Source organism: Marmota flaviventris, chromosome 10 (genome assembly GCF_047511675.1).
Source record: "Marmota flaviventris isolate mMarFla1 chromosome 10, mMarFla1.hap1, whole genome shotgun sequence".
Lineage (NCBI taxonomy): Eukaryota > Metazoa > Chordata > Mammalia > Rodentia > Sciuridae > Marmota > Marmota flaviventris.
In genome coordinates this window covers 115,505,408-115,577,496 of record NC_092507.1, presented here as the reverse complement: position 1 = coordinate 115,577,496, position 72,089 = coordinate 115,505,408, and the positions used below count along the sequence as shown (strand labels likewise).

The 72,089-nt window shown below is 36.8% G+C and overlaps 4 protein-coding genes and 1 non-coding gene across 5 annotated transcripts; 2 read left to right on the top strand and 3 right to left on the bottom strand.

Moving 5' to 3' along the window:
- Positions 1-7,936: 7,936 nt before the first annotated feature.
- On the bottom strand, positions 7,937-8,890 carry LOC114104630 (olfactory receptor 6K3). Its single transcript, XM_027950840.2, has one exon. The coding sequence runs from the start codon at positions 8,882-8,884 to the stop codon at positions 7,937-7,939; it is 948 nt and encodes a 315-aa protein (XP_027806641.2). The 5' UTR covers positions 8,885-8,890.
- Positions 8,891-20,975: 12,085 nt separating this feature from the next.
- Positions 20,976-21,985, top strand: Or6k6 (olfactory receptor family 6 subfamily K member 6). The gene has a single exon (XM_027950766.2). It carries the CDS (start codon positions 21,041-21,043, stop codon positions 21,983-21,985), a length of 945 nt encoding a protein of 314 aa, XP_027806567.2. The 5' UTR covers positions 20,976-21,040.
- Positions 21,986-31,043: 9,058 nt separating this feature from the next.
- Positions 31,044-31,982, bottom strand: LOC114104627 (olfactory receptor 6N1). Its single transcript, XM_027950838.2, has one exon. The coding sequence runs from the start codon at positions 31,980-31,982 to the stop codon at positions 31,044-31,046; it is 939 nt and encodes a 312-aa protein (XP_027806639.2).
- A 26,663-nt stretch (positions 31,983-58,645) lies between these two features.
- Positions 58,646-58,718, top strand: Trnaa-ugc (transfer RNA alanine (anticodon UGC)). Its single transcript has one exon. It is a non-coding gene; the product is annotated as a tRNA-Ala (tRNA).
- A 71-nt stretch (positions 58,719-58,789) lies between these two features.
- Positions 58,790-59,743, bottom strand: LOC114104535 (olfactory receptor 6N2). The gene has a single exon (XM_027950683.2). The coding sequence runs from the start codon at positions 59,741-59,743 to the stop codon at positions 58,790-58,792; it is 954 nt and encodes a 317-aa protein (XP_027806484.2).
- Positions 59,744-72,089: the final 12,346 nt, after the last annotated feature.

The window sequence follows — 72,089 nt, the reverse complement described above, 5'->3', positions numbered from 1 at the left end:
CTTTCTATAAAAACAAAACAATACTTCCCCATGCTGTGTTTTCAAGCTGCTGTGAACTGACAACTCTGACCTTGCAGTAACGAGGATGACCTCAATTCCTATGTGTTCACAAAAAACACGTGCAGATATCATCCACATTTGTGAGACGGACAGATTAATAGCGCAGACAAGCAAAACTTTTTATAATTCACTGCTTCAAATAGTCAATCTGGAATGAAGAACTAAACTAAATTATTAGGTGTAGCCTGGAAACCCCAAGACAGGAGGTCCCCATGATGGGAAGGGAGATCCTATTAACCTGACTACCTGGTTAACATATGTCCCATTTGGGTGCCTTAACGTGGATAACTGTTTATCAAGATGCCACGTGGGACCTCTGAGATGGTGCTTGTTTTGTGCCACCCTTGGATCTCATGACACTGCCTCAATGCCAGAGGCCTTCAGATTATCTGACCAGAGTGATTCTGTGCCTGACTTCATGCCTCAGTCAAGTAAAAGGGATTCAAATAGAAAGGGAAGAGAAAAAAAAAAAAAAAACCTCCTGGTTTCCTAAGGTAGACCCAAGTAGGCCGTAGAGCATCTTTTCCTAGCTTGGTAACCTTAGGGACTTCCATTCAATCCTCCAGGCAAATCTAATCATCATGTTTAGAATGATCTTAATTATGGCCTTGGTCGACTCTTACCACTGCTAATTACCCAGTTTCTGTCCCAGACTTTCACATCCGACCTACTCAGGTCCATGATAGGGTCGCTTATGTTTCTCACTCAGATCGTAAGAAATCAAAAGCTGGGATTGCAGAGTCTAGCTCCTGTCTAAAAACCTACGTATGATTTTTCAGACTTGACCCACAGCAATGGCAAAGGATTACCTGGCAGGCTCGGGGGGAAGACTCCCCTCCCCACTCCAGACTTGCTGTGTGGCCACTACATTGCTCCCAAGGGAATGGTGGTCAAGGACCTGTGCTGCCTCCCTTGCTGTACATGCTCTTTGCATATTTGTATTCCTGGGCTCAGAGCCTCATCCTAAGTCTTTTCCTCTGAAGCCTTTGACCAAGGCCCTCCTCTTCTGTATCTGTGAGCAATTCTTATGGAAGCAAGAAGGGAAAGTTTGAAGACAGGTTTCCTCAGTTTAACTCAGCGCAGCGCTTTTAATATTCCTAGCCTTCTATTTCCCATCCCATCAGGATCCCTAAAACTGCTACAGCTTTTGGTTTAGAGCTCTCTGCGCAGTTAGACAACACTTCCAGCTGCAGTTCGACCTGGCCCATGCATGGGGAAAAGGGAAGAGTAGAATGGACACTGTCTCTGGTTTTAGCCTCTTGCTCATGTCATAGCAGTTAGACTTCACGGTCAACTTTCCTTTGGCTCCCTGTGGCTTTAATTGGCTGCTCCAAACCCTATCAGTTCAATACCCTTTTTCAATTCTGCTGAGTTCCTAGTGGACATATGTAGTGATCTACACCATGGCCTGTCTCACTCTCATAGCTACATTTGCGCTGTGAGCTACCTGTGCAAAGGGGCAAGTCCAGACGCCCAGGTTGCTATGGTAACACCTGACATGGGTGACTACATGCCAAGGCACATGGCTCTAACAGTCAGAAGCATGGATTCAGATACCAACTTCCTAGGGTAGGGAATTCTGGGCATGACAAGATGACCCCGATGTCTCAAAAATGCCTTCTTCAGACTGCCTGCTAAAACTTTCTCACAAATAACTTTTTGCTGAAAAAACCTATATAATAAATATGCTGAGCTAGCTCGGGTGTCAGTCTTCCCCCATTAGGGGTTGGCTGAACCACCTGGTCCCAGCTTTTTCTATGTGTGTCTATTTCTTTTTTCTTCATCCCCTTTACCCCTCTGGTTCCTAAATTAAGGGCCCAGACAGGAGGCCTCTGCAGACATACACAAAGTGATCCAAAGTAGAAGCCAAGAAGATTTATACCAAGTCCATTTGCAAATCAGTATAGAAACAACTACTAGAAACTCCTGAGAACTGAGACAGTTGGGATCTTTTTAAAGCTGTCAAAGTTATAACCTTACTGGCTTTTTTATTTATGTCCCCAAGGTAGCTGGATTTAACCTGTTAATGGAACAGGGGTGCCTATGTTTTAGCAAAATCAGTGTTCTACTCTCTAGAGATTAATATGCCAATTTGAAGTTTTTCTGTTCCACACTGGAAGGAGAGAAATAAATTGACACAATTCCTCAGGGAAGAAGGAAGGTAGGAAAGAAAAATTGGTTTATAGTTAGAGATTACATTTTGTTTGAATCAGTACCTATCAGTAGTAATAGGCTTCACTGATAAGTCTAATCTCTAACTATTGCAGTAGAGATGTTACTGGTTTGTATATATTTGCCTGGAATTTGAAGCCAGTATGTAAAGTGTTGTCTTCCTGTACCATAATTTGATTTAGAAACCACTGAGGGTTTGAGTATAGAGGAACAATATCATGTCATTAAAACATATTAATAATTCCATCTATCATGCCACTCAAAACACAATATTATATCAGATGTCTAATCCTGTGTCTCCTCCCCTGATATCAATTCCATTCAGCCACATGCAATCTCAAGTATGCTCCAAATATTGTCACTTAAAATAACAGAAGGAACACTAGCAAAGTGTCCTTCTTCCTTTATCTAGTAGGCAATTGACCTTCTCCTTGACACGTGATTTATCTATATCTTGCACCTCTAGGTATTCTTCTTTTACCTCCAGCAGACAATGAACTTCCCTCCTTTTCCTGGGTTTATGCAGTTTAAGTCCCTTCAATTCAGCAGGAAAGAGTATTATACCTGTTTCTAAAGTTTCCTTGGGAAGACTTCTCTACTGGGGTATTTCCCCAAGATAATCAGGGAAAACAGCAACTTCATTTCCCAAGGGCTTAATTAATTGTAACTTCCTCTGATTTTTTTCTCATTAATTCTCCTTAGTGTAAAGAATTCCAAGAGTCTTAGTAAAGTGTGCATCTCCATTGAAGTATTTGCTCTATCCAACAGGATATATGAATACAGTAGTTATAATTTTCATAGCAACAAATTTGACTATATAAAGGCAATGTTATAATAAATTTGTTTACTTTCCTTAACATATTCCTTTATCACAAATTCTAAATATACATCACTTCCCCACCGTTTTAACCCACACATACATTAGTTTCAATGGTTCCAATGTATATTTTAACAGAATGGAAGGACACCAATCTCTGTTACCAAAAAAAAAAAAAAAAAAATGGCTAACACAAACTCTTCCCTCTATCTATGCTCCTTGCAAAGTGAATTGACACCTTTTCCCATCTGAGGACACACTCCCTTGTTTCCCTTCCATTTGCCAATGTAGGTGAAGGGTTCTTATGCCAGTTCTGAGCCTAGTCCTCAAGAGGTCTTGCACATTTAAAATCAATACCCTAACCAGTCATCAGGTGATCAACCTTAATTCACCTAGTAGAAGGTAAAAGATCACATGAAGGGAAGGCCAGTGTCTTAGCCCATTTTCTCCCAGCTCAGCCTGCTCCAGCCAACCAGCTTCTGACTCTTGATCAAATAGTTTAGTGATCCAGGACTAGAAAATCCATCATTAATTCTGGCCCAAATTGCCAACTCATGAAACATGAGACAATTTCTATTTTAAGCCACTAAGTTTTAGGATGGTTTGTTCCACAGCAAAAGATAGCGGATAAAGTCTCTTAAATTATCCTTTCTACCTCCACTATTCTTACAATACAATCTACTATTCATATCACATCAAGAATGTTATTCTAAGAATATAATTTCTTACTTAAATTTCAATGTCTTCACTTGTATATTGAACCCCAATATCTTGTCAAATGACCTACATGGCTCTCCCCATTCGACCCTTAGCTCTTATCTTAGGACTCTTGCTCACTGAGCCTCATCTGCACAAGTCTCCTTCCTCCTGGTTTCTATGATGCACTCAATGTTTCTAACCTCAGGACATTTGCAAACATGATTTATCTTACATGTATTCTTGGATGATTTCTTCTTAATCTTCAATTTTCAACTTATATCATTGAAAAAGTCTTCTCTGTTGCCTACATCTAAATGTATATCCATATATATAATTCTTTTGATTCAAATTACTAAATTGACTTAGGAAGGATTATACCACTTGAATATCATACCACTACTGTGAGAGAGTATGTATCTTCTTCATCACATTTAAATGATCATATTTTTAAAACCAAAAACTGGCTTTTAATAAAATGCAATACTTTATTATAGATAAGTTAGACACCCTGGAAAAACACAAAGTTAAAAATAGAAACCATTTTATTTGAATACAAAGATAATCTGAGTTAAAGACCTAATTTAATTTTGTTTACAAATTGAGGGTCACAATCCATTAGTGAGTGGTTAAATAAGCTTCAAATGTTTTTAATGAACAAGATTAGGAAAAATAGAAAGGATTTAAAGTAGCACATAAAATATGTGTAAATATTGTTTGTAAAAATATTTTTGTTATAAATAGAAATATGAATGTGCAAACCTATGTCTTCACATTCTAAGTTATGATTTTAATTTTATTCTTCATTTTGGATCTTAGCCAACAAAGTATTTTATCAATCCTGTTTGTTTTATATCATGCCAGTCCTTTGCTCTCATTTGTTATAAAATTCTATGGAATAGTTGTTTATACTTAAAATTTCCTTTTTTTTTTTTTTTTAATTTTAGCCTTCTACTAAACTACTCCAGTGAGGATTTTGGCCTCACTACTCCACTCAGACTTCTCTTAATAAGTTTAAAATGACCACTGATGCTAAACCCAATGATCACTTTTCATTACTTATCTTACTTCATGATTAGCAGATTTTGATAAGTTGACCAGTTTCTCTTTCTTCATGTAATTTATTCACCTGGCTTTTAGGAGACTTGCTTTCCTTTATATTTTATCATTCACTCCTGTTAAAGCATAATTTCAGATTTCTTATGTTTTCCCCAAATTAATAATACTGGAATGCCCCGGACCTTTGGTAGTCTCACCCAGTCTCATGGCTTTAATACTTAAGATGGGCTCATGTTTCACCCATCCATCTTCATACCAGCCTTCATTTCTGAGTATCAAACTCATAAAATAGGGCCAAAAGATATTTTATTAGATGTCTAAGAGTCTAGCTAAACTTGAAATATACAAAACTAAACTTTTGATGTCCTTCCTCCCCACAGCTGCTTCTTACAATGTTCTCTATGTAAACGCACCTCCACCATTTTGGTTGGCCAATCTTGATTTCTCTTTTTCACTCTTTCTTTGCAATCTCTCAAGAAATTCTGCTTGCTCTGTTAAACTATATCTAAAAGCGGACCACATTTCTCCATCTCCATGGCTGCCCTCCTGATCAGAATCACCATCATCTCTCACCAGGATTATTGCCATAGCTCCCTAAGGACTCCATTTTACAACTTCGCCTTCCTTTATTCTCTTCCCGACACAGAATCAAGTATGATTCTGTTAAACATATACCAGATAATGTCTCTTCTCTTCCTCAAGCTCTCCAATGGCACCTAAATTCTCAGATTAAGAGAATCTAACCCTTATCCCTTTCCCTTTTATTCCCTTAAACTCATCTTCTAGTTTTTCATACCCATTTACACTCCATGTCATCCACAGTGGACACCTTGATGTCATAAACAATCCAAGTGCTGTTCACCATAGGGAAATTTTCCCCAATTTTTTATTGTTTCCTGGATTTTTTTTTCCCTCCATGTATCCTTATGGCTAGCTTTTCTCTTCCAATCTTTGTTCAAATGTGGCCTTCTCAATGAGGTCCAAATGAATTAATCTATTTAAAATTATGATTCTCTACCTACTCTAGTTCCTCACTTTCCTATATTTTCTTTGCTATTTCCTAATTTCCTACATCTACTCATTTTCTGTTTCCTACTTCTCATTTTCTGTTTCCTACAGAACATAAGTTTGTGCAATTGGTAATCTTATAATATTTTAGCTTATTCCAAATACCCCCCCCCCAAGTATCAGGTAAATAAAGACAAGTAGTATTTTTAAGCACCTAAAATAATACCTGGCATATTAGCCTTAGTATATACTCGCTGCATGAATTTTAAAAATGAGTCATGGGATTACTTTCTCAGTGGGTTAGCATTTTTTAAACTCAACATGATTTTAGAGCTAACTTAGAAATAGTTAGTGCTAACATTTAATATTAGTGCTTAAATATTTAAATTTAATATTTGTATATTGTAATTAAAATAATTTGTCCAGCTCTTCTTTGTAATTTTTTTTCCAGTACTAAGGATTGAACCCAGGTGTGCTTCATCACTGTGCTACATCCATTCTATTTTTCATTTTGAGACAGGGTCTAATTTGCCTGTCACCTTCCTGCATCAGCCTCCTGAGTCCCTGGGCTTATACGCATGGACCACCATACTAACTCTCTACTTTGTAATTCTAGTCATATTTGTAATTAGTTTTGAATTTTTAAAATCAATTTCATGGAGATCAAATTTATAGTAAAAAATGTACACATTTAAGGCTACTTTAAGTAAAAATCTTACTATTTAATCACAGTATTGAAACGTGGAAATGGTTTGGGGTCTGCCATCTTTTATAATTTTCACACTATAAGGGTTAAAAGTGTTATAAAATTTAAATTATGAGAAAAAGAAATTTATATGATTTTCTTCATCACAGTGTTTACTTATGTGTATCAAAATGTCCATAATGATGGAGGAAAAAATTTTATTTTTTAAGAGTGAAACAGAGTCATGAAACAGAGTCAAAAGCTAAATGAAATTGGGAGTCAGGAATTTCTTCCACATAAATACTCCTAAGTGAGTCCAAAGATTTACCTACATGACTGACTGCAGCAGACTGAGGTATTCTTGGGTCAAATACTACTGATATCCATTCTTGAAACCTCGTTCTTCTCCCCACACCTCTAGCTGAATCCTATGATACCTCTGGAAATTGCCCTGAGTCTTTGTTCTTCTATCCTCAGGAGCTAGGCAGTTTACTCAGGCCCCAAAACTACTACTGGTGTTTCAGGAGAGGAAGGCACACACATGTATCACCAAAAATTAAATGTGTGTGAACTTTTTTAATAGATCAGTACAGGTCACAAAGCAGAAAAGAAAGAAACAAACATTCCAAAGCTGAAATATAATGAGAACAAAGACATTGAGGTATGAACCTGGCAAGACATTTTAACATAAAACATAGCAGAGGACATTGGTAAGTGTACTGATAAGAGTATTTTAAAATACCAAATTATAACTGTATATCTTTGTGTAATTGTATATTTATTTTTTTGGTCTCAAGTGTGGTGTGTGTGTGTGTGTGTATGTGTGTGTTTGATCTTAAAATGTCCAAGAATGTTTGTTTTGGACCTTTAAAACAATGTGAAAGTTAACCCACAAGGTCTTAATAAAAGCAACATGATGCAAACGTCACAAAGTCAATGACACCATGCACCGAATAATCATTGGTGTTATCTCAGAATTCAGAGGAATAAAGATCTCTGGGCTGAATGTTAGGAAGGCAGACTTCTTTCCCAAGCAAAAAATTGATGTACATCTCATTAACATTTTTTAAGTGAAACAAAAAGAACCTATATTCACAACAATAAACAGGATGAAAGAGTGCAAAAGAGATTCATATGATTATTGCTTAGGCCAGGAATCTTCATTGACTCCTAAAAGATGACACTACACTATTTGTGGTTGCAAAGCAGAGCAAATATCCATTATAATCTGTGAATGATAAAAGGAGAGGTACATCTGCAGGAGACTTCCTCTATTAGATCCAACAATAGTTCTTAAGTTGGAAAATTGGAAAGAATACCCAGTCAGCAACATAAAAACAAAACATGCACTAAAAATCTACAGTAATTTTAGAAACCAACTTGCTAGCATTTTGAACTTATGTAGATGATTTTTCTGAACAGATCTGAGTGAATTCCCACTAGTTCCCAGAGACACTGAACATCTTTTGAGAACAGAACATTTTTTCAATAGCTTCTTTCATGTCTTTGTTCCTCAAACTATAGATTATTGGGTTGAAAAATGGGGCAAGGACAGCAAACATCAATGCAATGGCTTTGTCCATTAGTGGTGGGAATGTGACAGAGAAGCGCAGGTACATGAGTGTCACACTGCCAAAAAACAGCAAGAAAATGGTAACGTGGGCTGCACAAGTGGAGAAAGCCTTGCGACGGCTCTCTCCCGAGGGAATCCTCAGAATCACAGTGATGATTCTTAAATAGGAAAGGGTGATCACAGAAATGGAGGTGAGGATGGAGATAGCATGGATCACATCTTCAACCAGAATCATGGAAGTGTCTGTACAAGCCAAGCTCAGCACAGGCTCAAAGTCACAGAAGAGTTGATGGATTTGGTTGGGACCACAGAAGGGAAGAGTAGAAATCCACACAATCTCCGGCAGCAACATAAGGAAGCCAAAGATGCAGGAGCCAGAAGACAGCTGGATGCAGAGCCTAGGGGTCATAATGACTGCATAGCGGAGGGGGTTACAGATGGCCACGTACCTGTCGATGGCCATCACTGTGAGGATGAGACCTTCTGTGACCCCGAGTGAATGGAAAAAATACATCTGCAAGAGGCAGCCAATCAACGTGATGGTCTTCTGTTCACTGACCAGGTTGGAGAGCATTTTGGGAATGGTCACCGTGGTGTACCAAATCTCCAGGAAGGAGAAGATGCTGATGAAATTGTACATGGGATTGTGCAGGTGGACATCTAGCCTGACAGCCAAGAAGATTATGAAATTTCCAACGATAATGAACATGTAAATAAAGAGCAAAAGGATGAAGAATAAGAGGCTGCCTTTCTCAAACGGAGGGAAATCAGAGAAGTAAAATTCGGTCACCATTGTCTGATTCTCCTGGTCCATATTTTCAGTGGTTTCCCTTGTGGGCTGATGGAATAAAACACAGAATTCTAAGTATATTCAAAGAACAAATAGAAATTCCTTTTAAGCGAGTTGAACAGCTTTGAAATTAGCTATTGAAAAAAAAAAAAAACATTTTCTCATCAGTTGTTTTGCAAATTATAATGGAATTCTGTCAAATTTGCCAATGCTTTTTTAGTAATGACATATTATGTTATCAACTATTCTGTTAAGCAACAGTTGGCCATTTAGACATGTAAATTGGTATAAATGCTTCTGAGTGGCCAACTGGCAGTTTTAATTGAGAGCCTTAAAACTGTTGAGAGCCTGCCTTTCACTGTGTGGTCTAAACAAAAATTACATATAATAATGATGTACAACTGTGTCTCTAAATATAAAATTAAAAGGGCTGCATATGTGCATTGGTGGTTGTGCACACCTGGGTTCAATACACTGTACTAAAAAAAAGTGATGTATAAAGATATTCAATGGAATATTAGTTAGAATATAACTTACCTTAAAAAGTGAGAGCATAGACCCATGGGATATTATCTGTGTATGCAACTTAATCTAATCTACAATGTAAGTGGGGTTAGTTAATGCTTGAAATAAACTAATCTAGAAATCACATTCTAAGAGTAGTTTGTGGACCTTTGCAAGATTTTAATAAGCAATTCATATCCAGAGGCAGGTTTGGCAGGAGCTTCAAATATCCTCATCTGCACGCACACTACAGAGTTCATTAACTAACATACATCACCTTTTTTCAGGTTTGGCACTGTTAATATTTTAAACCAGATGACTCTTTACCGGGAGAAGAGAAGAAGTAGTCCTTTGTATTACAGGACATTGAGCAGCACCTCTCTCAACCCCATAAATGTCAGTAGATCAGGTCCCCATCCTAGTGAAGACAACTAATATAGCTCTACAAGTTGTTAAATATCCCCGCAGGAGAGATGTGTGCAGTGCAGAATCACTAGAATACAAATATATATATATATATATATATGAAAAACCTGCTTCTTCAAACTCACTACAACAGTATTTCTTTAATAAAATTTGTATTTATTTAATATTTGCATTTCTTTTATAAAATTTCCACTTTAAAAATAGATATTCATAAGAAAAAATAAGTTTTGGTATGATTGTTTCTTGTATTAATTACTCTTACCTGGACTCATTGTTTTCAAACTTGCCTCACTCCAGTTTATTATCACTCAGGTACTGAACTAATATTTCTAAAATGAGAGGTTGTTGATTCAATGTCTGAAAACCTTATTCACGTATTGGCTCTCTGAAGGTTTCTAAATCAAATCTGAACTACTAAGCATGATTAATAATATGACCTTATATTGTATTTTAGGGTAAGTTTAACCTCAGTACATCTTCCTATTATGACAGACAATAATACACCTATAGTCATTCTTTTCTCCTTTTTCTGAGGCAGTTGGGAAATAAACAGGAAACTAGCCTCATGCCCTATACCGAGTACACTTTGATATTAGAAAATTGAAATCTGGAAAAAGGAAAACTTGACAGATTTTTAGGGACTAAGTCAGGATAGAAATCAGATGCAAAGAGATACGTGGTTTTCCTTTCCACCAAAGGGATGAAAAAATTGTTTTTTATTACAGAGTGCCATATAAACAGAGATGGGGGAAAAAAAGATGCATAGAGGAAGACAATTTGATATAGATGCTTGCAAACTAAAATACACCTAATAGGACTCATATTTCATGGGAAATAGATAGCCCAGAATCTCAGCTAGTAAGCTCCATTGGTTATTTGGCATTCCTTTATTCTTAAGGAACTTTCCTGACTCCTCTATACAAAATGGAAGCATCTTGCATTAGAATTTAACCTAGAAATTATTAAAGGAAAGAAGAATCATAGAGTTAATAACCCAGATAAAAATTTAAAAGATAATTTCTCCAGGAATTAATTTTATGATTCTCTCTACTTCTGTGTTACAAACGTATCACCCCAATCCCTGAGCTATGGCACTTCCTCCTGCCTAATGTGTTTTGAAAATTTAACATAGTTTCTACAAAGTATTTTTTTAAGTTCAAAAGTAAATATATCTGTCTCTCTCTCTCTCTCTCTCTCTCTCTCTCTCTCTCTCTATATATATATATATATATATATATATATACACACACACACACACACACAGTGTGTGTGTGTGTGTGTGTGTATACCCAAAGTGCAGAACCCACCTTTCATCACATACCTACCTCTTCCAGAAAACTGCTTCCCCAATAGACTGTTCTGCAGTCCAACAAGTAGGAAGGTTATAACCACAACCACAACTCTGGGTCCCTCTGGGAAGAGCCCAATGGAGAAAAGCTGTCTTCTGAAGCATCTTCCCCAGTGCCTAAGGCAAGCAAGGCAGGCCCCGTGGGCTTAATTAGAGAATACTTTTTGCCACACTCCCCCTTCATTAGGTCCACACATCTATAAGAAGCTACTTTATAAGTCAGAATAGAAATCAGATGCAAAGAGATACTTGGTTTTCCTTTCCACCAAAGGGATGAAAAAATTGTTTTTATTACAAAGTGCCATATAAACAGAGATGGGGGAAAGATAAGAAAGAAAAGAATCATCAACAACCAAAATGTGGTTCTAAGACCAAAGGATTTTCTCCATTTGTCAATAAAACAGCTGCAGAACACAGCACAACCCAAAGGTCTTGTATAAAAGATTCAGCCTGATACAGCTTAGTAGAACTACAGAAGGATCCAGGGGCCACGGGGCCATCAGCAGTAGTGACAGGAGGGAAGCGCTCCCATAAGATTTCACAGGCTTCGGTGGTCCCAGAGCAGATATCCCCAAGGCACTGAGGTCAAGAAAGGATTGAGGATGAACTTCCTCCATTGTATGAAAAATTATTGATGAGCAGACATGAACTAGCTCATAGAGACACCTGGGGTTGGAAAAGCCCTTCATATGATGGGTGAAGAATACAAAAAAAGAAATATTTTCCTGGTTTTTGTTTGTTTGTTTTTTCCTCTTTTTAAAAATTGTACCTAATATTTAACTTCAACTGGGTAAAGCCAAAGAAAAACAAAAAACACTTAAATTTATTTCTTTAAAAAAAACAGGCATGAAGTATTACATATCAAATGGAGTAATAGCAGAGGATATGGAAAGAAAATAGAAATTTGAAAATATGATTGAAATTTTAAAAAACAATAAAATCTTTTAGGATGTGAAGATGTATAATAAAAAGAAAGGAGTGGGAAGAGAGATGACTCTTGATTCTGAATGACTAGATTTTTTTTTTTTAAAGTTGATTTAAAGGAGAGACCTTCAATAAACATTTGATGAATGAGTGAACTAAATTTAAGACTCAGGTAGTGATGTAAAGATAGGTCAAATTATAGCCATACACATCTACCTTCTGCATTCTGGTTTCTCTCAAAGAGAGCTACCATCTCTTTAAGGTCATTCTTCCCTTGTGCCCTGAAGCTTCATGTCTCATCTTATGCAGAGATAAAGCTTCTTCAGTTATCTTACTCATCTATGTATCCTTGAGTTTGTTCTCTGTAGCTGGTCCTCTAGTAAGCTTGTGAATATGTTCAGTATGTGCATCTCAAAGCATAAACCCTTCCTCTACTCACTGTGGCCTTGAGATTGTTCTACTGCCTTTCTTCTCCCTCTCCTTACTTATAGCAAAAATTAATCTTATTCTTTTATTTTTTTCTCTATTTCTTTTATCACCTTTATTTTTGGTCAAACCTGTGACCCCCACTTAAGAGAGAGAACATTATTAGTACTTTAAAGCCCACTATATGTTCCTTTTCAATCTGTTTCCTCCCGTTTTACGTATTACCATTAACCTGAATTTTGTGCTTATTGTTTTATTAGGCACATTTTCCATAGGAAAAAAAAAACAAAGTACTGTTTAGCTTTGCCTATTTACATAGTATCATATTTGACATATTACTCAACAATTATGTGTTTGAAAATCATTCATGGCCATGTAATTTACTGGAGCTTTAAAAAAAAATCACTGCTATCTTATATGAATTTGAATTTTTAATCATTCATTATCCATAATTTTTTTATTGTAGCATATTTGCACCTTAAACTTTAGTTGTCACTCTCAAATTTTTCACAAGGGTTGTCTGCTATCCATTTTGCATATATTTTTTTTTCAATTCTTACTATTCTTATCTAACATCCTGTATAGTCATATTTTTGCTAATTAGTTATTATAAAACAATATGCTATTTTTGGGATATTTTCCTACTTATCACTGAGGTTGAGCATTTTCCATATATATTTTTTCTTCATTCTTAATGGTTGTTATTTTTTCTTATCAATTGGTTGGAACTCTTTATATATTCTGAATAGTAACCATTGCAAGGTATACATGTTACAAATGTAGACTCCTAGTGTGTATCTTATCTCTTCACTTTAAGGTGACATTTGTGAATGGCAATATTAATGATACCAATATTATTATCATTGAGTTTATTAGTCTTTTTATGATGAAAAATTATATTCTTTTATTAGGCAAAAATATGTATAATACATATTACATGTTTTGCATATATACAAACACATAGGCAAACAAAATATGTCCTTAATTATAATAATAATAATGATACCCTTAAGTATAAAAGCATTATTTTTAAATAGTATGATATCTCTCACTATAAGACAAAGAAACAAATTGTTATATATTCATGTAACAATAACTATTAAAATCAATGTTACTTAGAAATTTCAGAGGATAACTACTGATTCACACAACAACATGAAAACTTTTTTAAGTTCTTGAGTTAAAGAATCAAGGCAAAAGACTGTATATATTCTGATTCCATTTTATCTTCAGTAATCTAATAAGATAGGAAACAAAATAGGGGTTATCTCTATAAAATGGGAAGAAAGGACTGGAGATGTATATTCTGGGGGAAAAAAGGCAATGTCTATACCTTAGGAAACTCATCAAACGGTGTCATAAATGTTTTAATGTATAAATATATCTCAATTAAAAAACTGAACAGAAATATTGACAATATATATTTTTCTTTGTAATTTATCAAATAAACGTGATTGGCTCTTAGAACCTAGTCAATTCCTGGCCATTTGCTAGTCTTATTTTTTTTTTCTGAATCAATATGCTCCACTTTTTAAGTTGATGAATAAAAATCTAAAAATTGTATATAGTAAAGAGATGCCATGTGATGTGTCAATATATATATACAGTATAATATTTAAATCAGGTAAAACATATCTATCTTCTCAAACATCTATCATTTCTTCATACTAACAAATGTTTAATATACGTCCATGTGGCTTTTTGAGTAAAACAGTGAAAAATTATTATCTATAGTCACATCATTGTGCAATATTGCACCAGTACTTTTTACTCCTCTCTGTCAATGAGCACCTATTGGTACCCATTGAAAAATGTTTCCCCATCCCGCCTTCCCACTTGCTCTTCCAAGCCTCTAGTAACAAACATTCTGCTCTGAACTTCATTGAAATCAACTTTTTGATATTCCACATATGAGTGAGATCATACAGTACTAGTCTTTCTGTTCCCGGCTTATTTCACTTAACATAAGGATCTCCTATTTCATCCATGTTCTAATAAATGACAGGATTTAATTCCTTTTTATTCAATTGTATATATGTATTGTATTTTCCTCACGAATTCATCAGTTGATGGACACGTAAGTTAACTTGAAATCTTGTCAATTGTGAATAGTGCTGCAGTGAACATAGAAGAGTGTATGTCTCTTTAATATTCTGATTTTATTTCCTTTTGCAAAAAACATACTGTATCGAGATTTTATGGTAGTTTTATTTTTTATTTTTTGAGGAACCTCCTTACTCTTTTTCATGATGGTAATACTAATTCACATTCCTGCAAACAGTGGGAAAAGGACCCCCCTTTCTCCACAATCCTCACCAGCACGTGTTATCTTTAGTCTTTTTGATCATAGCAATTCTTGCCAGAGCAAGATGGTATTTCATTGTGGTTTTGATTTGCATTTCCCTGATGATTAATGATATCGAGCTTTTTTTTTTTCATGTATTTTTTGGTCATTTATGTCTTCTTTTGAGAAATGACTATTTAGGTCTATTATGATTTTTAAATGATTGTTTGATTCCTTTTGCTTTTGCATTTTGTAGTTACTTATGTATTGTGGATATCAACCTTTGCCCAAATTATATCTTGTAAATCCTTTTTTTTTTTTTTTTACCATTCTATAGCTTGCTTCTTTGACTCTTGTTATTTGCTTCCTTTTTTTAAGATCTTCTCTGTTTGATGTAATTCTACTTGTCTTTTTGCTTTTATTTCCTTAATTCTGCACTAAAAAAAAAAAAAAATGTTTGCGTGTTCCAGTTTCCTGAATAATTTTCTCTAGTTGTTCTTCTAATAGTTTCATTGTTTCTCATATGTAAGTCTTCAATGCATTTTGAGTTGATTATTTTTTATCTGATGGAAGATAGAAATCTAGTCTCTTATGGTATGTATATATACATTAAATTAATAACTTTTTTTACTTTTTATAAAATCTCCTAAATTTCATTCTAAATACTAAATTTTACTTTTATGTTAAATTTTTAAACTATCTGTAGTCAATTTTGTGGAAACGTAATGAAGTTTGGATACAATTTTATTTTATTTTTGACCTCATATGTTAAGAGAAAAATTCCAGCAGTGTTTATTAAACATCTGTATTAGGCAGGGCTCTCTAGAGGAACAGCATCAACAGTAAGTACAATTATAAAAAGAGGACATACTAGGTGGCCTTACATGACTCTGCAGACTGGAGAGCTGGGAAAATCAGTAGTTGTGTAGTCTAAGAGGCTGAAGCCTCAGACTAAGAGGGTCCACAGTGCTACCCTAGCCTGAGACCTGAGGCTTCTAGAGAATCACTTGCAGAGTCTGCTTTGGAAAATGAAGAAGGAAAAGTTCAATATCCTCAGACAATTGCAGGAGCAATCAAGAAACCCATTCCAGAAGAATCAAGCTTGCATCTGCTGCCACTTCCTTTTTCTTCCAATTTTTAGTCCATCCAAGCCATCATCCTATTGGACAATGCTGCCCACACTTAGGGAGGGTCTCCATTTCAGTTGGGTATCACACATGCCAATCATTCCTAGACACACCCTCATCAGCACACCCATAATCCTCAGCATCTCTTAATCCAATCAAGTTAACAATTCAAATTGACCATTACAACACTGCTTGCTCTCTTTCCCTACAGACTATTGTTTCACCTATGACCTTCTTTTCCTGGTGATCTGCTCTATCTCCTCTACCATAGGTCAAATTTCATGTCCCATCAATTTCTTTCTTCATGTACATTGATTTATTTTCTCCAAGTGGTATTTTATAATATCACTTTATAATGACCTTTGATATACAACTGGAAAACCCTCACCATTTTAATCTTCCTGATCTTTTCCTCTCTTCCCTATCCAAAATGGGAGTTTGACTGAAAAATGCACCGAAGTTAAAGATAGATTTGTATGATTGGCATATTTATGTTACTGAGACACTCTGCTTATTAAAACAGCATCTATCAATTTATTTAGGTTCTAGTTTAATGCTTTGTTTATATTTCAAGTGGTATTCTCTTTATTATAATTTCTATTGACTAGAGGCATATTATAGTTGAATTATTAAATATATTGGTTTGTATTGATCTACTTGCTAAATCTCTTAAAATTTATTTTATATTCTTCTGGAAGATTCTATATAAAATTTCATACCATCTTTAAATAATGCTATTTCTTTCTTATACTCTTAATGCTGTGTTTTATTTGTGTTTTACTATTTCCAAGAAAATCTGTATTTTATTTTTAGTGTTTGTGGTAGAACATTCTTGTCTTATTCTTTATTTTAAAGGGAGCAATAAAACCATTTCATCTCTAAGTATGATTTACAACTTTTTAAATATTTGACTTCTTACTATTAGAAGTAATTTTTGCTTTTTGCTAGTATATAAAGATTTTTTTCTTTTAAAGCACAAATAGAGGCTAAAGTACATGAAATATTTTCTCTATATTTATTAATACAACTGTACAGTTTTGCCTTTAATCAGATAACATGGTGAATAGTATTAATTGGTCTTGAATCCTAACCAAATAAACATTTTTTAACAAATTTGATTGAGGATCTGTACTTTGAAATATTTTTAATGCACCATTTAACTTATTTGGAATTCAGAATTTTTTCAGAATACTTTTGTTCTTTTACCCTCTACATCTAAACAGAAGCCCTCATTACTAAAATGAGAATAACTCTTTATTAAATACATAACTCATACAAATATATTTTTTAATTGTAAGTATAAAAGAAAACATACGATTTTAATGATTTTTGAGGATACAAAAAGATTTTTAAGGGATCAAATGAAATGGGTTTAAAAACTTCTAAAAATATATTTTTATATAATATATTTCATATGTTTGTATATGTGTATGTGTGTGTGTGTACACACTTATCAGTGGGAATGGAAATCATAGTGAAAAACAGAGGGAAGCAATGCATTTACTGGTGTGCATTCCAGAGAAGCAAGACCTGTCTAAAGTCTGTTTTGAACTCCTCAGCTACTCAGAGTGCTGGCATTCAGTTTAATACTCAACTATGAGAGACAAGGCTTTGTATCCCAGGAAGCTTTAGAAACCTGACCCTGGGGAATACACAATTACAGCTGACACTTTTCTCCTAATGTGTCCCTTGGAGGGAAGAGTGAGATGCACCCTTTTCTTTTAGGTATTGCATCATCTAAAGAGAAACTTCCAGGAAAGATTATTTTTCCGTTCTAAATAGTCCTTGAAGAGACATCTAATAGTCCTTACAGAGACATCTGTTATCCTCATCAACAAACTAGAAGGGACAGGTGGTTGCAGAGCTTTTGTGGAGCATTCTCATGGTCCTAGACAGGGTGAGTGCTGCAGACTGTTCTTGAAAGAACAACCTCCAACCAAGACTTCTAACCTGCGCCTACCCCTACTGTGCCTGCCCAAGGCTTTCCTGACGTCCTGGCTGCTGCCCTGTGGGGTAAACCCTTGTATTTTCAAAACTTTATTACGTGAGTAATTAAAGTTAGAATACTGAAACATGAAATATGTTCAGCTAACAGAAAACGATACTGATATCTAAGTTCTTTAAGCACTGAAATTCTGAGGGAGTTTCAAAAAGTTATAAGTGCCTGGGGACTTACAGAGCAAATTACTGCATTTTTTAAATGACTAAATTCTAAGTCATGTCTCTTTTCACTATACAAGGAATATTTGGAGACTGAGCTTCTTGGGGACTCTAAATATCTGTCGATGTAGAAAATCTTGTAAGTCCTTTATAGTGTTTCAGAAGGAAGAATAATGTTTATAGACCTTTACATAGCCCTTAAACCTATGCTAGTCATAGGCACATAACAAAGGATCAATCAATATATATGAGTGTTAGGTGGTTAAATGTATGAATGATGAATAAAGATGCAACTTTACTAGTGAGAAGGGACCCAAGCTTAGAGAAGCAAACTAGTCACTTATGAGCTATTTAGCACTGGACTTTTTAGCTCTTATCCATAGCTCTGTAGCATTCTGCTCTGTGCATTCATGCTTTCTGTAATAACTACTCAATATGGCCATTCTCTGGTGTTTTGGGCTCAGAAAATGACAGACAGTATAGAGAAGTGAATATTTCAGTCAGAGGACACTTCCAGTCTCTAACACCATTCCTCTTGCAGTTCTGCCCTTCTGCTGAGCACTGTTGCTATTTCTTTTCAAAGTTCGTCTCTCTTACCTTTCCTCCTCAAAACTTGAGGGAATAGGCAAGAGGTATTTTCTATAAATTAATTTCTCTAATTCGCAATGCATTCTGTGACTTTGCTCTTGACTTCTTGAAGAAACCATATCATCTCTCTCTTCATTCCTAAGACAGTCCTAAACATACAGAAGTACTCAGAGTTGGAAACCAAGAGAATGGTGTATGAATCCTGATCTGGATTCACCACTAAGGTATAAAAAATGGTAGTGGACTTCTGAGACAAATGGATCTGTCTTCTGAGTTTTTTATTTGAATCCTAGTTATGTGAATTTGGACAAATTACTTCTCTCTAGTTTCCAGTTTCCCTATCTGTAACACAATAGTAATACTCTCTGCCATAGATAGAAATAACTTAGATAAAATATTTAAGTAAAATATATAAAGACCCTAGCATCATGACCATTCCATGGGAACTCTTAGAAAACACCATTTCATTTCTCCTGTATAAAAACTCCCTTAAAGAGTTTTCAGTTTACTTGGATGAGATAATGATGGCATATGAATATTTGAAATTCAAATAAGGAAATATTAAATGTAATGAAAGAGAAAAAATAAAGCACTCTTAAGGTTAGCCGTGAGAATTATCACTCCTGGCAGAGGATCTGAGTAAGACTTCCATGATGATGAAAATATTTAGTGGATATTGGCAGCCTAGATTCCAACAGAAGGAGATCACAAGAAAATAGAAGAAATTAATGACATCGGCAAAAATTGAAATGCAGGATCTTGGTCCTATTTAGCCAAGTCATTAAGTATGTAGAAGGATATTTGGTTCTGAAATTTAATTGGAACCACATTAAGGATTATCAGAATAAGAGTTCTGAGTTTTATTATTAAATTTTAAAAAAATAGGCATGAAAACTCCTATTTGGGAAAATATATTTGAAGAATGATTCCTTCAAGGTAAGAATACCAGTGAAAAGATGTTAAAATAGTCAAGGTACAAGGCACTGCTTACTGAGGTCACTAATTCAAGTTAGCCTTGCAAAAAGTTTAGTTGTTCTTTCTCCCCAGAAGTAGACACTGCTCTGGTTTCCATTAAAAATGATTTTTGTGACACTTTTTCCTCCCTGTGACAGCCATTTGGTGCTAGAAATGAGGTTTTTTTATTCAGAATGGTTTGCATTCTTTTGTTCTTAGGTATGGCTTTTGAAGGAAGGATGGGATGTTCAGGGTAGAGTTAAGTGCCTATCCAGAATGGCCACAGTCAGGTGCAGGGTGATTCTGGAGAGATTCCTGACTGGAGCAATTATCAAAACAACCAGTGATGGAGGAGGAGACGGGAAAGTCACAGAGAAAGCAGAGAATGTGAGAAGGAATTTCCTTGTGCCAGATACTTACCATCTGATGATAAACAGACATGCTAATATGAAACCAAGGAGAAAAAGGCAGACAGAGGGTTAAAGATGAGCACTTTGGCCAGACTGAGGCTACAGATCAGTGCTGGGAAAAATGGGCAAAGTGAATAGAGAACTATTGGGAGAAGGGCTCCTGATTGTGTCTGCATTGTTAATTTTTTTTAAAATTTTTTTCTTAATATTCATACACATACACAAATAAATATATGCTTCCAGTGCTAGGAGTTGAACCCAGGGGCACTTCACACTGAGCCACATCCCCAGCCCCTTTTACTTTTTATTTTAACATAAAGTATCCCACTATCAGCTTTAAGTAACAGATAACAAAAGGAGTGATTTTTCTTTTCTAATAATTTTTTTGATGCATTATAACTGTACATAATAGTGGGATTCACTGGAGCATATTCATAATGCACACAATTTGGTCAATTTTATCCCCCAGCTCCTTCTCTTTCTCTCCCTTCCTCCCCTCCCTTGGTCCCCTTTCTGTTCTACTGGTCTCCTTTTTGTTTCCATGAGATCCATCCCCTACCCTGTTTCACTTCCCTTTTTTCATCTAGCTTCCACACATGAGAGAAAACCACTAACTTTGACTTTCTGAGACTGGCTTACTGTACTTAACATGATGCTATAGCGCTCCATCTGCTTACCAGCACATCACAGAATTTTATTATTTTTATGGCTAGATAAAACTGTATTGTGTGAACATACCATATTTTCTATATCCATTCATCTCTTGTGGAAACTAGGCTCATTGCATAACTTGCTTATTGTGAATTGTGCTGCTATAAAAATCATGAGTATACATGCATCGCTATCATGTGCTGACTTTAATTCTTTGGGGTAAATACCAAGAAGGGAAGAAAGTTGGATCATAAGGTGATTCCATTCCTAGCCTTTTGAAGAATCTCTGTACTGATCTCCATGGTGGTTGTACTAATTTACAATGGGTAATCAACATTCCAATTCTAAGTTTCCTTATTTCTTGTCTTCCCTTTATAGATGACACAATGGATGACCAGTGAGAATCAAACAATGGTTACAGAGTTCCTCTTCTCTATTTTTCCACATCTGCATGAAGGTGGCCTCTTATTCTTTATTCCCTTACTTATTGTCTATGTATTTATCATAACTGGGAACCTAGTGATAGTCATTGTTGTCCAATTGGACACTGCCCTGCGTACCCCCATGTATTTCTTCATCAGCGTCCTTTCCTTCCTGGAGATCTGGTATACCACAACCACCATCCCCAAGATGCTCTCCAACCTCGTCAGTGAGCAGAAAACCATCTCTCTGGCTGGCTGCCTCATGCAGATGTACTTCTTCCACTCATTAGGTATCACAGAAGGCTGTGTCCTGACAGCAATGGCCATTGACAGGTACATAGCTATCTGCCATCCTCTCCGGTACCCAACCATCATGACCCCCAGACTCTGTATCCAACTGACAGCTGGATCCTGTCTCTGTGGCTTTCTCCTTGTGCTCCCTGAGATTGCATGGATGGCTACACTCCCTTTCTGTGGTTCCAACCAGATCCATCAGATCTTCTGTGACTTCACACCTGTGCTAAGCTTGGCCTGTACAGATACCTCCCTGGTGGTCATTGTGGATGCCATCCATGCCGTGGAGATCCTGGCCTCCTTCCTGGTCATCGCCCTGTCCTACATCCGGATCATCGTGGTGATTCTGGCAATGCCCTCCGCTGAGGGACGTCACAAGGCCTTTTCCACCTGTGCTGCCCACCTCGCTGTGTTCTTGCTATTTTTTGGCAGCGTGGCTGTCATGTATTTGCGATTCTCAGCCACCTACTCAGTGTTCTGGGACACAACAATAGCTGCCACTTTTGTTATCCTCGCCCCCTTCCTCAACCCCATTATTTACAGCCTGAGAAACAAGGACATGAAAGATGCTATCGGGAGGCTTTTCAGCAGTCAGAAGACAGCTTGATAGGGCTGGGAGATAGAACTAGATCCTGGAGACTGTGACAAGTCTCCTGGAAGTTCAGAATCTTGCTCTTCCTTGTCTTGCTCATGGTTATGCTCTTTCTATAATCCACAGGGACTTGTTCTCTTATTATTAATAGAAACCACAAACTGCCACCCCCAGGTCATGGGTGGCAGCTCCACAGTCTGTCTACAGCAATGCACACCAGGCTTAGGGTAGCTGAAGGACTGTCTGTGGGTCCTCGTGTTTTATAGCACAAGTTGGCCTCTTCCTCATGCTCTGCGAGCTGGAGACCTGCCCTTCTTGTCTGTCATTCCACATGCTGCTAAGATCAGGGTGCAGAATAGAAAAGACACCACACACAGAGTAGATCTGAAAATTGCTTCTGTTAACTTTCTCCCTTTTGTCTTTCCAGCAATGAATCCCCATCACTCAGCGTCCTGCATAAAGTTTCTTGACATGAGAGAAAAGTTTCTCCACTTTGACCTTATTTAATCCACAAGTTCAATCCAGCAACTATATACCGATCGCTTACATGATGCGTTACACAATTTTAGGTCTGAAGGAGTTTCACAAAAATTAATGACATAAATATTCTATTTCTTTGTAGTTCACATTACTTATTAAGATATTTCCATCTGTGTGAAAACTCTGAGAATTTAAAATACACTGAATAATCATCATTATTTATATGTGTAAAATAAAACTCAAAAAAGTTTAAATACTTTTGCCTAAGGTTATCCATGTATTTGATGACAAAAGATGGGGCTTAACCTCATCTCTACTGCATTTGCTTACAATAAACATATGGTCTCACTTAATCTACTTGATGTTCAGAAACTAAATTATGTGAATATTTTTTCTCAGAAATAACTTCAACAAAACCTGACAAGTTCTCATGGAGTCCTGGGAGTCAATGGTTCTTTTCACTGTAGAGTTCCCAGATCCTAGGTGATTGTGGATCATGAAAACACTATCAAACTACTGTGTTCAAGGAACACAATTTATTCCCTTTCTGCCACTAAATTGTGCCATTTTGGATTATGTACTTAATCTTCTGGCCTTCAGTTTCCTATTCTGTATTTATGTTCTTGGATTAAATCAGTGAGTTCCCAATCTGATTGATCATCAGAATTTACGACAGAAAAGATCTAAAAATTATAAGGAGGCTGACTCATAGTGGGGTAGAGAGGGGGAGCATGGGAGGAATAGATGAACTCTAGATAGGGCAGAGGGGTGGGAGAGAAGGGAGGGGGCAGGGGATTAGCAAGGATGGTGGAATGTGGTCATCATCCAAAGTACATGTATGAAGACCCGAATTGGGTGTCAAAATACTTTATATACAACCAGAGATATGGAAAATTGTGCTGTATACATGTAATAAGAATTGTAATGCATTCTGCTGTTATTTCTTTTTTAAAAAAAATCAATAAAATATAAATAAAATAAAAATTAAAATTAAAGGTGAAGCCCAAACATTCACTTTTCTGGAAATTTCCAAAGAAAATTCTAATGTTGGAACAACTGGATCAGATGATCACTTAAGATCATTTCTAGTCCTAATGCTTATTAATATTCATAAGAACTAAGCATTTTCCCGTATATTATCACAACAATCTCATGAAATAAATATTAACCTCTGTCTTTGTTTTCAAATAAGAAACAGAAAAAATAGAATTTCAATAATTAAATCAAATATGCAGAGCTAACTATTAGGAATTCAGGACAGAAACTCAACTATGTCTGGTTCCAGAGCTAGGTAATTACTGACTATGATCTTGTATCTATTCCACAAAACTTGCATTCTGATCACTAAATCTAAGAAGAGTTCCAAAGGAAATATGGTCTTCAATGAGTAAATGTGATGACTATTAATTATAATAGTTAAAATGATAAGAAGAATCTCACTCCTCCAGTCTTCAGCATATATTAATATACTAACTCTACACCAGTCAGTCTCTCAAGTGTAGAAAATTCATTTGGAAGGTATCATATGAGTAGTCTTAGCCTTTGGAGGCATCAGAAATAATAAATCATTATTGCTATTTATAAGAATGTCATTGTTCATCAAATTCACTGTCTTCCTGATCATGAGATGTTAGGATCCTTATAGATTGTTTTCAATTCTTTTAATTCAAGCCCCTTTCTGTGCTCCCTTCTCTCTCAAAAGCTATGGACGCATAGAAAACAGAGATAAAGCGGTCAATATACAATGTCAGTAAAGATGTATGGTTTATAAATATTATCTCCCATTCTATAGTTTTTCTCTCTCCTCTCCTCTCCCCTCCTGTCTTTACCCTCTCCTCTCTTCCTCCTTTCCCCCTTCCTCTTCCTCCCTCCTCCTTCCTCCCCTTTCCTCCCCCTCCCCTGCTCTCTCCCACTCCTCCTTCTTTTTTCTTTTTTTCTCCCCCGCCCCACCTCCCTTCTTTTTGGTATTAGGGGTTGAACCCAGGAGTGCTTTACTACTGAGTTACATTCTCAGCACTTTTTCCTGTTTTGAGACAGGGTCTCACTAAATTACCCAGACGATCCTCAAACTTGTGATTTTCCTGTCTCAGCCTCTCCAGTGCTTGGGATTACAGGTGTGCACCACCACACCTGGCTGAACATTGATTCTTTCCACAAGGATTTCCATAAATGTTAGGGGGTACAAGTCAAAAATATTTATTTTGAACACTTTGCCCACTACTTCTCAACCTTGGTCCTAATATGGCAATTTTCAAAATATTTTTGCACTGATGTCAGAACCAATATCAGGCCTTATTTTGATATGACTTATTTTTTTTTCCTTGCTGTTAATTTTTTTTTTTTTTTGGTTGGTTTGTTCTACATTTATCACTGAAGTAATAGTCACAGATAGCAGGATTGAGGTTTCTTTAACCTCCTCAATGTCAAGATATTCTGCATAGCATTTTGCAAGTTATCTATTATCTAAGCTGTCCTTTTGGTTAATGGAAGAGCTGACTGACAGACTGGGCTGCCAGGGAGTAAGTTGGGTTAATACCCAGGAGAGCAAAGGAAACAGTGAGAAAAGGTGCAAACTTTAATGTCGATGTACAATGACAGTAAAGATGCATGGTTTGCAAATGTTCTCTCCCATTCTGTAGAATGTCTCTTTACTGCATCATGGAGATTTTCCCCAATGTTTTCATTCATCTACAGGTTTTATCTTTGCTTCGTTTTGGCTGGATATTTTTTTAATATAGGGCAATATAAGGAACTAATTTCACTTTTCTGCATGTGTAAATCCAGTTTTCCCAGCCCTATTTACTGAAGGGACTCTCTCTATTGTGTGCTTTTGATCCCTTATCAAAGATCAGCTAATCATGAGTGTGTGGATTTATAGCTTACCCTATCTGTCCCATTGATTGACATGCCTGCTTTTCGACATAATTTTCCACATGATATGTCACTACTATGCTATATGAATTATAATAGGTTTGTAGTATATTTTTAAATTGGGCAGTGTGATGTTTCCAGCTTTGTGTTCAAGATTACTTTGGCTACTTAGCATCTTTCATGGTCTATACACATTTTAAGAGGGATTTTTCTGTTTTTGTCAACAATGTCACTGGGATTTTGATAGGGTTTACATGGAATTTGTAGATCAAATTGGGTAATATGAACATTTAGCAATATTAATTCTTTCTTGCTGGGTATGGTGGTACATACCTGTAATCCTAGAAATTCTGCAGGATGAGGCAGGAGTATCAAAAGTTGGAGACCAGCCTCAGCAATTTCATAAGACTCTAAGCAACTGAGACCTTATCTCAAAAAAAATAAAAAAGAAAAAGAACTAGACCATAGTTTATTATGGCACACATATTCCCATTACCAGGTTCTGCTATATATTTATATATATGTAAATATAAATTAACAAATATATATGTATAAATAAATACGTATGTATATGAACACAGCATTTTATGTTTTTATCTTCTTCAATTCATTTATTAATGAATAAACATATTTTGCTTATCTGATCCTTCCTTGATGGACAATTGGGTTGCACTACTATAAATAATGATGCTATAAACATTCATGTATAAGCTTTTGTGTGGACATATATTTTCATTTTTTTAGACACATACCTAAGGGTAGAATTTCTGGATCATTTGATAACTCTATATTTAATATTCTGAGGAACTTGCAGATGATTTCAAAGTGGCTCTACCACCTCGCATGTACTAGCAGTGGGTGAGGGGTCTAATTTTCTATATCCTCGATAGTATCTGTGGTGATTTGGCCTTTTTATTCCAGCAATTCTAGTGGATGTGTAGTGTTATTTCATTGTTGTTTTGACTTGTATTTCTCTGATAAATTATGCCCAGCATTTTTTTGTGTGCATATTGGCTATTTGCATATATTCTTTTCTTTTTGTGGGAGGGGGGGTGCTAGGGATTGAACCCCTGGGGGCTTGTGCATGCAAGGCAAGCGCTCTACCAGCTGAGCTATATCCCCAGCCCTCTTTTCTATTTTTATTTCTAACTGATGTATAAGAATTGCATATATTTATGAGGTGATACATACATATGTACATATACACACATATATATGTCGACCACATTATCTATTCATCCACAGATGGATACCTCTAGTGATTGTTTGTATTACCTCTTTTGAATATTGCTGCAATAAACATGGGAGTGCAGGTTTTTTTTCAAATTATAAATGTAGGGCAAGATAAGGATTTCCTTTCTTTTGAATATATTCCCAGTACTAGGATTGCTGGATCATACAGAATTCCTGTTTTAAGTATTTAATGGAACCTCCATACTGATTTCCATAATGACTAGACTCATTTACATTCTACAGTGACAGTGTGTAACAGTTCTCATTCCTCTGTATTTTCAGCTATTGCTAAGTTTTTTTGCTTTTTGATAATAGCCATTCTAACTGGGTTGATACCTTGTTTTCTGTGGTGCATATGTTTTTAAATTTGAAATAAAGTAATTTAAAATGTCAACAAATCCTTACATATGTCAATGTCCTGAAGTGTCTCTGCCCTCTGTTTCTTCTAGTAGTCTCATAGTTTCAAGTCTTGCATTTAAGTCTTTGATCTGTTTTGAACGGATATTTTAATATGATGAATGGATGTTTCAATATGATGAAAGAGATCTAGTTTCATTCTGCATATGGATATCTAGCTTTCCCATCACCATCTACTGAGTAGACAGTTCTTTCTCCAATGTATGTTCTTGGTACCTTTGTCAAATCAGTTGGCTGCAAATGTATGTGGCTTTATCTCTGGCTTCTTTATTCTGTTCCATGGTCTATATGTCTATTCTTGTGTGTTTTGGGTTATTATAGCTTCAAAGTATGTTGTGAAGTCAGGCATAATAATACCTTGAGCTTTGTTTTGTTTTGCTCTAGATTGTTTTGGCTATTCAGGGTCTATTGTAATAACATATGAATTTTACATTTTTTAAATTTCTGCAAAGAATGTCAATTGTATTTTGGTAGGGAATGAATTAAATATGTAGATTGCTTTGGGTTGGGTGAACATTTTAACATTAATTCGACCAACCCAGGAACACAGATCATCTTTCCACTTCGAGGTCCTCTTCAGTTTCTTTCTTCATTGTTTTAGTTCACATTGTAGAGATATTTCAATATCTTGGCTAAGCTATTTTAAGTATTTTTGTTTGTTTTTGTTTTGTTTTTGCAACTACTATAAATAGATTTGGTTTCTTGGTTTGTTTTACAGCTTCTTTTTGTTGTATAGGACCACTTAATTCTTACACGTTAGTTTTGTATCCTACAACTTTAATGAATTTATCAGTTCTAACAAGTTTTTTTGTGGAACCTTTAGATTTTTCTCTATATGAGATCATGCCATCTGCAAACAGGGACAGTCTGACTTCCTCCTTTATTTCTTTCTCTTGCCTAATGCTCTGCTTAGGACTCCCAGTACTATGTAAGAGGGACCTGGGGGGGCATCCTTATCTTGGTCCAGATCTTAGAGAAAATACTTTCCACTTTTTGCCCATGAATATTTTCTTGAAAGAAATATCTGTTCAGATTAATTGCCTATATGTAATGGGCTATTTGACATTTTATTACTGAGTCATAAGAAAGATATATATATATATATTCCAGTATGTATATGTATGTATGTATGTATGTATGTATGTATGTATATGTATATGTGTGTGTGTGTGTGTGTGTATACACACATACATACATACTGGACTTAGTCCCTTATTAGATGTTTGCAAACATTTCCTCCCATTCTGTGAGTTGTCTTTCACTTTCACTTTCACTTTCTTGGAGGTAACACTAACTTTTCTCACCTGCTTTTGCAGCTCCTCAGGAATCCACAACCTGGCTGCCTACCTATTTGCTTCCAGAGCCATAATCTATCATCTTCCTGTTACTTCCATCTCTTTCCTTTTTGCCTTTCCTTCTCTATACCTTTTAAGAGCCTGGGGGGATAAATACTCTGCTTTCTTCTTGGGAGTCCCTGTCCTTGCCTTGCTCCCTGGATTTCGCAGGTTGTGCCAACCATCTAGGCCCACATTTCCAACTTGGTGAAATAGATGTAATAATTGCTACGTTTGCTTTCATAAATGACTAATTGATTTATCCAGTTTTCAGAACAAATGTAATGTACTCAAGAAGAGAATGCATGCTTATCTTATTATCAATTACCACAACTGTATAGATAATTAAGCAGAACTAATCATCAATTGTCATTTCAAAGTCTACATCCTTGACTATTTTTAAGATACCCTAAGGGCAGGAGCTAGAGAGTATTTCTTTTGCTCATCACATTGTTAAGGGCTTACCACTGTATCTGCAATACAGTAAATCTAAATACACAGGTTGAAAGAAAAGAAGAATGGGTGGATGGATATCTTTAAGGCAGCATAAATAAAATTATTTGGAGATCTCATTAAAAGATCAATAGAACTGGAAGTCTTCTTATAGCCCAGTTATGATCCTCTGCTCACAAATAATATTCCCATGCACAAACTATCCTTAATACTAGTGAATAATTAAATCCCCAGATTCCTATGTGCTAAATTTTAGGGTTTTTTTTTTTTTACATATTATTGGAAATGATAAGCATAAAGTTAAATAAAAATGTGATCCAGTGTAAAGAGCAAACTTAATTTCTGCCACTGTTTCAACTCCTACACTTTCATGCTTTATCGGGTGCATAGATATTAGGACCACTAAGAATGACACATTCAATTCACCAGAACAGATTAGGACAGAGTAATATCCCTCTCACAAGCATTCTCTCTGGCTGGTTTAATTCTTCCCTGGGAGAAATAGTACCTGGGAGTATTTTTGTTTATTTATATTTTACTGGATATTTTTCTGAGACTCAGAAAAAGATAAGAGGCCTGGGCAGAATAAAATAAATAAAAATAAGGAAAATTTTTGTTTGTTTTTTATTAACAGCCATATGCCAGGCACTGTTGTTGACAGATTTTACTATTAATTGTAAAGCAACCTAGAAAGAAAATTACTATCAAATTATGAAATTAAGCCTCAGGTTGATTTACCTTCTAGATTTCAATTAATTGAAAAGTGACTAAATGAACTAGGATCTAAACTCAGCACATATATCTATATGTGATTTCAAAAAAACATGTTTTACTATGTTTTCTATATGAAATTATTTGAAGTGGTATGTGAATACTCATTTATTTTTGCTCTAAATTTTATTTAACAAATATTGTTTAGGACATGACCAAATGGATTTATATTAAATCATATCAATTTAAATATATATATATATTGGGGCTGGGATTGTGCCCCAGGGTAGAGCATTCTCCTCTCATGGGCGGGACCCTGGGTTAGATCCTCAGCACCACATAAAAATAAATATGTGAAATAAAGATATTATGTCTAACTAAAAAATAAAATTTAAAAAAGAAATTGATATATTATAAATTTGAATATACAATATCTAATTATATTAAATCAAGCCAATCTTACCTATTATGTATTTGAATATTATACATAGTTATATAAAATCAAGTAAATTTAATATACATTATATATTTAAATATATTTTATTAAATTAAATAATTTGACTATATATTATATATTTGGATATGAATTCAAATTATATACATGCATATATATGGACACAAATTTGACAAAAACATAAATATGGTACACAAACATTTGAGCTTTGAAAATTACTGCACTGCATCATGTTCAGACAGTGTATCATTTTAGACACACTTTTTAGATAAGGTGTGCTGAATGTGGTTCCAGTACATAGCATAATGGTGGTTGTAATGCAGAAGACCAGGCAGATCTTGTTCCAGCTCATTCTCCCATATATAAAAGCAAGGAATGGTAGCCAGGTGCAGTGGCACACTCCTGTAATCCCAGTGGGTCAGGAGGCTGAGGCAGGAGGATTATGAGTTCAAAACCAGCCTCAGCAATTTAGTGAGGTGCTAAGCCACTCTGTGAGACCCTATCTCTAATAAAATACAAAATAGGGTTAGAGATGTGGCTCAGTGGTCAAATGCCCCTGAGTTCAATCCCCAGTACCCCCCAAAAAGAGAAAAGCAAGGAATGTCCAATTTCACATTTTCATCCGCTGATAACACCCTACGGTCACCACATTCTCATCTCTAGCTGTGTTAGTTTTTGTAGCTGTGATCAAAATACCTGACAGGAACAACTTGGAGGAGGAAAAGTTTATTAGGGGCTCAGTCCATGGTCACGCACCTCCATACCTCTGTGCCTGAAATGAAGCAACATGTCATGGTGGAACAGAGTGGCAAAGAAAAGCTATTCAGCTCACGGCAATCAGGAAGCAAAGAAAAAAGCCAGGGACAAGATATAGTCCCCAGAACATGTCCCCAGTGACCTACTTCTTTGAGCTACACCCTACCTGCCTACAGTTGCCACCCAGTAGTCCATTCAGATTATTAATCCATCAAATGAATTAATCCACTGATTAGGTTACAACTCTCATAATCCAATCTTTTCACCTCTGAACATTGGTGCATTGCTAACAACTTAGTTTTTCAGGAGACTTTCTTGGATCCAAACCATTAACACCAGCTTTGATCTTCTCCAACTTCTCTATTCACCTCAAGTTCCCTACTCTCCTCATCTGCCTCTTCATGGCCTCCTTGATCTCCTTGTTGCGTAAGCTATAGATGAAGGGGTTGAGGAAAGGGGTAATCACTGAGTAGACCACCGCCAGAGCCCGGTCATAGTCCAACGAGTAGCTCTTCTTCAGCCGCACATACATGAAGAGGATGCTCCCGTAGAAGATGAGGACCACCGTGAGGTGTGAGGCACACGTGGAGAAGGCCTTCCTCTTACCAGCAGCTGAGGGAATCCTGAGCACAGTGCAGATGATCTGTACATAGGAGCTGAGGATCAGAAGAAAGGTGGCCAGGATCTTGCAGGAGTTTATCACAAAATCCACCAGGACATTGATAGATGTGTCAGTGCAAGCCAAACTCAGCACAGGAGGAAAATCACAAAAGATATGTTGAATGTGATTGGGGCCACAGAAAGGGAGGCGAGAAACCAGGGAAATCTCGGCCACTGGCCCAGCCAAGCCTCCCAACCAACAGCCAAGAGCAACCTTGGCGCACAGTGTTTGGGTCATGAGGGTAGGATAGTGGAGGGGCTTGCATATGGCTAAGTACCTATCATAAGCCATAGCTGTCAGGAGGTAGCACTCAGTAGCTCCAAGGGAATGAAAGAAATAGATCTGTAGGAGGCATCCGGAGAATGAAATGGTCTTCTTCTCACTGAGCAAGTTTGCCAGCATCTTGGGGATAGTGGCAGCTGTATAGCTCAGCTCCAGAAAGGAGAGTACACTGACAAAACGGTACATGGGTGTGTGGAGCCTGGAGTCCAGGTAGACCACCAAGAATATCAGCAGGTTTCCCAGTATAGTAATGAGGTAAATGACAAGCAACAAGGAAAAGAGGTAAGTCTGTACACCCTGGAGATTAGGGAAGCCCAGGATGATGAATTCTGTGACCTGGCTCCAGTTTCCAGTGCCCATTGTTCACCATTCATGTCCCTATAATGTGAAATATGTAAGGATGAAGAAGAAACTTAAGCCATAGAAGTCTTAGCAAAGTCACCCAGAAAGGACTCTTTTCCCACCCCCAGAGTAAAGCCCCCCGAGTAAATACCTTGAGAATCCAGCATTTCCATTCCATGGCTCCCTATTCATCCAGCCACCAACCTCCTTCCAGAGTATCCATCCTTATAATTAGACTTAAAATGCCTTTTGTGAATGACACAGCCCAATGCTGTCCCCATAGTTCATCCTATGACCAAACTGTTTTGTTTAATGAAATCAGCATAGGTTTTAGAAATTTCAGTAGTCCTTATCTGAAGTACACATTACCATTTTTATTACTTCTCTATTCACATTTCTTCTCTATTCACCTTGTCTATTCCTTGTCTAAGGTATAAATCATCACTCATAATGATAAAATATTGCTAACATATTTAGACCAAGGATACATAATATAAATTACACGCTCTGATTTCTGATTCCAACTTACTTTCTTCTTGAACTTTCTGACTACTGAAGAGTCAATATTTGTATCTCCTTCTATCTCTCACTTTGTCATGGAAACTCAGATCTCACATCATCTTTTAGGAACATGTAGGTCAGAGTTTTAGACCTCTTTTGGACACTGGTGAAAATCCCAGTTGAGACTAAGGGAGTTTGAGTAAATACAAGAGGTCCAGAAAGGAGGTGAATCTCTTTGCATTGATACTCTAAAGTAACCACTTCCTGCAAGGGTGGGTGAGGTGGTACAAGTGTATAGAGGCTGACAGAGAGGATCACGAGTTCAAGGTTAGTCTGAGCAACTTAGCAAGACCCTATCTGAAAAAAATAAAAAGCACTGGAGATGTAGCTCAGTGGTGAAGGACCTCTGGGTTCAACCCACAGTACAAAATAATAAATAACTAAATAAGTAATTAAAAAACAATCTGGTTTCTTTCTCAATCCTTCTTATTGCTTTTCACCTCCACCAATCTCAAATACCCTTTGATTTGAAAATGAAAAATATTTATAACCTACTGTATTGATGTCAATGGAACAAAAAAAAAACCTATTGAACATTTTATTGACATTAAACTTAGAATATAGATTAAACGAATAAAATATGGCATCTGATGCTAAGAAACCACTATTTCTGTTTTTTAAAATTTTTTATTATTTTTAATTGACACGCAAAATTGTGCCTATATATTATGCACAACATTGCATCATGATCACTACATTATTTATCATAATTTTGGACTATTTATATAATGAAGAATGACTACAGATACTTAACTAACATATGCATTACCATACCTTTTTTTGGTGAGAACATTTAACATTGATTCTCTTAGCATTTTGCAAAACTACAATGTGTTGTTATTTACTAGAGTTGCAATGTTGTACAAAGAAAACTAATATAGAGGAAAACGGAGAAACAACCAATTGCTAGGGAGAACTTTACTGGACATCCCATCAGTATACAAATATGCTATTACTCACACTTATTAAACAACAACAACAAAACAAACAAGTCCCCACCTTCTTCCTGTTAACTTCTGTCACAGCCAGTGCTGCAGTTCTTCCTCTATCCCAGAACAAAACCCCTCCAAAGTTGCCTGTACTCATCGCCTCTAATCTCTCTCTTGCAGTTTCTTCTGAAACACATTCTAATTAGACTTTTACTACTCCATCAAAATGTCCCTTCTCACAGACACCAGTTACCTAAAATCTGCTAAATTCATTGGTCACTCTTCATTCCTGAGCGCAATGGGCCATGAATAGTCTTGGACAAAGTTGATCTATCCTTGAGCCTCTTGATACCCTGTCTTCACGTAGTTCTTGGGGACTGCACTTTTGGTTTCTTCCCACATTACAAATCACCCCTTCTCCTTTTTTGTTAGTTCTTCCTATTCATCCTATTTTTATAGCTTTTCTTGGTGCATGACATATAATAGGATTCATTACGACTGATTCATACATGTTCATAACATCATTTGATCACTAACTCCATTTCCTGTTCCTTCTTCTTCCCTCCTTATTGACTTTATTGGTCTCCCTTCTAATGCTCTATCTTTTTAACCTTACAGTTACCAAAGGTCAGTGCATGTTCTTTTTTCTCCTTAAACTCCTTTGTCAATATCATCCAATGGCATGGCTTTAGGTACCATATAGGTGCCGCAGAATTCTGAATTCATTTCTCAGTCAAATTCTCTCCCCTACTTCAAAATCATATATTTGGGGGCTTAGTCACATCTCCACGGGTGCCTAAGTGCCATCTTGACACTTCACCTATATGGGCTTCACCTCGAGCTTCTCCATCCCAGATGATGGCAAATGCAATCTTTCAGCTAACAGGCCCAAATTCTCCCAGTCATCATTTTTATTTCTTTCATATTTCCAGGATCTGATGATTTCATACCACCTTAGTTTGAGTCACTGTCATTTCTAACATGTGTTCCAATAATTGACTCAAATCTCAGCATCTCACTGGCCTTACCTGTTACCCACTGTAAGACTGTACTTTTCCTTCATTCCAACATTCATATCTTAGAGTGCCATCATCTGTCCCTACTCATCTTTAATTTATTCATAGGACTTATGAATTTCTAATATGTAAAATATACATATTTTTACCCCTATTATTGTTTTTATCCTCTGAGAAAAATTCTGAGAGCAAAAGATTTTTTTTTCTATTTTGTTCATGGGTATATCTTAAGTACTAAGAGCCATATCTGAAACATCAATAATAGTTCAATAAATATTTGTTAAATTAATTTTAAAATTCAGTAAGTTAAATGCTAATTTTAACATGCAGTAGGTGTTGGAAGCATAGTAAACAAAACACAGGCTGGATGTGGAGATCAGGAAGACCTCCCAGACATAAATTTTGATGTAAAACAAAACATCAGAATTTTCCAGATGGAAAAATTAAAGTATTTGCAGTACAGAGGAGTACTTGCATCAAGGAAAATAATTACCAAAGACAGGACACTCAGAATTCTCTTTCTGCATTTCAAGTTTATTATTTCTTTTTTCTCCAGGATCCTTTAATTTTATCTAAGCTAACTTCACTTACTATTTTCTCTACCATATACTTTCTCCTAAACTCAGACCATATTCTCCTCCCCTTATATCAAAAGCTATTCCTTCAATTAATTAATTATTTATTTTGCAGTACTAGGGATTAAACCCAGGAAACAGAGGCATTCTATTACTGACCTATATCCCCCGTCCTCTTTATTAATTTTTAAAAATATTTTGTTTCAGTTATAGATGGACACAATACCTTTATTTTATTTTTATGTGGTGCTGAGGATCGAACCCAGCTCCCCTCACGTGCTAGGCAAGCACTCTACCACTGAGCCACAACTCTAGCTCCTAATTTTTATTTTGAGTCATGGTTTTGTTAAATTGTCCAGTCTGGGCTTGAACTTGAGCTCCTCTTGCCTCACGCTCCCAAGTCACTGGGACCATACTCATGGGCCACTTCATCCATCACAACTTAAGCTTTTCTCAACCTGAGACTTAACACGGATGTTTTTCCTAAGATGGCAAAGAAATTTTTCTGGGAAGAACACTAGTATGGATGATCTTGCTTTAGTAGAACCATTTCAGTATTCAAGTTCTCCCTCTTCTTGTTCTTTCTCCCTTCAAATTCAGCCTGTCAGCTGCCTAATTCTGTCTTCTACTCATTCAAATCTATGGTGCATACCTGCTTTCTGTAACAGATTGATCTCTAAATTTTTATCCAACTGAAAACTTTTGTTCTCCTACATGTATTACATTCCTTTTCTTCCCAATATAAACATAAAGCACATTCTGAGGCTGCCCCTCTCCATCCCTGGCCTCCATCCCTCACTCACAGATCAGCTGTCCAGAACCTTTAACTGAATTCTCAGATCTACATGGGGTGGGGGGGGGGGTAGGGAATGGACTGGCCACAAGGTTGAATATTGGAAGCCAGTATCTTGGACTTGCCTTTCTCAGAGGGTAGTTTCCACATGATCCTAGGACTTATTCACAGTCTATGCATTGTATTATTCCATACCAAGGACTCACTATGATTCACTCCCTGGATACTCTGCCTGAGAAATCATGGGGAGCTATCAGGATGAGCTCAAACATGATTTCCCAGTGGAAACTAGCACCCACGCCCCCTCAACTCCCCAGTTCACAGTCTCAGAGATTTTGACCATTCCCTTTCCCCCTTCACATCCCATTCAATAGAGCAAAATATATTTATAATTTTTTCCCTTACTTTATTTTTTTCTAAATTTAATATTCTTTCATGATTTCACATCACTATGATAATTTCCAGCGCCCATAAACATTGAGTCAGTGTTGGAAGAAGTTTTAGGAACTATCACCTGCCAGTAGCCCCATAAATTGGGAATTTTATTGGAATGTTAGAGAATTTTAAATATATCGCTGGGTATATGATACACACGTGTAATAGCAGCAACTTAGGAGACTGAGGCAGGAGGATCACAAGTTCAAGGCCAGCCTGGGCAACTCAGCAAGACCCTGCCTCAAAATTTAAAATAAATAATTTATTTAAAAATAAATAAACCATAAAGAGTTGGGGATATAGCTCTATACTAGAGACTGGATTCAGTCTCTAGTGAAGAAAGAGGAGGAGGAGAAGTTAGGGAATAGGGGGAGGAGGAAGGGGGGAGGAGGAGAAGGAGGAAAAGGAAAACGCTGAAATAAGATAAATCATCTGTACCAAACATCATATTCTCCTTATCTTTCCCATTTTGACTCTGATAAGGAAAATCTTACAACTCCTTGCCCATGAAGTAGTCTATACCCTGGGTGCTCCCCACAAACAGGCATCAAACCTCTGCCAGGATCAATAATGCCAGAAGTTCCTGCCCCCCAAAAACAGTCCTCCCCATTGTTGAAATGCTTCAAAACTGATAAAACTCTTCCTCCTGTGGATGTGAAATCTGATTCTACGGACTCTTTTTAGTTTTACTCTGTGGAACAATCCTGCTGCTTTGTTCCAAAGCCAGGCTTTTAAACATTATTATTATATTTTGTCTTTATCATATAAACTTCACTGTTGGCCAGATGAGTCCCTGTATTTAGTTTTGACTCCTTTTAGCTCACCAGAAATATACTGTACCTTAAGTGAGACTGAAAACACTTCAATCACTTTCTAGCTCAAGTCCACCATTTTCTTTCCCAGCTGAACACTGATCAGCTATATCCCCAGCCCTTCATATTTTTTATTTTGAAACAAAGTCCTGTTAAGTGCTGAGGTTGGTCTTAACTTTATGCTCCTTCTGTCTCTGCTTCAGGAGTAGCTGGGATTGCAGGCATGTTCCCCTGTGCCCAAATTCTGACCTTTCTTGTCTCTAAATTCTCAGTAGTACTTCCTTACTGTCCCTCTGTATCTGGTCATGTATTGCAACTATTTTTATTCATATACACTATCATCCCAAAGCAATTCTGTGAGCCTCTTGAAGTTAATAAATAAATCTCTTACTTTACCTTACCTCCCAATGTGCTTACCAGAATCTCTGATGTATTACAGCTGTGGTGGCTGATGAAAAAGATGACAATGATTAAGATTACGTGCATAGCTGCATCCCGCATTACTTACTCATCGTCTCCAACTGCTCTCCTGATACTAGAGTTGGTGCTCTTATAAATCCTAACATGTATACAAAGTAGCATTTACTTTCCCCTTTTTAAAATATGTTTCTAGTACTGGGAATTGAACACGGGGCACTCTATTACTACATCTCAGCCCTTTTTATCTTTATTTTGAGACAGGATCTCACTAAGTTGCCCAGGTTGGTCTTGAACTTGTGATCCTCCTGCCTCGGCCTCCAGAGTCACTGGGATTACAGGCAGGTACCACAACATCTGGCCAAATTAGAGTTTCTCTTACTTAGGCCTTTTGTAATCATGTTTCATTCCACTCACTACAGGAAGCTCTTAGAGTAATCTCTTGCATTCTGTTCTCTGATTACCACAGTTACATTACCCGTAGCCTGTATTTATCTGAGCATACGAGCTGTAGCTTAGGAAGGAAATGCAATTTGAGAGATCATCTCACTCATATCTTCATTTTGCAAAATGGAAACTGGATTTCAGAAAAGGAAGAACCCTTGCTCAGGGTCACACAATGGCTTAAAAATATAGCCAGTGTGCTAATTCTGGGAGCAGATTCTTCGCTACAGCAATTCGAAAGCAGAATATCTGTTTATTAAAAAGTACAGTTTTTATGTTCTGAATGGTATTCATAGGGCCCCTAAATATTCAAAACCTTTTTCTATGTTTAGATGCTCCAGATCTCTTCTTAGTTCTTAGTCAAAGAAAAGAAAAAATAAAAATGCCTGCCTGGCAAAGTCCTTACCTACCATTTAATAGTGCTGAGGACTGTGGTAAGTCTTGAATCTGGGAGCCCAGCCACGGCTCAGAGTTTGCAGTAGGAAAAGAGGTCTCTTCTCACTTCCTGCTTCTCATTGTAACAGGACATCCAGCAACTCTTGGGGCCTAGAAGAGGGAAAGTTCAGCCCTTTGATGGAACCTGTGGGAGAAGTTAAAACATTCCTCTCCCATGACCCACGTTCTTGATTGGGCAGAAGCCCCTGGGCCTTCCAATAAGACCTCCTGGGGTTGCTAAAGTGCTCTCTCAGGAGGGGAACTGACATGCAGGAAGTTCATTAACCAGGAGTCCTTCAACAACTATTAGTTCACTACAGCAACAGCTGCCCATCCAAGTTGAGATAGTTTTGCTAACAACCAAGTTGGGGAAATGGATTGGGCCACCCTCTCACATTAAAAAAAAAAAAAAACAGCAAATGACATAAAAGTGAAAAAATAATTAATTCAAACAGTTTGAGCAAAATGGGAAGAATCAGCTAGATCTTTTCTCCCAAGGTCCTACCATTTATAGAATTGTTAAATATATATATATATATATATATATATATATATATATATATATATATATATATATATATATATATATAATGAAAGCCAGGTGTTACACCTATGTAGATTTAGCTAGACTATGCTTAGCTAGAGAACATGATGTCAGATGTCAGGTTTACTTTTCTTAGTGCCCATCCTCACATGAGGAAATTTGTATTCTCAACATGAGGAAGCTCAGGAACTCTGTTTCAATATTACATCTCTCATGGCAATGGTTTCCTTCAGTGAGGAAAAAATAACTGGCATGAGAACTTCTAGGTTCAAATGGGTTCCAATACTGTATTCCTCCATTGCAGAAGTTGTCCTTCTGCAAAATGATAACAGATGATTTTTATAAAGTTTTATAAGAAAAATACAAAACAAAGTTAACGAGAGCCAAAGTATTTGGTTTGTATAATTTTGAACCAAGAAACATAATTTCTATAGAATAACAATGAATGGACCTTTGATATCTGTTTTGCCTTTATAAAAATCCATAAATAATTTATCAATTTCACATGCAAAATCTTTTACAAGTTCTCTTTCTTCCTAAAACCCTTTCTCAACTTTTCAGAACTTTAGATGGGCTTAATTTTAGTCCTTCAGGGGGGCCCATCTAACATGGGGCAGAGCAAGAGGCAGAGCCTTTTCCCAGGGGGGACTGACCTTTGGACCAATCTTAACTAAAGTTTTTACATTTGAAGCTAATTCTTGAACCCTTCATAAATAGGAGTGTAAGAAAACAAAGTTCCCATATATTTTTTTCTGAGTCTATTTGAAGTTAACATAATGATATCACATCTAAAACATGAATCAAACAGAAAGGCTAAGAGAGCTCTTAATTTTCTTCCCTTGTGGAAAAAGTGGCAAGAGATTTTTGTGTTTTACATTGTCAACCTTTAACTCAGTTAGACTCTCTTTATTATCTTTCCAAAAATACACTTAAATGTCCACACCAGTATAAAGAATACCATAATTCTTCATATATAACTTATCAATGACAGATTAATTTTATCCAATTACAAAATAGTAAATTACACAAATAATTCCCCATCTAAATGTGCCATTTTTATATAAGCCTGAAAACAAAGGCTATTACTACTAATTATTTTAGTTTTGGAGGACACCATGGTAAAGTGCTCTCCTAAGCTTTATATGTTAGAAGGCTTGTATCGTTGGGGAGCATAAATACGTGTAACATGCAAAGAAACCAGTAATAATTACTATGAAAGTTACTCAGAAGTCACATATGTAGAGATGGATAGGAGATAGTAATATAGATATATAATTGTAGACATCTTAACTTACTTTTAACTTTTGAAGCAAAATTGGATTCCATGTCTCCATAGGATAACTATAATTGCAGGTCTACATAGGTTAACAGCATTAACAAAAATCAATGACAGTTTTAGACCTCCTTTAAATTTAAGAAATAGTGCCAATAAGCACAAATATATTTATTGTCTGATGTACAAGTGCATCTCCCATATACAAAAACAAAATGTTTACTTAGTTAAAGCAAGCAAACACAAACTGAAGACAAATAACAGCAATGCCCAAACTTTCATTGACCATATAATTATACATTTAAGGTCCAGATTCAATACATATTGTATAGAGGATATCACTTATTGGTTAACTTACTTGTATTAAATCTTCATATTTTTAATTCTTTATAGGATAATCCTTTAATCCTTTCCCATCGCAATTAGACAAAGCTCAGACAAACATATTTAGCATTATGATATATCTCTAGTAACAGATTAAATATCTATGATGACAAATATACTAAAATAATAGTTTTTGATTTAGCCAGAGCTGTAAGGTGATCATTTAAAACACTAAAAACAGATACTTAATCCTTAATTCTTTTAAGATTTAGTTTCCCTAAATAATGAAAACCTGACAGAAAAAGAAACCATAAGAAATTATCTTAATAAAATACATCATCTTTGTTCTTTAAGCCAGTTCTTTTAAATGTTACTAAGAGAAAATTAAGGTTTTAAGAAAAATCTGATTCTGGTTTTATATCATATACATTATTATATTATATACATATTATATACATTACTTTTTGCTCTTAGAAAATCTTTTAAATAGCACTTTAAATTATAGCCATCTCAATAACAAATTTTTTTATTTCTAACACTGGGAGTTGAACCCAGTGACACTCTACCACAGCTACATCTCCCCCTTTTAATTTTCAATGTTAAGATGGGTGTTAGTAGGGAACAGATAGATGAGGATGGTGGGAACAAGAGGTGAAGAGAACAATTCTATAAAATAGACCCACTGTGCTAACCCCTGCATGCTTTCTTTGCCAAAAAGCAATGTGTCTGCAGCCCTGCCTGGTCTAAGTGGACAGGATATGGTCACATTCAGCAAATTATTATCTGCAAGGAAATGCAGGCAGGGAACAACACTAATAAGAGGGACTCAAGTAATTTTGATGGGAGAAATTTTTGTGACCATTTCACACACCAGATTCTGGAAGATGAGGATCGTTCCTCCTCACTATAAAATACGTTAAGAATGTATGGTTAAGAATCCAGTTAGGGGCTGGGGTTGTGGCTCAGTGGAGAGTGCTAGCCTACCATGCATGAGGCATTGGGTTCAATCCTCAGCACCACATAGAAATAAAGATGTTGTGTCCACTATAACTAAAAAACAAATATTTAAAAAAGAATCCAGTTAGAACCTATCAGCATGGGTCAAGGTGACCTACAGTTGCCATGGCAGCGGGACTTGAAAGTCTGACATCTCTCTGCTCTCAGTTAAAAATCAAGAGGTGGACCTGAGTGGGATTCTCTGGAAAGTTCTCTGAGATACCCAATAAAAGTGGAGCATAGGAGAGACACATTGTCCCTCTACTCTCTAGAGGATCCACTTTCTCCCTTGAGATTATTCCCATTCCCCTTTCCTCTCCCCTCAATAAACCCATTCCTGTTACTCTGAGCAACACGCTGAAACCTTTCTGACTTGATCGCAAGAATTAGGATTTGAAGGGGAATCTTCACATTGCCTCAGTTTCTTGGGAGGCCCCAGCTCTATAACAATAATGTCTCACTAAGTAGCTTAGGGTATCACTGAGTTGCCCAGGCTGGCCTAAAACCTGTGAACCTCCTACCTCAGCCTCCTAAGTAGCTGGGATTACAGACATGTGCCACTAGACCCAGTGTACATAAATTTTTATAAGGTTTATCTTCTACAAACCTTCTGCAACTTGTATACATACTTAGATGTCTGAATTTTAGGATAAAAATTTTATTTTACCATACAAAGTCCTTTTTTTATCCAGCAGCAGTCTCCAAAAATATGACCTCATACTCACAACCTTCTTCTACATCTTTCTCCTGCTTGTGATACTGATCTTGGGGATTTGGGGCCAAGTTTGTGTTCCAGGGAGTCAAAGAATGTAACCAGGAGCAGACAGGCAAGCAATCATAGCAAGATTCATTCAAGAAAGCCATGGAGAACAGATTCCTCTGAGAAGAGGGGACTTTCAGAGCCAAAAGCCTGTGGGAGGGGAGCAACTTGCCTTTTTTATAGCCCTCGGAACTCCTGTCTTTCATTAATCATTGCCTTTTACTCCCTTGCCTGTACCCAGGAGCAAAACCACCAAAATTTATTTTTATTCCTTCTGGACAAATTAATCTTCAGCAGTTTTCTTTCTGATTTTGATCAAAAAGAATACAAACACTCATCAGTTTCCCCATTCTCAACCATTTCTTCATCTCCCCCCGTCCCTTGCTACACACCTGCCCTTTTTTAACTTCAAACACAGTTGTTAGCCAAGATCCTCTTGACCCCTCCTGACTCATCATTCTTGCTCACAGCCAATATTCCCATTACTCACCCTCATCATTCTCACCTACACTGACTACCTGACCTTTCCCCCGTCTCATTTGATGATTCTTTTTGCCCTTTTCTCCTTCCTTAAGTTTACAATGTAAAACGACTTTTATAAAATTTCCAAATTTAGACAAATTATTCCTTTTTCTCAATAAAATAAAATACAATATGATTTTCAAAGTATTTTTTCAAACCTCAGTTTAATTTATATTATTATTATTATTATTATTATTATTATTATTATTATTATTATTATTTTGTGCTCTTGACACCAGTCTTGGAGATCCTCATTCCCCAGTGCTGAAGATTAAACACCCAAGAAACACCAAGGCAAACTTAGAAAGCAAGTTTTATTTAAGTGAGGGACAGAGGTCCAGGTAGACTTCTCTGGAGAGAAGGGGGTCCCAGGAGTAGGTGCCTGCAGGGCATGGGTGTGTCTTGTTCTTTTAAGGACCCCTGGAGCCACCCACCTCCTCTTTTCTCCTCTGTGTAGGTGCCCAAGGCCAGGAAGGAGCAGTTGGGAACTGTGGTTCTCTGAGTTGCTAGCAACCCTTTGAGCTGGGAAGCAGGTCCCTGGAGGTTAACTGTTAACAACCCAGTAATCCTGGAGGTTAGCTGCCAGCAACCCAGTGACAACAAGCCATTGTCCTCTCTGGATCCCCATCATTCATCATCAACCCTGACTGCTAGACTTCTGCTCCCTGCCTCAGTTTGTTGAGGAATATGACATTTCCTGTCTCCTCAGGGCCAGTGGGGCTGCAGGCAGATTGCTTTTTGGTAAAGAACAGATGTGGGGAGTCTGTAGAGTGGACTCATTGTATAGAATTATTCCGTTAAACTTGTGTTCCCATTGTAATGCCAGATTTGTGAGACCCATAGACCTCCAGGAACTGAATCCAATGCAATCACACAAGAGTCTTTATTGCAAGCTTGAGCCTGGACTCACAACTGTTCCTGACACAGGGGTCCCAGGGAGTGAGTCCTGGTCCTTTGTTCAGTGAGATTTTATAGGTTTTGGGGGGATACTCTGTGTGCCACAACATCATACAGCTAATTATTCCATACCGCGGGAAAATCAAACAACAACTCTTAACATTGATCAGCACATTCACTGGTGGGAACAAGTTGGGTAGGGGTGATTGGTTAGTACAAGAGGGGGATTTGTTTGAACTGATTGGTTTAGGCCATGAGGGGAGTACGTGCTAAACTATATAGTTTCCCAACATGTTATCAACCACCATAAACTACTGGGAGGTCATCTGGCATCCCAGGTATTTTCCCTGTCTCATGCTGATTGGTGGTTGCTAGGGGGTTGCTATGGGTCTTCACCTAGCCTGACTGAGTCAGGGACACTTGGTGCTGCAGATGTTCCTGTCATTTGCAGAAAAACAAGTCAGCAGGGTGGGTATATGCTTAGGAGTGCTCTGTGGGTCTTTCCCAGGTCAAGGGTCATGCCCCCTTCCTTAGGACAGGCCTTGAGGTAGAAGCTGGTTTCTCAAAAATAGAGTCACATCAGTTTCTCACCATCATCCTCATCTATTTGCCCCCTTATATTCTTAACATATAGAATCACTTATTAGTCAAAATTTTAACTCTTAGTGACCTTTCCTTTTAGTGAAGGCCTAGAAACAAAACCATCTTAACCTGTTTTTTCTCGTATGCCAGTCATTCATGTTATAGATGTGCATATTTGTATGTGTATGAATTTAAGAGGCCAAGAGTACTTGAATTTAAAATATTTGGCAATTGATATGTCAGTAGTTTGACCTGCAAATAACTCAGATGTTTTCTCTAACAAATGCATTTATGTTCATCCCATTTATATCAACCCTAATTTACCCATTTTAACAGCTACTTTTAGATTATTCTTGAAAAATGAAGATATCAGAGAAACAGTTAATGAAGCTAGAATTAAACAGGCAGATAGGCAAGGGTCAGATCCAGAGAATGGAGGGATTGAAATGACTTCAGAACCCCTCCTCCACCCTTGTCAAGATAACCAGTCCCTCCTCCAACTTGTTGCTAAGGTAACCAGTCAGAGGGACTGTTTATTATGCCCCCTTCCTGCCCAGATCTCTCCAACGTGGCCCCTCCAGCCCACTTCTCACCTTTCAGCCATCCCACTGAGCATCTCCTGGACCTAGTCACTTACCAGGAAGGATGGAGATAAGAGGAAGAGGGCAGGAGAACAAAGGAAGCCTAGGGCATAGAAAAAGGCAAAACACTCTTTAGCACGTGGCCAGCACAGGCTTCATAAATGAAGGTTCAGCTGCGTGAGAAATCCAAAAAGGGAGTTTGAATTAAAGAGACAGACTCTAATTACCTTTAAACCAGCTCCAGGACAGCTTCCCCTACCTCCAGCCTCAAGCTACCTATTAGAGTATCGAGGTTTACTGAAGAGGCCAGGGAGAGAGAGAGAACAAGCCAGGGAGTGGACTTTTATTGGGGAACAAAAAATTCTGGGGAAAATCCCATCCATTGAAGATTAAGGGGGCACTGTCCCAAGGTCAGGGGCAACAACTGGGTCTTCAGGATAGTGGCCAGACAGGCCTCCACACGGCCAAGCCCTTGGGACTTGAGAAGGGTGGGGAAAGCTCTGGACACAAAGGTGTGTCTAAGCACCTCTCACCCAGCCAGGGAGGTAGCTGGAATCACGTGTGAGGATGGCCTCCCACAACACTGTTGCTTCTTGGGATACCAGAATAGCAGCTATGGCCCCCTCCTCCCTCTTGGGAGAAATCTATGTTATCCATTTTTAAATAAACCCTGCGTTATATGCTTGCTTCAGTGTGTTTCTCTAATTTTATACTTAAACGTGTGAGGGAGTAGAACTCCTCGCCGATACCAGTAGTATTATTAATATTTTAAGTCATTTTGACCTACCAAAGAAGAACCCCAAAACCATTGGACATTATACTTTAAACATCTTTAACAGAAATAAATACAGTCCTGAATGACTTATGATATAGGCAAAATAAATAAGAAATAAATAAATAAATGTCTTAATAATTCTAAAGACATCTTTACTTTTATCTAAGAAATCAAAATTAACTTATTTGTCAAGGATTTCTGTTAAATCACACAAACTAAAAGGCATTTAGGTTTATATTGTTTTACTTTATGAGTGCTTATTTATTTATAAGTCAAAATGACACCATGTAGACAACATTCAACACACACAAGCACACAAACACACATAAAATAAACTGAAAACAAAGATTTTTTATCTTCCATTTAGAATCCTCATTTGCCAGTTTTTAAAGTCAAACTGTTGATATGGTTCCACAGCCATTAGCAATCCTTAAGCTTACATCTGTACTTCCCAAAGAGTTGCTCAGTTGAGACAGGATAGAAAATTTACATTTCAAAGAACTTAGTCAAAACATCCTTAAGCAGGGAGTAGGCAAAGACCAGTGAAAGCAACAGTTTTAAAGCTGAAGTTTGTTATTCAGATTTGTTTATGTATTTTTTTTCTATTGTTCACAGCTAACCCATAGAGGGAAACACCCTTACAAAGGGAAATTTCTTTAGTAAAGGGTTAGGAAAATTATACTTTTGAGCCCAATTAATAAAACCTTCTGACCTACTTGTTTTTTAATCAGATGTAAGACAAAGAGCACTTTCCATGCCCACCCAACCTGGAAAAGACTTCTTTAAGCTTCCCAAGACATTTCTACTTGCTTTATCACAGGTTTTAGTCATTTTAGAAAGTGCCTGCTTTAAATTTTAAAACATTTCTCATTGTATCAGAATTTAAAATGGCCAATCAAAAATTTATACATATTTTGACCTTTTGTTTTATTAACCAAAGACCATAGATCAGCATTGAAGAAAACCAATTTAGGAATATTCAATGTCCCCATTTGTTAAGTACTTGCAAGTTGAGGCGCCATAAACATCAAGCATAAAACCACCTGGGGTGCCAACTGGGGTTTTCCCCCACATACTTTCTCCTTCCTTGAATTTTTTCACCCATTTTAGTGGAGGTGCCTCTTCTTCCCATATTTCAACCTCCTGAGCTAACTGGTGAACTTGTTTGTGTTTTGGACCAAAGCCTGCAAGCTTTCAATACTCAGGAGAAAAAGAAAAAAGAAAAATTTACATAATAGAGTGATAGGGAAAAAAGACCAAATGCTAATGAATAATGTCATGACGTGACAAGGTATATCTAAATTATCCAGCTCAGAATAAACCGAGAACCATCAACCAAACAAAATTAATTTCCAATAGAAATTGTCACTGTCGGCCATCAGATTTTTTTTGTCTTTATCAAGTCAGACATCCTGCACAGACTAACATGATGACATTAAAACAGAGTGCACATTCAGAATCATAGGCCATGCCATACTGTAGTAATAAATCATCATTTTATTAGTCATAGGTTTAGAGCTATAAATAGGCCAGACAGCCAGATTCTCCCTGGGCACAGCAACATAGAATTGGTATGTTTCTTTCTTATAAAAATCACAACAGATCTCAAACTTACCTGGTCTCTGTGAACAACTTATACATACCTATGTAGGCCACCACTAAAGAACTTTAAGTGCCATTAAAAGAAAATGGAGATAAAATGGAATTACAGCAATCCTAAATTAAAGATCAGAAAAAGGTGATGAATTAAAATAAAAATGGAATGAACGGGGCTGGGGATGTGGCTCAAGCTGTAATGGGCTCGCCTGGTATGCGCGGGGCGCTGGGTTTGATCCTCAGCACCACATAAAAATAAAAAAACAATAAAGATGTTGTGTCCACCGAAAACTGAAAAATAAATATTAAAAATTCTCTCTCTCTCTCCCTTCTCTCTCTCTATCTTTAAAATAAATAAATAAACAAAAATAAAAATGGAAAAAAGAGAAGGCAAATAAGTAGGTAGTAAATTTTAGTCTAATTATATTAGTGAATCAAAAATTAAAGACAGGCAATCAGTGTAGACAGGTAATTAGGTCAGAATGAGAGAATGCAGGCCAGTTTGGGTCCAGAAGTGGAGACTGGAATATTAAGGCCTCCAGAGCCCTTTGACTATGAAGATTACCTGCTAGAACAGACCAGAGCTGCTACTGAATGCCCATGTGCTGCTGCTCTCATCCTGCCTGAATCACTCCACCTTGGCCCTGCCAGCCACCTGCTTCTCACCTTTTGGTCATCCCACTCATATCTCCTGGGCCTAGTCACGTACACAGGAAGAAGAGAGATAGGAGGAAGAGGGCAGGAGAACAAATAAAACCTAAAATGTAGGAAAGAGGCAGGAGGCTCTCACTTCTTGGGATATCAGGACACCAGCCATGGCCCCCCTTCTCCTCCTTGGGAGGAGTCTCTGTTACTATTTTTTAAATAAAATTTGTTTTCCATGCTTGCCTGGGCATGCTTCTCTCATGTTCAGACTTCAACATTTGAGGAAGAAGAACTGATCACTGATTTCTGGCGGTATCATTAGTACTTATGAAACTGGATTTAGAGTGAAAAGTGGACTCTCCATCTCAACCGCAATAGTCACTGCGGGGCAGGGTTGCAGACAGCAGGCGGTAAACTCTCCAGCATTAGTGGCTGGCCTCAGGATGTAGGAGCAGACTGTTCCTCGGTGGATAGCAGGATCTACTTGGGCTGGAGCCCTCTGCAGCAGGGAATGCATGCTTCGTGTTGCAGCAGATCCCAGACACCTGGTAATGAGGACTTTCTGGGTTCTTGTATGAGAATCCAAATGACTAGTGAGTATAAAAGAATTGGATTTATTTAAGTAAGAAGAAACAGTTCTCTGGAGGCAAGAAGGGGAACTGATAGAGGTTACAACCTAAGTGTACTAGTCTAGGGGTTAATATAGCTACTGGGTAAGGGCATGGGTCAATCAGGTACTGAGAAAATGCCAAGGCTATTGGTTTGGCCCAGAAACTTCAGATTGGTTTGAAAAACCAGCCTCTACCTCAGAGCAAAGACTGTCCAAGGAAGGGACATGACCTTAGTCCTTGGAAAAACCCACAGAGCACTCCTAAGCACATTCCCACCCTGCTAAGTTGTTTATCTACAAATAACAGGAGAGATCTGCTGCGCCAGGTGTCCCTGACTCAGTCAGGCTAGGTGGGGATCCATAGCAGCCCCCTAGCAGCCACCAATGAGCATGAGACAGGGAAATACCTGGGATGCCAGATAACCCTCCCAGTATTTTATGGTGGTTGATAACAAGTTGGGAAACCATGTAGTTCAGCACATACACCCCTCTTGGCTCAAACCAATCAGTTCAAACGAATACCCCTTTTGTACTGACCAATCACTCCTACCCAACTTGTTCCCGCCAGTGAATGTGCTAATCATGTTTTAGAGTTGTTATTTGATTTTCCCGCGGTGTGTGATGATTTGCTATGATGTATGTGAAGTCCCTGCCCTCTCCAAAGAATGTATAAAACTGCTGCAAACCCTGGGCTGGGGCCTCTCAGCGTCACCAGTTGCTGTGTGTGTGCGCGGAGGACGGAGCTAGCTCACAATAAACACCTCTTTGCTGCTTACATCGATCTTGGGTCTCTGGTGGTCTTTGGGGGTCCCGAATTCGAGCATAACAGGTTGTGTCCTTTTAGCCTTTGAGTGTGTAGCCTTCACTCAGGTCTGTCCTGCTTCCTTTTTCCTGCTGCTCTAAGACAAAAGAGTTGGCTAAAATGTTTTGAATGTTTTTACAGACTAATTTCATAGAGTGGCCTTTCCATTTGAAGAAGCCTTCTCCGGGCTTGTAGCCCTTACCTGCTTGCCTCTATTTTATAATCTGTCTTATCTATTCGAATATATTCATGTAAATAGTTAAAACAAAAAAAAAATGAAAAGAGAATTTCTTTTTATTTTATTTTTTCCTTTCCCCTCCCATACTGGGGATTCAACCCAGGAGTGTTCTACCACTAAGCTGCATCCCCAGCCCTTTTTAATTTGTATTTTGAGACAGTCTCACTAAGTTGCTGTGGTGGTCCTTAATCTTATGATCCTTCTTTTTCAGCCTTCTAAGTCACTGAGATTACATGCACCATGGTGCCTTGCGGAGATTTTCAAATTGAATGAAAACTTAGAATATATTCTATGTTGACTTTTAAATCTACTTTAAATAGAAAGACATAGCTGGATTAAAAGTATAAGGATGAAAAGGTATACCATATAAACACTAATAAAAAAGTTAGAGTCACTACATTAATATAAGAAAAAGTAGGCTTCAGAAAAAAAGACACAGTCCCAGAAATTATTTTTGAAATTACATTACACAATAATGAAGTGGTCATTTCACCAATGCAACTAATAAGGTCCTAGAAATACATAAAGTAAAAAAAAATAATAGAATAGAAAAGAAACTAGACAAACCCACAATTACATTTGGAGAAATTTATACTCTTTATTCAATAATCAAGATAAGTAATTAGAGCTAATGAATAGGGATAATGAAGATGTAAAGAGTTCTATCAACCATCTGACCTATTAAAATTTACATATTAATGAATTCAACCACATCAGAATATACACATTTCAACTGTCTCAGCTTAAAACAAATAATAACAGGTTTAAAACAATTGAAATAAAATACAGCATGTTCTTAGAATGTAACAGAATTAAACAAGAATTTAAGAAATTGACATTGAGAGTGTCCACAAATTTGAAAAAAAAAAATAAAAAGAGGAGAAAAAAAAACCCTCCACATCTCTAAAGAACTTATAGGTCAAAAAAGAAATCATATTTAAAAATTACAATATGTTTTGAAGTAAAATGAAAATACAACTTTTTAAAATCTGAAATAAAGTTAAAGCAGTGTTTCGAAAGATCAAATGGAGTTAAATGATATAAATGAAAAGAGTTTACAAATCCATGAAATAAGTCTTCATTTCATAAACTATAAAAGAGGAATATGTTGCCAGTAATGATGGCACATACCTGTAATCCCAGTGCTTTGGGAGGCTGAGGCAGAAAAATCACAAGTTCAAGGCCAGCCTCAGCAACCTAGGGAGATGCTGTCTCAAAATAAAAAATAAAAAGAATTGGAGATGCAGCTCAGTGATAAAGCTCCTCTAGATTCAATCCTTAGGACCAAAAATTTAAAAAAGAATATACTAAATTCAAAGCAATCAAAAGTAGACAATTTTAATGATATGAGCAGAAATAAGTAATATTGAGAACATTATACAGTGAAGAAAACAGTGCAATCAAAGCTAGTTCTTTAGAAAAAAAATTAGCAGTACTCTAATGATACTGACCAAGGTAGGGGTGGGACCAGACAACTAAATAACAAATATCAGCAGAGAGACAAAACACAGTTGTAAATGCTATGGATAAGATGATATTACAGATTATTCAATAAAAGTGAGTAAATAAGACAACCTTGGAATAAATTCAGCAGCATAAATGAAATGGGAAAAAAATTCTGGTGTTGGGTATGAACCTTAGTTTGAGACATGGTTGAGCTAAAATGCCTGAGTTGGTCTTGATCTTGCGATCTTCCTGCCTCAGTTCCCAGTTGCTGGTATTACAGGTGTTTGCCTCTGCACCTAGACAGGTAATTTCTTAAATGACAAAAGTAACAAATCTCACAGAATAAGAAATATTTAACAGGAATACTCATACCTATGAGTAGCTTAATATTTAAAATTTCCAACAACTAAAAAGCCATGACTAGGTTGCTTTACTGGAAACTTCTAACATTGGAGGAAGAAATAATAATTACATAAAGTTTTACAGAGTGCGGAAGAAAAGGGAACACTTCTTATTAAGTAAAACTAGTATTAACCAACTCCCAAAATCAAAGACATTACAACATGAAAATATAAACCTACAATCCATTGTCCTTCAAAAGCAAAAATTCAAAAACCCTCAACAAAATATGAGAAATACAATAAAAATGATGATATATCATGACAAAGTAGGATGTATCATGAGAATCCCAAACTGAAAATATATATTATCAAAAGATTAAGATTAAAGAAAAATGTAAAATCCTTTCAACACATACAGAAAAGTCTGACAAAATTAAACATTTGTTAATAAATTTTTTTAAAATCCAATATTGGCAATATAAATGAACACCTTCTTTCTGAGGAAGGATTTTTACAAAAAGCCCACACTAATATCATACTTAATAATGAAAGACTGAATGTTATCCCCTGAAGTTTGGGGGAATGAAGGGAAAAATGGGTCTGATTTCATCACTCCTGTTGAACATTATAGCATAGGACCTCACTAGTGCAATAAACAGAGAAAAGAAAATCAAAAGTGGATTGATGGAAAGGAAAAAATAAAATAAAGTTATCTTTTTTCATAAATGGCAAGGCCGACTATGTGAAAAATCCCAAGGAATCTTTCTTTTAAAAGAAAAATGGTGTGTATATCTGTAATAAGAATTGTAATGCATTCCACTGTCATATATAAATAATTAATAAATAAATAAATAAATAAGCTGCTAGAGGACTGGGGTTGTAGCTCAGTGGTAGAGCACTTGCATAGCATGTGTGAGGCCCTGGGTTTGACTCTCAGCACTGCATATAAATAAATAAAATAAAGGTTCACTGACAACTAAAAAAATATTAAAAGAAAAAAAATGTTTTTAAAAAGAATCTGCTAGAACTGCCGGGTGCAGTGGCACACACCTGTAATACCAGAGATTTAGATGATACCTATCTCAAAATAAAATAAAAAAAAAAATTAAAAGTCTGGAGATGTAGCTCAGTGCTAGAGCATCCAGGGGTTTAATCCCCAAATTAAATTTGTAGATTATATGGCCAACATACAAAAATTATACTTCTAAATGCTTGTATAAAACAATTTGGAATGGTTTTCACATAAATATTTATTTTAAATGACTTACACTGGAATTGATCGAAATACTCACTAATAATGGATGGATAAGTAGATTAACCCCATCACACAATGAAATACCTCACCAGAAAGGAACGGACTCTAAGTCCACACAGTAACATGGATGGATCTAAAACCTTGAGGGACAAAAAGCAAAAATTCATACAGTATGATTCCATTTACATAGAATTTAAGAGCACAGGCAAAACTAACCCATATTATTATGGATACATATAATGATTGTAAAAATAGAAAGGAAAACAAAGAAGCATTAGCCACCAAATTCATAGACTGATGACCCCTCAGAAGAGAGGGTCTGCTGTGACCGGGAAGAGACACCGGGGTCTGGGATGAGCCAGCAGCAGCCTGCTAGCCTCGTCTTTGATGGCCAGTGCTTCTATGCATGGCTCTGAAGGGAATATGTACAGTAAGAGTATTTTTTTTTTAATTCTAAAACCTGATCATATGGTTTCAATACAGTAATACAAATCAGCTTTCTTTTTTTTTTTAATTAATATTTACCTTTTTTTAATGTGGTTTTCCCCATTCCAGTCCTCAATACTTACTCTTTCCCTCCTCTCCTCCCTCCCCCGTTCTCTTTCCTGTCTACTTACCTTTCATATTATTTTATTAATGATTTGTAGATAGACATAAAGATGAAATGCAGTGTGGTATATGCATGAACAGTACATAGTAGAACTTGGTCAATTTTGTTCCAGTTCCTTCCATTTCCTGTCCCTCCTCCTTCCTCCCGCCTCTATCCCCTTCCTCTACTCTGCTGATCTCTCATCTATTTGAAAATCATATTTTTAAAATCATTATTTACAACAACATGACAATTCTAGGTCCTACAAACCAGGTACACCAACTGCATGGAAAAACCTACAAAACACTGATGGGATCAAAGACAACCTCAATAAGTGAAGATATAGCCCATATTTATAAATTTAGACTCTACTATTAAGGGTATCTGTTCTCTCAAACTGATCTGTAGCGACAAATCTATTCTTGATTTTTTTCTTTGTAAAGAATTACAGGCTGAAATAAAATGTATACAGAACAGCAAAGGGACGTGAACAGTCAGAAAATTTTGAAAAATCAAAGTTGGAGGACATGACATAACTTGAGCCCAGACTTGGGATGGACTTAGACTTGTAGCATAGATTTATAGTAATGAAGACAGCACCATTTTTGAATACATGAGAATCCAGAAATAGACCCCGACATATATCACCCATTGATTTTCAACACACAGGCAAAGGAAATTCAATGAAGAAATAGTCTTCTCGATAAATGAATAGAAGAGAACAGCTGGATATACATAAGTAAAAAGGAATCTTGGTTTTTCTTATGTTAATAGGATCATACCAATATAGATTCCTTGGTTTAAAAAATGAATTCTGATTTTGCAAAAAGTTATCACTGGACACAGTCGGTGAAACTTACATAGAAACACTGTACTATATTTGAAAGGTCTGCAATCTGAAAATTCTTCAAAATAAAAGTTTGTGATAAATGAACCTTGAGATATCCTTCATAATATATAAAAAAGTCAACTCAAATGGATCATAAACTTATAAAAACTAAAACTACAAATACAGAGAAGAAAATAATAAGACTTTATGATCGTAAGTTATAGTTTTTTACCTATAATACCAAAAGCATAAATCATAAAAATGAAAAAAATAAACCATACTATTTAATTAACTTCCCCCCAATATTTTCTTGCCTCTATACCTGTATCACTTTTTGATTTTTGTTATAAAACTTCTACTTTTACTCAATTGACTTCTTACCTCTTCCTTGAAAATTTCCTCATTTCTAAAACTAGTAATGATTTCTCATGGCCCTCCCACATCTGCACCCCGATACTTTGAGCCTTGGTAATAAGAGTGTAAACTGGCACAATCACTTTTTAAGTGTGTCCCAGTGTCAGTACAAAAATGAATGTATACATGACCAATGACTCCACAGATCTACTCTTAGAAACATATCCAAATGGAAAGTGAACAAATGCACATTGAATATGATGTGCAATTGTGCTCATAGTAGTGCTATTTATAATATCCCAAAATTTGAAAATCACTAAAGAGCTTGTCAAGATATACAAATAAATGCTGGTATACAAATAAATAAATATACAAATAAATAAACCCACATAACAGATTTTTATAATCAATGAGAAGGAAGGAGCTACAACTATCTGAGACAGAAGGGGTAAATCTTATCAACAATGTCATATGAAAGATTGTAGGCCTGTAATTTAGAGACTCAGGAGGTTTTAGGCAGGAGGTTCACAAGTTAGAGGCCAGTCTGGGCAACTTATTGAGACCCTGTCTAAATTAAAGTATAAAAAGAACTTAAGACATGGCTCAGTGGCAAAACATCCCTGGGTTCAACCCCCAATACCAAAATATGAAAATAAAAATCAGACACTAATGAGTATATATTGTATGAATCAACTTAACTAAAATATCAAGGCAGGACAAGCCGTGTCATTAAATGTCAGGCTCCTGGTTATACCTGAGGGGAAGAGGAGTATACTGAATGAAAGATGTAAGAAAGAGAGAGAGAGAGATCATTTGGGATACTTGGAATTTTCTGTTCTGAATGCTCATTACTTAACAGAAATTACATTTCAATCTGTGAAAAATTATTGAGTTGCACACTTATGTTAGTTATAGTACTTCATATGCATTATATTCAATAATTTTAAAAACTGATGACTTATCTAGATTGCATATTTTGCCTTCCTTTGGCAAACTGTATGTTCCATATTAAAAAAAAAAAAATTTCAGTGCCTGGAGCAGCAATTGACACATAGTACTGAATTACCAGTGGTATGATGATTAAAACAAACAAACAAAAAAGATTGAATTTAAAAGAAACTATAAATATAAAGCAGACTAAAATAGTCTTTTTCTCCTGTGATTTTTGGATCCTTTTGCTTTCAGTTTTCCATGGAAATTTAGATTCTGCTGCAATAAAACAGATGGCAGAATGAAGGCAAGACAGAGGAATAACATGCTCTTCCTAAGCCTCAGGAAATAGGAAAGGATAATGTGGAAGGGTTTTGCTCTCCACTTACCTCTAGGAATCAGAAGGAGAATTCATACTAATTATTATACATAATAATACACATATATAGAGAAATGGATACAGAAAAATGGAGAAAAATTGAAATACAGATTTTAAAATATTGGAATACTTTCATCCACAAATGAGTATCATGAGTTTTACCCTTTTGTTCCATGGATGTATATGTGTACGTGTGAGTGTCTAGCTATACAAATTTTACAACTTCAATTGCATATATATATATATATATATATATATATATATATACACACACACACACACACAAACACACACACACACCATACACAAGAAAAATATTTTCAAATATTTTACTAACCTGTCTGCATGACTAAGAAAATTCTTATATTTAAAATATTACTTGAATATCTAGAAAATCCCAAGAATGTGCAAAAATTCTGGGAAATAGTGACTCAAGAAAAAAACTCACATTTTTATGACAAGTTATTCGTCTTGGAATTCAAGGGTTACTTACAAAGAACTAACAAGAAAATAAAGAGTTAAATGTACTCTTAGAACCATATAATGTTAACAATGAACACCACCTAGAGATGGCTTACCTACTCACTGAAGTTTTATGAATAAAGAAATACAATCCAGAAAAGATTACTGATTGATACACAATGGCTAGGACAGTATTATCCAAAGAAATTCAAAGGCAGATGTGGGAAGTGTTGAAGTTGGTGTTGTAGAAGACAGAGGCAAGTGTAGACCAAAGCACTAAAATGAAGAGTAGGTTCCTTACGGATTAGAATCAGGATGGAATCACTAAGGACCAAACATGATATCAATGAGGGTGGAGAGGATTCATTATATTTTTTCATTCATTGCACTTTTATTGAATGCTTAACAGGTTTAGACCCTCTGCTAGATTCTGAACAGATAGTAAGTAGCAAAATTGAAATGATTTCCAATCAAATGTAGTTTATAGACTTGTGGGAAAGAGTGATGAACTCTATGTACAGCTACATATATACAAATGCACATATATACACACTTTGAAGGAAAACAAAATATAACTTACAGGAAAAAATGAGTGACATAAATAGGCTGGGTATTCAAGGTTCTCTCATAGTGTCATTTGAAAGGGATATTTTTGAACAGAAACTTATACAATTAGGAGAAATGATCCAAATGAACTTTCATGGGGATCTAAAACAGTGGGAAGTTCCTTGTTATGGTTTTGGATTTGAAGTGTCCCCACAAAAGCTCCTGTGTTTGAAACATGATATACAGTAAGAATTCATACCCCATTTGAATCAAATATATGATATGTCAAGATCATTGTATTGTCTTGAGCAACCAATTAAATAAATAAATAAATAAATAAAACAATATAGCAATGTTCCGAGGAGAATGATTTAGGCTGTGAGAAAAGTAACCTCCTCAGTGGATTCATCCATTTGATGGATTAATAATTTGAATGGACAACCGGGTGGTAACTCTAGGCAGGTGGAATGTGACTGCAGTAAGTAGGTCAGTGGGGACCTAACCTGGGCCTGTATCTCTTCCTGGTCCCTCTCTCTTTCTGCTTCCTGGCTGCCGTGACCTGAGAAGCTTTTCTCTCCCACACCCTTCTGTCCTGATTCTGCCTCTCTGCAGGCCCAGAGCAATGGAGCTGGCCCACCGTGGATTGACCCTCTGAACTGTAGTCCAAAATAAACTTTTCATCCTTTAAGTTATTCTCTTAGGCATTTTGTCTACAGAAATAAAAAGTTAAAACAATCCTAATGTATATTGAAGAACCAAAAATGATTAACGTGGCCGGAGAAAATGAGCTAAGAAAGATGTGGGAGTCAATGTTGGAGAGGAAGGCAGGAAAAAATGTTGTTTAGCCTTATAAAATATGTGGAGGCTTATGATTTTATCTTAAGTGCAACTAGGTATCTCTCCTGGTTTTAGGAATGACTTATCCAATTTAGGTTTAAAATATATGACTTTGAATTGTGTGTGGAAAAAAAAATACAACGGAGTAAGAATAGGAAGAGCAGGTAATGGGTAGAATATTATTATATTAATTCAGTCAAGAAAGGTTGGTGATTCACACTAGAGTAGCAATACGTAAGAGAATAAAAACTAAACAGATTTAAGACTATACTTTGAGGAAAACTGACATATATTAGTGATGAATTGGAAGTAGAAACTGAAGAAGAGGAAGCATAATAGAATAACAATAATTTCTTGGCAAAAACAGAGGGAAATAAGAACACCAAATTTTCAGGGTTGGAAATTTTGAAGATTTCATATTTGATGTTTCTTAAACTCCTGGGAGACTCCAAATAGGGTTGTTAGGTTTTCTCTTTGATATAGTTTAGTCTACAGCTCAAAAGAGAGTGCTGGCCTTGAGATAAAAAAAAAAAAAAAAACTTATGAGCCCTTGGCATTGATAGTGATGGTATTTGAAGTCATAGGTCTGAATCGAGAGAGAGTTCTACAAAGTAAAGAATACTGAGAAGGACTTATTAGGTGGACAAAATGAGAAAAATAGTGTCATGGAAAATCAGGATGCAAAAATCATTAAGAAGCAAGGACTAGTCGTGTGCCCTAAGATTTCAAGTAAGGGAAGGACAAGAAAGGTCTAATGGATTTGGCATCATACAGAGATCATCAATAACTTTGGCAAAATGTTTGTTGAAATGTCTCAGACAAAACCAAATTGAAACTGGTCAAAACGTGAATAGAAAGAGAACAGGAGGAGGAGATCCACTGAGATGTTTGAGTAGAGAAGGGAGCAGAGATATTAACCTCTAGCTGGATGAAGATATGTGGCAAAGAAATTGTATACTCTTTAGGGGAAAAAATGGAAATACTAAGGTGTTCTTAAATGCTGGAAGTATTGATCAAGTGAAGACTAGAAAGGTAAAGAGGTAGAAAATAGAAAAAAAGTCTATAAGAAGGTGAGAGGAGATGGATCCAGAGTGTGTGTAACAATGGGAAGATTATTCAAGGTCAGGCAGAAGGCACATGAGGTGGGGGCTGGGGATATAGCTCAGTTGGTAGAGTACTTGCCTTGCATGCACAAGGCCCTGGGTTCAATCCCCAGTACCACCAAAATACAACAACAACAAAAAAGAAGGCACATGAGGTGAACCTTGAGGTAAGGGAAGGACCTTGGTAGACAGTCAATGGTGAGTAGGACTAGCTTTCCCCTCCTTCCTGAAGATGGTTCTCTTGATGGCCTTAACGAGTTCCTTGTTACGAAGACTGTAGATAATTGGATTGGCTAGTGGTGTCAAGACAGAGTAGACTACGGCAAGTGTTCGGTCAAGAGTCAGTGAATAGCTCTTCTTTAGCCGCACATACATGAAGATGATGCTCCCAAAGAAGATGAGGACCACAATGAGATGGGAGGCGCATGTAGAGAAGGCCTTCTTCCTGCCCGCTGCTGTTTTTATCTTCAGCACTGCGCCAATAATTCTCCCGTAAGAAATCATGATAAAGAGAAAGGTGATAAGGATAATAAACACATTGACAGCAAAGTCCACCAGAACGTTAGTGGATGTGTCCTTGCAAGCCAGGCTCAGAAGAGGTGGAAAATCACAGAAGATGTGCTGGATTTCATTGTAGTCACAGAAGGGAAGCTGCGAGACCAGGATGACCTCAGAAATGGGACACAGGAAGCCACAAGTCCAACAGCCAGCAGCCATCTTGGCACAGAGTGCTGTGGTCATGATGGCAGGGTAGTGGAGGGGCCTGCAGATGGCCAGGTAGCGGTCATAGGCCATGGCGGTGAGAAGGTAACATTCAGAGGCCCCTAGGGAGTGGAAGAAGTAGGTCTGAAGGAGGCATCCTGCAAAAGAAATGGTCTTCTTCTCACTGAGAAGATTAGATAGCATCTTGGGGATGGTGGTGGCTGTGTACCACAACTCCAAGAAGGAGAGAACACTGACAAAGTGATACATGGGCTTGTGGAGCGCTCTGTCCAGTCGTATGACTAAGAAGATGAGTGCATTGCCACAAATGGTGAACAGGTAAGCCAACAATAGCAGCCCAAAAAGCCAGCCCCTGACATGTCCCACACTGGGGAAGCCCAGGAGTACAAATTCATTCAGGCTGGAGTGATTACGTTGCTCCATGAGAGACTGAGGTGAACAAGGAAAGGAGAAAACACTGGATTAAGGGGACAGCCAAATCTAAGTCAAAATTCAATTTCTCTCTTTCTGTCTCTGTCTCTTAAAATCTAAAGTTAGCGCTTTAATTGCTATTATTATTAATACCACCCTAAAAACAATAATAGCACTTATTCTAAATACATTCATGAGATAAATACCATTGTTACGCTTATTTTACAGATGGAATACTCAGGAATATAGAGGATAGCAGGATGATGACACTTTTACATTTGACATAGATACTATTTCTCAGAAACATAATTTGAATTTATGCACTTTAACTCCCTGCTATTTAATGTCTCTTTATAAATGTGAGTTTCCCAAACATCCCTTCTCCCCGGGTCACAGTTTTTCTCTAGTCAAGGCTAAAAGGTTGGTTTTGTCTACGAGATTAATATCATAGCAAGTTTTTCTCATTGTTCAGTACACTTTTATAACAATCAATTGAACAAATATGTGTCAGGCATAAGGAATTCAAAATTCAAGAAGGTATAATCTCTACCACCAGAAATCTTACAACCTATGCAGTCACATCTGTCAGTATTCTCAATATAACCTGTGAAGTACAGAACACTGCAGAATACCCAGGGGCACATTTCTCAGACCAGGGTAACTGAAAAGAGTTCTCAAGACAAGTAAGCCCTGAGAGCCAGGCACCGTGGTACACAAGTGTAACTCCAGTCACCCAAGCTGAGGTGGAGGATTATAAGTTTGAGGCCAGTCTGAGCAACTTAGTAAGATCCTGCCTGAAAATAAGAATAAAAAGAGTTGGGAATGTAGCTGAGTAGTAAAGCATTCCTGAGTTTAATCCCCACTACCACAAAAGAAAAAAAAAGATAAAATTATAGGTTTGATATTTTTAAATGTTAAATTCACTCAGAACAATGAGCATTTGCAGGAATTTCTGCTAAACTACTTCTGCTCCACAGAGACTGTACATTCATTTTTTTTCCAATTATGGCAAACAGATGTGTTAAAATAACAATTCCTTCTTCTTTACACTTCTGGTACTATTATCACTCCTGATCATTTGTTTCTGGTTTATCTTTCTTCCTTTTTGCCCATCTGGAAACCACATCTCATCCTTCAAAAATCAGATCAGATATCAGATGTTAATGATTCTTTCCTGACTCTCTCAAGAAAAAAAAAAAAAAAGTTACTTATTCCACCTTCTGTAGCCTCATAACCTTTACACTGTCTACTGTTTACACTGTTGTTATCTTTATATCAAATCTGTCTTTGTAAATTGGTAAAGTAATTGAGAGTAAATATAGCACTTCGTTAATTACTGCATATTCTCCTGCTTATAACTACAATAATAAGCATAGAACTGTAAACTCAATTCAGTTTTCTTAAATACACTTGAATTATTTTTCTGATGCCAATTTAAGTTACATTTTCCAACTGCACTTGAACATATATCCTTCTTGTCCTCCCACATCTCAAGCTCAATACATCCAAATGAATTTAGTATCTCAAATCTGGTCTATACTCACTTCCCCTAGTCCTGTTTAAGGACTCATTATTGACTTCCACCAACCCACAGGAATTAAAGCAATATTCTTGATCATCTTTTGTGCACAAGGAACTGTTATTGATGATGCTTCCTCTTGCTAAAATTGAGCTTGTCTGAAGCTGATTGTATGTGTAAGACAAGGAAGGTCTAACAAGTATGGAATAATTTCAGGAGCACTCTGAAGACCTCTCAACCATAAATTCTTGTACCACCAAGTGTCTTTAAGCCCTCAAATGCAGAACCTGGGTAAGGCCTTCTCAAATGGAAGTCTTTCCAAATGCTCTGCTCCTGACATATCCCTTCCCTTCCTTTTCATTGCTGATTTCTTTAGGTCTTAGCCACAGCTCCTATGTCATGCACGATTTTTTTTTTCCCAGAAACTTCTACTCTCTACTATCTCTGCTAGAACCTAACCATTCTGTAGCAGCACTCAGGGTAACTTTCTGTCTCTTAACATTTTCAAACTAGGTATTAGTCAATCCCTTGATTGTAGATTGAAATTAAGTATCAAATGGAAAGGAAGATGAACTTTAAAGTCTCTTCTGGATCTGATGCTCTAAGATCTAAAATCTGGGTACTCCAAGACCCAGTTATTTGTCAGCTTCCCACTAAACCAATTCTCTGATTTAAGAATAATATCTGTTTTCAAATCCCTTGCCCATCCCACCTCTTGGATTCCTGATAAACAGCTAGCATGGGCCCCAGCTCACCTACTGCTGACCATCATCTGCTTGGTCTTGTCTGGCTTGGTATATATGTGGGAGATCAAGATTGGATCCAGTAGCCTTTTCTCTTCCTCAGTGATTCTTATCCTGCAGGTAGGGTTGCTAGAGCCAACACTGACAGTCTTAGGCCATTAGGGACACAAGGAAGGGAGAGACCCCAGTCCCAGAGGCAGGTGACAATTGGGCTCAGGGATAGGCTCCTGGGAGGGCCCTTGGAGGCAGGCCAAGTTTTCCTCCCACCTGGGGAGCTGGGATCAGGGAGTACATGTTATGCTATCCCATTACCCTTCCTGCAAACCTCACCTCCACATCTCTAGTGACTTCTTAGGACAGAAGCCTAATGTTCCCTTTAAAAACAAAAAGCCTCTTTAATAAGAGCTACTTCTTCTGAAATAAATAAATAAATAAATATGGGCTGCGGAGCCTCTATTTTGATTTTTGGTTCCAATACAACATCCATTTACTGAGCTTTTGGTAGGCCACACATGGTATCCTAAGCACAATGCACGTATTAACTGATACAATATTCAGTATTACTCTATGAATAATTGAGTAATTATTGGGTTGGGAAGATTGTCAGTCCCATTTTACACCTGAGGAATGGAAGCACAGAGCATTTAACAATTTGCCCACAGCCACACAAATGGTGCCTCTGTCAGCATCTTAAACCAGAGCATTCTGACCCAGGCCTATGGTCACCACTTCTAAGTACCGTCACCTCCAGAAGCATCGATGGTGGTCAAAGAAACATAACCACGTCCACAGGGGCACAAAGTGGCACTTTCCTCCTGGCCTGTGCTCTTGACCACTACAGATTACCTATGTGCCTTGAGGAAGTCACTTGTTTCTTCAAATGTGTATTTTGTCATGTTTAAGTGTGTGTGTAAAATTTAAGTGTGATCAAAATTATATCAACTGTAAAATGTGTTATTCTACCTTTCTTGCTTCACTTATTAAGTGCAGGTATTTGACATGCTCCTCCAAATAGCTTAGTGTAAGTGACTTAGCATCTCAGGGCCTTATTTTCTCCACCTTGGAAGAGAGCACATTTGAGTTACTTTGAGAATCAAACAGCATGATAATGCCTTAAAGTCAAAAAGAAGGAACACACCTGTAGTTTGACAAAATTAGGTTCATTGACTTTTTCAATGAAGAGGATCACACACCACCAGAATTGTGAAGCATTTCAGTAAGAGGGTATTGGGAAAGGATTGTTAGAGGATGTGGACGTGTTTCAGGTCACTTGGGAAGGATTCAAGGAAGCAGAGTTTGCTATGGATTGGGTTCTGTCAGTTACTGGGGCCTGAAACAGCTAGAAGGCAGACTGAAGCTAGCATTGACCAAGACAGGGAAGCTACTCATATTAGCTAAGAGAGGAAAAAATATGCTGGTTTGTATAGTGATCTTGTTTTTGTTTGTATTTAAACAGAGTAAATGGTCTTCCCCCGCCCTCACGATATCACGTAGTCACAGAGAGACCCTGTCTGATGCTGGTATTCCATTGAGGATGCCTCTGCCTTTCTCTTTCTCAGATAAAATCCATAAATGCTGAAATATAAAATCTAGTCCATAATTGATGATCTATAAACTTTAAGTTTCTCCCCATGACCATTATACTATTTTAGTTTTTAGTGTTTCCAACATTAACTGAAACTGCCCTCCTTAAGTTCACTATATTACAAAATAACTAAAATAAATGTGTAGTTTTGGATTGTTTAAAATTTAGTTTTCATGAATTAAATCTATCTACTTGTCGCTTCCTCTAATTGATTCCTAACAGAGGATTAATATCCGGAATATATGAAGAGCTCAAAAAAAACCACATAAAAAATAAAACCCTAAATAAACTAAACACACACTTCTCAGAAGAAGTACTAATGGCTGCTAATTATATAAAAAAAAATGTTCAACATCTTTAGCCATTTGGAAAATGCAAATTAAAAACTACAATGAGCTGTATGTGGTAGTTCACACCTGTCATTCCAGCAACTCAGGAGGCTGAGACAGAAGGATCACAAGTTTGAAGCCAGCCTGGACAACTTAGGACACCCTATCTCATAAAAAAATATATATTAAAAAGGGCTGCAGGCTGGGCACAGTGGTGCATGCCTATAACCCCAGTGGCTCAGGAGGCTGAGTCAGGAGGATCACAAGTTCAAAGCCAGCCTCAGCAACTCAGCGAGGCCCTAAGCATGATATTTAAAAAGATCTGGAGATGTAGTTCAGTGGTTAAGTGACTCTGGGTTCAAACCTCATACCAAAAAAACAAAAGTTTGGAGCTGTAGCTCAATGGTAGAGCTTGCAGGATGTGAAGAAAAACAACCTTTATACATTGTTGGTCATCATATAAACTAAGGCAGATCTGCAATCACAAGAACACAGTTTTCATGCCTGGTCTTAGACTCTTCTTCTACAGAACAGCCTTTAACCAACCTACATGTATATTAGAGTCCCCTTGACTTATGAGGGTCACTCTTCCTCAAATTGGCTTTGGTTTGTCACTGTCTCACTCTCTGAAATGAGCAGAAAGGCTATAAACATTTCACATAAAAATAGAAATCGGCTAAGTCGCCTAAGTTTTTAAATCACCCTTCCCTCCACTTGGAATCATCCTTGAACAAAATCCAGTTCTTGTTCTAGGATCCTGTTTTACTCAGCTTTTTTTTTTTTTTTTTTTTTTTTGGTGCTACCACTGAAAGACCCGACCAGAACAACTGTAGAAGAGGAAAAGTTTTAGGGGCTCATGTTTCCGAGTTCTCAGTCCATAGAAGACCAGCTCCATTCCTGGGGCTCGAGGTGAGGCTGAACATCATGGTGGAAGAGTGTGGCAGAGGAGAGCAGCTTACCTGGTGCTCCAAAAGCAGGAAGAGAGACTTCACTTTCCGGGTACAAAATATATACCCCCATAGTCATGCTCCCCAATGAACCAGTTCCTCCAGCCATACCCCACCTGCCTCCAATTACCACTCAATTTATCTCATCAGGGATTAATTCACTGATTAGATTTTTCCTCCAAACTTTCTTGCATTGTCTCACATGTGACATTTTTTAGGACACCTCACATTCAAACCACAACAGATACATTATACCAAGGTAAATTCTCCTTGTCCTTCTGTTATTCACTTCTAGCATCACCTCTTCAAGGAAGTCTGACCTAACCACTGTGTAAATATTTTGGTCCCCAATCCTTATTCTATTTTTTGCATCTCAGTTATTCTTTTTATAGCCCCAACCATAATTTTAATCACATAGTTATATGTTTCTCTCACCAAAAAACCAAAAAGTTCGTGAGGTCAGGGACCAATTTTTCCTCAACACCATCATTCAGTACCTGGTATTGTTCCTGGCACATTCAAAAACTACTTATTGGACGAATCAAGGAAAGGCTTGTCTGACTTTCCCCAGTCCACTCTCCACACACACTCATGCACAACATTTACACCCAGATTAGGCGAAATGCTCTCTCGGCTTAGTATCCAGAGCACTCTCTATTTCTGAATTCATCCCATTTCTAACAGTTCATTCAATGTTATTATTTCTGAATCGTAAGTGCAGAAACCATTTTTATTCTATATTTGTTCAGCACCATATCTGTACACAATGTCTGGCAGAGAGAAGGCATAAAATACACTTAATAAATGGCTGTAGTCAACATAGCTTCTCCTATTGGTACTCATTTAAAGGGTTTTGTTATGGTCATTGTACTTGCTCTTTTTGTTTTGACACCAAACACAAGACCAATTTCTGCCTCCATTAGAATTCGTCTTGTGGAATTTGGTGTATTTTCCCAGTGCTTGAAGTTATTAGATTTTGATTCTCCTGGTGCCCTTTTTGTGCCTTCTATTCACTTTAAGTTAACTACAATTTGACAAGTGTGCTATTTAGCTTCTTGTCTGCTATTAGTTATCACTGTTGATTCAGCAGAGCTCACTGTGGGTCCTTCTCTTTGAAGTCATGAAATTAACATGCATTAGGGCAAGTTATTCATCCAGCTGGTAAACTCTCATAACCATACTCTCATCCAACCAACATTTTCCTTCTCCCCCTCCAGCATATCCACAACGTGTCCACAGGACTGGGATCATGAAAGGTAAGGAGGGCTGGTATTAATTAAGCAGAGCTAAGAAAGGCATGATGTAAAATATCTAAGGAAGCCATCTCAGAATTCAGAATCAGCAGTGCAGAGATGTCAAATTGGAAATCAACATGTCGTTGGTATGTGACCACTTATTAATTTATCCTGAGACTATCATTTGTTCTAAGATTTAAAAATCTCTAAGGCTGGAAAGCAAACTTTAAAGTAAAAACAGGTTGTCTTAGTACAATTAGATTAAAAGTATACATGGCTAAGATAAAAATTCAATCAATGTAAAGTTTACCAGCCTATACTTACAGAATGTCAGGTACGTACTTTAGAGCAATTGTGGGCAAATGTTTCCTTAAAGCGGCAGAAAATCAATATTTTAGATCTTGCAAGTCCTACAGTCTCTGTCACTATTTAACTCTGCTGTTGTAGCACACACGTAGTCACCGGCAATATGTAAAGGAATGGATGTCACTGTCCTCTCATAGAACTTTATTTACAAAAACAGACAGCAGATTTTATTCAATCCACAGGCCAGAGTTAGATCCAGGGTCATAATATGGTAACCCATTACATGCATACACACCCCACACACACAAAAAAAACACATTTTATTTTGAATAACATTTCTCTAATTTTAGAATTTTGAAAATGCTCCCATTTGCTACAATCCCTGAAAATATATCTCACCCTCCTCCAGAAAGTATTCATCAAAAAGTTCCAAATGCATAAAGAGAAAATGCACATTCTCATGCAAGTTTTCTCTTTGGGCTTCAGTGTGTTTTTATAATGTACACATTTGCAGCTCAATATCTATTCATCCTGGCACTTAGAACACATAGGCAGTGTCCTTTAGGTGAGTGGGCTATGGTAGAGTTAACTCCAGCAAACCTGGAGATGCACTGATAACAGAAGAGATGACCTTTGAAGAAGGAAAATCAAAAACAAGAATATCCATCTATGAGGAAGCAAATAAGCTACAAATGAAAGAAAATCTTTTAAAAAGCACATTATTTGAATATCAGTTTATTCATAAACTTTCATAAATCTCTTGATCATTGTTGATAGGAGAGGCATAAAATAAAATTATATAAAATTCTGTAAACTAGACAATTGTGTACACTAACCAAATTGAAGTAAAGTTATTAAATGAGATTGGCATTACCTCCCTCAGCTTGCTAATTTGTCCTGACCACAAAACTCATGTTTTGTTTCTCTGCATTCTAGAAAGAAGTAAAGAATATCACCGTTAAATTTTGTTATGCATATAAAATATAAACCGTCACGTTTGTCGTGAGCTGTAAAACACTATTTAGTAGATTCTAAGATGTCATAAAGCATTCCAGTATGAAGGATTTAGAGTGGTTCATAACATATTTATGATTAATCATTTCATATGTATCTGAATTTGATGCTTCCCCATCAGAGAAAAACAATTTAGCTTTGCTTTACAAGAGAAAAATTATAAACATTCAGAAGAGATTTTAATTTTGAAAGCCATGGTTACATTTTATTGTCTTACTTCAACTCGACTTTATAGCGACCTTGAAAAAAATTTAAAATGCTCTGACAATTTTTAAGCTGAACCCAATGTGGAGCTTTTTATTAACTGTAACAGGCACCCTATGATCTTCTGCTGAAATATTCAAATTCTGAATACTTTTAAGCTTCTTGTATAGAATTCTAATTTATTCGTGATTATGTATGTTTCAATAAAAATAAGAACAACATCCATAATTAATTTTTTTCTTTCTTTTTCTTTTTTATTTGCTACACTAGTTAGTATATCCTGCACAATATTAAATAGAAATTATATTAGCCGTTAATCTTGTTCTGTTTTTGATCTTCAAGGAAAATTTTTTCACACTTTTCTCTTAGGTCTGTTACATGATTTAAAAGACGCTCTTTATCAGAATAAAGAAGTTTCTATTTGTAGTTTTATGGGAAGCTATCAGTGAAATGCGTGAGGACCTTTTTCAGCATCATAGCCAGTGAGAGGGTAGATCTGGCACTAGGAACTTCTCATGTCACTCCCACTGAGATAGATGGCCCAGTGCAAGTGGACTGCCCCTCCACTCTGCCAGAACTGGAGATGGGCGTAACTGAGCAGCCTACCTGCCCCCATCTCTATCCTGATTTGGTGAAGAACTTTCGATCAAAAGCCTTTGATATTTTCCGATATTTAAAAAAAGCCATTGGGCTCCTTTCCTTGTTAGAAGCTGGACCTGTTGGTCAGCTTTGCTGATCTCTGCCCCCTCTTTGAAACTACCTCTCTGTGTTCTGTGATCATTTCAATTCTACTTTTCTTAGTTTTAATTTCTTAGCCAGCCCCTCCTGCTGAAGGAAACCCATTCCCTTGCCCACACTGGACATGGACGATAAGTTTTGTTGTGGTTTCTTATGTTTCAATTATGAATGAATATTGAATGTTTTCTTGTTCCTGCATCAAATGAGATAACTTTTTCCCTATTGTTAGTGTGATAAATTATTGACTTTTATATTGAGTCAACCTTATATTCCTGAGATAAATCAAACTCAATCATAATCATTTAATTCAAATTATTTTAATTGATTAGGAGTATAATATTTGCAGCAAGAATTTTTTGTATTTGTTAGTGAATTAATTCTTTTTTGATATTAGTGGTTTTGTTCACTTTGAAATTAGTGGTAGGCAAGATTTCTAAAAAACACATATTGAGTTGTGTTTCTGCTCCCTGAAGAATTTGTGTAAAACTACAGATTGTCTTTCTTTAATATTTGTAGAACTCATTTGTTACATGATCTGGATTTGATTCTTTCTAGTTATATTTTTAACTTCCAATTCAGTATTATAAGATTTTTGTATTTCTCCTGAAGTTATATCGCTAGTGTTCAATTTTTCTTGAAGTTAATTTAGCCAATTAAAATATTTAATTAATTTGCATACATTGTTAATAATTTCAAATTTTGCTGCAGCTTTAACTAACCAATTTTTCATTCTTAATCTGTTTAATTTTTTTTTACTCATCTCTCCCTTTTATTTTTATTAGTATTGTCAGGACTTTCTTATTTTCAGGAACGGAGAAGATTTTTTTTTTTTTTAAATATCAAGAGAATAGACATGTTAAGTTTATTATTTAGTTTTTAGTCTCAATTTAATTATGTCATTATTTGAAGCAAGGATCTACATAAAATTAATATTATTAATTCGCTTGACTGGGTTGAGACTCGTTTTATGGCCTACCATTTAATTTCACTTGTGCTTGATGTAGATCTGTATTCTGTATACTTCTGTTAGGTGGGTCTGGTTAATTATTGCCCTCAAATATTTTATCTTTTTACTTATGATTTATCTGCCTGATATTTTAACTACTCAGTGGGGGTATTTCAAACATTACTATGAGAATAGGCATATTATTTTTCCTTTTGTTTCTTCCACCCAATTACTATGCAGTACTGAAAACCAAAGACGTTCTGTTCTTGCTGTGGCAAGATGGAGTAATGCATGCGGCCAGGGTTGGATGGCTCCTAGGCAGAGCAGAACCAATAACTGGGCTTTGCATGTGCAATTTCTTCTTCCAGTCTCACCAATCTGATTAGGTACATCCCCAGCCGGTTCATGACTACATCTAAATCGTCTCGGAGCATATCAAAGCACAGATTGCTAGCTGAGCTTGGTGGCACACACCTGTAATCCCAGTTACTTGGAAGGTTGAGGAAGAAGGATCACAAGATTGAAGCCAGACTCAACAATTTAGTGAGACCCTGTCACAAAATAAAAAATAAAATGGACTGGAGATGTAACTCAGTGGTAAAGCACTCCTCCGTTCATCTCCCTAATAATAATAATAATAATAAATATATCACCCACTTGAAAGTTTCTAATTTAGCAAATCTGAATTGCACAGTCTCCTTAAAATAAAAATTTTTGTTCATGTTTAAGTTGTACCTGAGAAGATTTCGGGTGATTTGTTGGGCCTTATTTATTCCACAACTAATCAATGTCCTCGTATTTGAAGAAAGTTTAAGAAGGTTTTGCAACTTGTTTAATAAGTGAGTTAAAGAACTAAATCAGTGATCTATAAAACATTGGCATTAATTTTAGACTTTCATGGCTGTAGACAGCAAAATACCTTTTCAATAATTATTCCACAGGCTCAAACAAATTATGTTCAAAAGAAATTTTCTTTAATAGCCTACATTTAAGTAAAAGATTAAGTGAAAGATAGATGTATTCTGATTCTGGATTCATATAGGTTCTGTAAAACCCACATTAACAAAACAATTGTCGGGGGGTGGTAGGGAGAGTCAAGACTCAGTCAGCATGGTTCAATCCTCTGGTTTTAAAAAATGTTCTCCTTCTTTCCTCTTTCTCAGTAGACGGAAATGTTTTGGATTAGTTCAGTATTTACCTACTAACTGATTTTGCAAAGGCATTTGTCCATTTTCCTGCTGTGGGAGATTTAATGAGACACTGAACGTGTAATCTTCAATTATAAGTGTATGCCTGTGTAGTCAGGGATCCCCATGTCAGCAGGCATCATGAAATCAGGCAAAAGCAGGGGATGATTCTGTGAAGTATGGAGGTGAGTCCTACTTCCAGAAAGCAAATGGAGAGGCTGGGGGCTGTCAGCAGAAAGGCGACAGGCAAGCCTTGGAAAATCCCATGGCAGGCCACGTTCGCCACAGGGATGAGGGTTACTCTATGCAGGGTGCTCTATAGACCCCCCAGGGAAGTCTCTGACTCCTGGAATTCACTCCTCCCACTGCTGCTCTGTGGTGCTCAGTGTCACAAGCTTGCTGCCTCTGGAGGAAGAAAGAAGAAAACACAATTGAGACCACATATTATAATGATATGTGTGTGTTTCTTTGTTTTGTCTTGTTAATGTGACTAGAAGAACAACTTAGAGGAGGAACCGCTTCTTTGGGGCTCACCATTTCAGAGCTTTGGTTCACGGCCCTCTGGTTCCATTGCTCTGGGCCTGAGGAGAAGCAGCCCATCATGGTGGAGGAGTCTAGTAAAAAAAAAACTGCTCACCTCTGGGCAGTCAAGAAGCGGAGAAAGGGGTGGGGTTGTGGCTCAGTGGTGAAGTGCTTGCCTAGCATGTGTAAGGCACTGGTTCAATTCTCAGTACTACATATAAATAAATAAAGGAAAGGTCCATTAACAACTCAAAGATATAATCTCCCTCCTCCCCCCCAAAAAAGAAAAAATACAAAATAAAATCCCCTAGGGCTTGCCCCCGTGGCCTACTTCCTCCAGCTGGGCCTGACCTGCCTACAGTTACCACCCAGTAATCTGTTCGCATCATTAGTCCATCAAGTGGGATGGGATTGCAGCTCTCATAACCTAACCCTTTTGCCTCTGAACACTGCCACATTGCCTAACGTGAACTTTTTGAGGCTCACGTGATATCCAAACCATAACAAAAGAAAGCGGGTAGAAAACCTGGTTGCTACTCCATTCCCAGTCTGTTTTGAAATTGCTGAGGAACTGTTGTTACTTCCTACCTCTTACCTTAGTTTTCTATTATGCAGTTATGGAGCTGTTTGAGTCAGATGGTTAAATGAGTCAACATCTTAAATGCTGTCCAAATAAAAAATTCAATGATTCAGTGACTTCCTGGTGGCATTCAGTAACTATGGAGTTTGCTCAAAGGGAAACTTCAAAAGTAATGTGTTGGTTTAACCTGAGACTTGGAGCCTCTTCTCACCACAAAAGAAAAAACTGCTTTCATGTGGGAAAGGAAAGAATCCCAGTTTTCCCATCTACTATTACTGTTTATCTCTCCACAAGATTGCTTTTTATTATTTTATAATATTGAAATTTGTTTCACATTATATAGGACCCACATAGTCCATAGTTGGGCTAGATGACAGAAAAAAACTCAAATTGAGAACTTATTCAAAAATAGGAAACACAAACCTACTCACCATCACTAAAAAAGGTGGCAAAGAAGAAAAAGTACTGTATAGTTTTTACCTGAAATGAGGGTTTTATTTGTT

Coding starts and splice junctions, on each gene's coding strand:
- LOC114104630 (XM_027950840.2), bottom strand. CDS start 8,884: ATGGACCAGGAGAATCAGACAATGGTGACCGAATTTTACTTCTCTGAT.
- Or6k6 (XM_027950766.2), top strand. CDS start 21,041: ATGACACAATGGATGACCAGTGAGAATCAAACAATGGTTACAGAGTTC.
- LOC114104627 (XM_027950838.2), bottom strand. CDS start 31,982: ATGGGCACTGGAAACTGGAGCCAGGTCACAGAATTCATCATCCTGGGC.
- LOC114104535 (XM_027950683.2), bottom strand. CDS start 59,743: ATGGAGCAACGTAATCACTCCAGCCTGAATGAATTTGTACTCCTGGGC.